This window comes from Folsomia candida, unplaced genomic scaffold, assembly GCF_002217175.1.
Source record: "Folsomia candida strain VU population unplaced genomic scaffold, ASM221717v1 Fcan01_Sc005, whole genome shotgun sequence".
Taxonomy (NCBI): domain Eukaryota; kingdom Metazoa; phylum Arthropoda; class Collembola; order Entomobryomorpha; family Isotomidae; genus Folsomia; species Folsomia candida.
Window position 1 is genome coordinate 2155645 of NW_019091197.1, and position 50516 is coordinate 2206160.

Consider the following 50516-nt stretch of genomic DNA (forward strand, 5'->3'; position numbering starts at 1 on the left):
CTGTCGGAGTAATTTTAGATTCGGGTTTTAATTTAATCAGACCATGTTATCTTATTATTGACAAAAGTTGTTCAGCTGTTATGCATAAGGCCTTTTTTACCCATCCAATTGGTAGTGAAATAACTAATTGTTTTAATAAAAACTTGAATTTATTCCAGTTTACTATTATTATCAGGGTTTATAATATTCAAGTACGAATCAGATTAAATATATATTGAAACGACGTCTTCTTGACAGGCCCCTTTTATTGGGCGTCAAGATAGAAACTAAGGCAGTGCCTGTCTCCTATCATCTTCTTGTCTCTTAAATTTGTACATATATTTTTGCTACATAATCTTAAGTAAATCTAAAATTGTTTTATAAAAGTAGAAAATTTCACTTGTACGCAATTGTAAATTAATAATTAATAATTCTTACATAGGTATATGATTTATGAATTATTAGTTCCACAAATTATTTGTAAATACAGAATATATACACATTCAATGCCGATTAGGTTTTATATCTTTAGGGACACGTAACATATTTCCTACCCAATACTTGTTTATTGTATATCTTTTGTATTCGTAATATTGTTCGCGTGTGTACATACTAATTGTTACAAATTTATGATTCTGTTCATTATATAAATTTAATCAACCTTATGCATAGCTTTTAAATACATACATATGGAATATTCATAAAAATAGTAGCCAAAATAGGTAAGTGAGGTAAGGTTACACAAATTTTGTAAACTAAGTAGTTTTGTTTAGAAATATTTATAACATTTTAAATTTAGGCATTTATAGAATTTTTAAAATGTTGTCAAGGCCTAGGTGAATATATTAACGATATCATTATTTATTTATAATATTGAAAATTAAATTAAGAATCATTATGAATTTTAACAAATATGTAGATATGGTATGATATGTGTTACCACACGTAATTTCTTAGTCATTAGCAAATATCATAATTAGTAAAATCACCAAATAAATAAGTCCTGTTTAAAATGTTTGTAATAAATAAGTAATAAATTACAATTATCATATTATGTATATCTATATCTGTATATACAATTTCGAATATATGTAAAAATTTCCTTCACATTTTAATAAATATATAGTTTGATAGTTGAATCAAATGGATAAAAATAAATACATTGATTTCCTAAAGCTTATGTAAATATGTACATACTTATGCATGTATATATGATTTCATAAAAATTTGATGAAAATGTCGGATAAAATTTGAGAATGTTCAATTAAATATTTTCAAATTCGAGATTTTATCCGACATTTGTATTCATACGTATGTATGTATCTATGTATGTCTCCCAGCGTAAGCTCACCGAGCTTTGACCGAACTAACGTCAATTGGTCATTTAATGTAAATAACCTGAGCATTGGAAGATTGCAGCTTTCCATATTTCATGTTTGTGATCGATTGGAGCTAGTTAGGTCAAAATCGGTGAGAATACGCTGGGAGACCTTCATTGTAAGTTGCTTAGTCAATAGATTTCCTGTAGGTACTGTAAGTCTTGGTAGCACGTAACACGACACGTCGTTTTCCACGTGTAGCTACATTTTCCTTAGTTGGGGGAGGGCAGAAGGTTGACGTGATGAAGTTCTCGGCTACGGAAGGGGGACGAGTGCGTTGTCTATGTGAGAGGGGTGTATAAGGGACATAAGAGTACGCCTGGGGTCCACAATTGTTCTTTGAGTTGTCCACAACGGAGCAACCCGAGAACCCTGTAAAATTAAACATTTTTAATACAATTTTCAAATATTTATCGGACTACCAAATATTTAAATGTGTGCAGGTAAACATTCTAAATATGCATTTTTGCACTATTTTGTATTTATACAGTTACAAATCACTAACCAGCTTTTTTGCATAAATATTTACATACTTAATTGACATTAATCAATAATGCACATGAATACATACCGGTTAGCATCGGGTGAAAGACCATCGCAAGTTGTGGCTTTTTGGGGGCAATGGGGGAAGAACTTTGGAGGTCTTGAATCCTTGGCACCTTGCTATTTTGTCTATTCTTGACAAATGTCGATAATTTCTGTTTTATATGTGTTTGGATAGAGGGAGGGGGGTTGATTGGGGAAGTAATCGGAGCATAGGGCTGACGATTTCCCAAGTAAACGCCAGCAACGTCAGAACCTGAAATTTGTCAAGTTCGTCATCAATTATTATAAATACATACTTTGCAAAACTATGTACATACATATGTAGGTGCATATAAACATTTGAATCATATTTGTTGCAGAAATTTGTTGAAAAAAATTACGGCGAAATTTAAGCTTTAGAAATTTTCGATATTTTTATAATTTGCAAAAAAATCCTCCAAAGAAATAACCTCCCAGTGGGAGGCTCCCACCCAACAAAGCATAAAATGCTTCTTAATGGTCAACTTGTACAAAGTTTAACAGTGAAATCTCGACCCTCGTATATACATGTGTATTAATCGTCGGTTAAGTTTATATACATACATATGTATCTATGAGGGTAATTCTTTAAAATTGAAATTATTTAATACTAAAATCATATTTTATGATAACCTAAATTATATGAAAACGGGATTATAGCATGATTAGCGATACCATAATTATGATGTTTATGAGTCTTATCACGATCAAAAATCAAGTGATATCCATGCACAGAGCTCAGATACTTATTTCATCGTTCTGTTATATAAATACATAAAATCTGTTATTCATGAACTATGAATTTGTATGTGTACCAAGTATTTATATTGTTCGTGGAATGAAACGGTTTGATGAAAATCATGCTAAACTGCATGGTCCTGAGTTAGGTAACAGACAGTTATGCAAAATCGAAATATATAATGATAAGATATGCATAACTTTCCTATTTTGTGCGTATAGAATGCTACCGATCCTTCAATTAAACCTTGGTCACGATCAGGACGAGGACTACGTAGCGGAAGAATCTGTATCGTCGTCCGACTACTTTTCCACAACTGCAGAATCAGGATACGACGACGACGAGAAAAATGTTGCGAGTCAACGAAGAAATTTGCTACGCTTACAGTCACAAATTTAATTAATCTGAAATTTCAAAAGGTACTATCTGCCAATGCTCAGGTTCAACGGAGATACTTAGATCCGAAGAGCACAAAACATGTATCTGAATTTGGAGAGTGCAAAATTTGTCAACTTTAGGCGAGTTTTACCCTATTTGTTTGCAAACATCTTCGCCAAACGTGCTCCTTGCCAGATTGTACCTTTTGCAAATTTCACTCAAACTTGTAATCGATTGACACAAGTCTCGTACAAATGGGGGAGCATAGGAGGAGAGACCTCAATTCTAAGTTCAAGAGTATTTTTGCAACGCAGGGTCACATATGGTAGATATGTATGTATTTATCATGGGAGGCGATTGACCTGTCTAATGCCTTGTGATTGCTCGGAGGCGATTACTGGTGGGAGGACATGACCCGCAAGCTTAGAATTTTCTCAAGGTTGCGCGAAAAGCCTACAACGCTGGATAAATTGTAAGTTAAATGAATAAATTTCATACATTAACTGATTGAATACAATTTACAAGTTAAAATTTTCACGCAACCTTGAGTAAATTGTACATTCATCAGTTATCTGACTCGTTCCATAAAATGTACAAGTTAAAATTTACCAAAGTTGTAGGATTTAGGCGCAACCTTCTTGAGATAAATTTGATATGGACAACCAGTGTGTCAGCACTGTCAGCACAAATTTTACTCAACTTGTTCTGAGTTTAATTCAATAAAATATGCGCTATAATAGCTAATTTGCCTATATGATATTATAATCATATATCATTAAACTAATATATATATATAAGTATGTATGTGCATAATGCATGTGGGTCACACTGGTAGAAATAGAAATATAGTACACATATGCATATACTATAATACAGGGAATAATTTCCGGTATTTCCGGTATTAAAAGTGTTACAGCTTGGCTTTAAAATTATACCCGACCGCAACAATTTGCTACCACCGATATGATTAAAATATAATACCGCGCTATTATTTCACGGTATTACTTGCATAACTTGTAATACCACTTTGATAGAGTCTCATACAAAAAAATACGGTTCGACTTAATTTTAATACTGGATATCTAAAAGTTTATGCATGCATAGATATATAAAATGACGACGTGCTACATACCTAGATCAGGTACGAGGTCGTTCACGTCAATTTCGGACAGACTATCGTCCACTCCGGAGCAGTCGACTTCGGCAAATTCCATCCCCACCGGGACTCCCCAATTTATTCCAACGGTGATGGGGGCGTCTTCCGCGCGATCGAAGGTCATAGTGTTCTCCATTTTTTTAAATGAATATTTATTCCACTTTTAAGAGAGCACTAAAACTTATTAAGTTACTTTTTTTTAATAACTTGTTGTTTTAAAAAACTTTGAGCGTTTTTTAAGACGGTGTGAAGAAGAAGATGGTGTGATGTGGACGCGAGTAAAGTGAAGGGCTCGCTGGAAAAATGGAGGGCTTGAAATAAGCACAAGTCAGCCATTTTCCTTTCCATGCTGCACATGAGTCAGTCATGGTGAGGGAACGATCATAAAATTCGCAACGCAAAAATGACCATTTTTTACCCCTTTGTAACGAGTTACACCCCGTGTTTGACATGTGGTGCAAGCTGACCCGAGACGCAACAGCCCGACCTGTCCACCCTCATTGCGTGTTCTATGAACGTTCCCAAAAGTGAAGGGTGCAAGGAACATGGTTGCAACCAATCCTTTCTGTTTTCCAGCATTTTCCAGCAAACATTATTCACCAACGGACAATAAGAATTTGATACTATTTATAAAAATACCGAAATTCTGGTGAAAATATGGTCGGCAGAAATATAAAAGTCTCAACTATGGATCTAATGAAAGCGTCAATATGTTTGCAAGCTTATGGTCATTTGTTAGTAGTACAGATATTTCGTACATATGTACATAGCTTAATCGCTTTGCAGGGTTATCATGTGATTTGCATCTTAATTAAAACCAACCTTCAAAATAAATGCATACTTAAATACGTGCACTTTCGCACCAATCTATGTAAATATTTATGTATAGATATGCATCCGTCTTTCCAGAGAGTTCGCCATGATGCAAATTAATCGCAAGAAAAACGGAACACATAGCTCATGCGAAGGTACGAAATAAGACAATATTCTTTCGAATTTGTCCCTTCCACGAAGATATTTTTTATGTCGTTCACAAAAAGAAGATTTCCAAGCAAACAAGATTTTGATTGAAAAAGTCGCTCACTATATAGAATAATTACGAAATTTTGCGTTATGTATTCAGCCCGGATGTTACTGCCCGTAATCCGACATTTAGTTAAATAAGCATTTTAAATTACATCCTTCAAAACTATACGAAACGAAAGTAACTCCAAGTTTGCTTAGGCATGTATGCAGTATTAGGCACCTACATAAATACATACATAATTAAATATATTTACACATTGGAAACTTGCTCATTAAAATACTCGATAATTAATAAATATATTTACATGCGTCAATACTCTAATATTACCACTGACTTGGATAGATACATACTATTATATTATATATTACCCAACTTTATACATAAATACTTTCTCCATTTCTATCATCGAATGCTTAATTCCTATTTTCAGTCGATTACAACTCATCGAGTCAAAATGATCCACTCACGACTAGTTGGACGAATTAAGCGTCACTTGAAATATACTGACGTTCACCACTGTATTTTTACAAAGTGGGAAAAAGACGGCATCGTTTTGAAGGAAAGGCGTCACCATTTCCCAGTCTTTTTGTCCATCTGTCTCCACGGCGTTTGGAATATTTGTCAAGGTGTGGCGACAATCACGCGATCAAAGAGCATCGTTCAACGTGCGGAAGGTTTTGGGCTTACGGTCGCATATCTGTCCACGCTCCTTCTTCGGTTCGACTTTGACATCGATTACGTACCGGGGCAGATACTAAATTACATTTTTTCAAAGAATGGCAAGTGGTTGATATTAATATATAAATCGCTCTAATTCTGTGAATAGTAGAAGCTATTGAACTGATATTTTTTACGGAGCTATTTATAATTCATACTTTACATGACAAAATTCAGTACAAAATTTTACAGATTATATTGAAGAAATTCACATAGTCATTGGAAACTTGTAAAATCTGTAAGTTTAGAAAAATTATTTTATCAACTTTTACAAAATAAAAAGATGTCCTGGATCTGAGTAAGTTCACAAAAATTTGGTAGCTGATTTCCCTAAGAAATACTTGTTAGTAGAATTTTGTAAAAGTTTGTAAGTTTACAGAATTTACGATTTCAAAATTTTACAAAGCCCTGCGTGAATTTCTTCATTCGTTCAAATCATAGTAATTCAAACGTTGCACATATTGCCAAAATATTTATTCGCACTTTCCAGCGTCATCCTATGGTCGATCTGAACGCATCTTTCTCAACCTTGTGAGCTACCTGTTCGATCTGTTGGAAATAGGATGCTGGGGCTTGTCCATAATGATGTCGCTGCTAACAACTTTTCTCCCCTGCCATCCACCCTTAATGAGCTCCCTATTCTGTCGCAATGACACCTTTCCACTGGGACCTTTTCCCCACGCAGGTTTTGCATTCATGGAGGGCGTCGTAATGCAACAAGCCGTGATGGGGGGAAGTTACTACCTTCTCACAATTGTCCTCATTTCTGTCTCATTTCTCTTTCTGGAGTGCAAGACCCTCATTAAGGGCGACGTGCAAGTAAGGTCAAGGTCACATTCTGACCGCAGAACCGTTGCCTCAAATTGTGGTATCGACTTGAAATGAAAGTTTCATGGTTTAGCGACCTTGAAAAATTATGTGTACTTTAGTTTTGTCGCCATGACCTGTTTTCGATACGATATGACCTGACTGGATAAAATTGTATCCAATCTTATCGAGGTCATGGCGATAAAAATAAAGTACCAATTATTGTAATAAGGTTGCAAAACCACGAAATTTTGACTTTAAAGTCGATCGGAGAATTTTATTAACGTCTGGAGATGAATTCGTTGAGGGTGGGATTAAGTAGGAATAGGTTCTGTGGTCTGGTCACATTTGTAACATATTCAAATTCAGTGAATCAAATTTCACATTTCAGAAATACAGGAATCTTCAAGTGTATGAAAAAGTGTTAAATTCATGCACAAAAGGACGCATCTTCCCCGTCACGATGTGGATCATCCCGTGCGTGCAGATTGGCCTGGGAATTATCAACATTAAATTGGGACAATCTAATGATGTCGATAAACTTAGAATGCTTGTCTTTAGCGGGGCGTACTTGGTGCTTTTGATTTTTACTATGACCACGTTTTCAGCGGCGGGAGAGGTAAATTCAGTTTCGAAAATGTGGATTCAACAATGTAACCGAACTGTAAGGACGAAAGGGGACAAATTGTTGAAGAAGTCACTACAACCGCTAAAAATTCAGTTTGGTAGCAATTTTGCTGAGGCACTGACTCCGTTAGTGGTGCAAGGATTTTGCATCAGCCAAACGGCAAGTGCACTTATGGTAATGCATTAAGTAAATTTGCCAATAAATTATTAGCTAACTTTGTCATGCTAAATTTAAATTGATAGGACGAATGAATGTGAAATGTATAAATAAGTATTTTGATTGATTTTACCAAATTTATGCAAGTTTGCGTGCTAAATGATTAAAAATTAATTTGATGGCAATTATGCTTATGTATGACAAGTTACTCAGGCATTTTGCATGACAATATGTACACACGTTAAAACCTCCTTTCTCGCTTCTGGTGGCTGTTGTTTATTTACGAAATATTTAGAAAATAAAATCAATCATAATAGATTTCCAACAATTAAGGTAAAAGCCGCCGTTTTGAATTTTTTTCAATCAACAAATTCAAAAATTTATATTTTCGAAGAGGAGTCCTTAAAGTCTAAATGGACCACATACCTACATACTTATGTTGAAGTGATTTCCACAGATATTCATTTTGCTTTCGGTTTTGACTTTTTGAAGATTTACCATTTTTATAACAAATTTCATTCGACCAGTTTTTCTGAAATTGTGCACAATTGAACAATCCTACTTGATGAATACATACTTGGCAAAAAAGCTTTTTGAAATGACGACCCGTTCTTGAGATTTGCAAATACCTTTGCATGATAAATCGGACCAAATATTTTCTCGAGATACCAGTTTGGTATATTTAGGATTAGTGTATGTACATACATATGATACACCTATTTCGCTTAATTAAACAGGGTGAACACTACTTACTAAACCGGTAATTATTTTACTGAACAATTCATACATAGTTTGCGCAATTGAAAGCCTTGGGAATTATTTTACTGTAGAAATGTGCACATTTCTGAATTCTACATGTAGAAATCATTCAAACGCTATTATTTCATTTGATGATCAATAATTATTTTGTATTCATACATACATATGTACCTACATACCCCAAATATCTTCGTTTTTTTAATCATTGTAAGAATTTAGGGAATCTATTTTCATAAAAATCACATAAATAAATCAGGTTAGAATTTAGAAGGAACACATTATTTCATCAATTATTTTAAATTTCCAAATGTGTGTCAGATATTAAATGTCCATGATTTATTAACCGAATTAGTTAATAAATATGTAGGTTACCTACTGGTTACTGTACGATAAATTTGCATATAGGAAAATTTCCTTTCAAATTTATTATCTTCTTGCATATTTGTGCACACATATGTATATAAATATACAACATATTTACATAATAACACAGCATACAACACACTGTCCACATCTGGTACACGCCATTGCTTCCTCTGTATTTCCATCTTTTGTAAAATACCACAAAACTTTGCCCACCGTGCCGGAAATATTTTCAGGTTTGCTTCCCATCGTAGTGACGCTGACTCGCCTCCCTTCCGGTGTGACTTCAAACGCTTCCCCATTCCTATCGCAGTCAAGACGCCGAAGTCCCAACGCGTCCTGGACTCCGTGTTGCTGCATCACTTCAAACAATTCTACCAAAAATGGCTGACTTGGTTCGGGTTGGGGGAAATCGGACGCTAAAAATTCGTACGGAATTAGGCTCCCGTTCTGATCGAACTTCCACGTTTGTGGGATGATGAACTCTTTCCTTGTCAAGTTGTGTTGATCCCACTCCGAATTCGGGGTTGGGTGCGCTTCACCGTCTATTTACAGGTTAAAAAGTGTATTATTTTTAGTATTGGAATTTTATAGTGAAAACGAATCACTATAACCTTTGACCCTCCAAGGAAACGTTACGCTAATGTTTCCATCCTGCTTCAACGTTTCCACGAGGATTTCGTTCTCTTCTAGGAGAAAGTGGCGATGGTTCATGATTAACCCGTACTCGTCTTGCATGTCGTGGTCGAGGAAGATTCGTTTAAACTCATCGATCAGATTTCGCACCCCCCTCTCGTCAAAGGCACGCCTGGCGCAGCAAAAGTCTGGAATTGCGTTGAAGTGGGTGGTACATCCGCCGGGTGAGAGGGGGCAGGAAAGCGCCATTTTTCGGTTTTCTATACAAATACATACAATGTAAATTTAAAATTTAAATTTTCTTCTTAATACTCATGTAAAATGATAATAGTGCATACACTGTTAGTATAATTTATACATACTTTAATGAATAAAGACACTTTACAGTATTACATGCAAGTTTGTGCATGCACGTACTTATGTATTTTCTATGTATGTATGTAAATTTAGCGTACTAAACTTTGTTGAGACAAGCTTGGTAAAAGTGTGGAATGAGTTTTAGCATGTAAAAGTTCCAGAATTTATACTGGGATAAGATGGGAAAGATGGAAAAAAGTTTATATTGATTTAGTGTGGTTAACTACAATTAAGTTCATGGGGTTTCATGAATTAGAATTAAATAGGTTCATGGGCTTTGACAGGATTTCTACTTTTCGTCAAGAAACGAAGACTGGATTTGACGTACAGTAGACTCCATATATCTGCATACCCTATGCATGTGCTATGCTCTGTTGCATATAAAATCTCAACCGATTATCCAAATTTGAAACAACTAGTATCAAATTGCAGGTAATTTAATGGGGACTTGAATTTTTTCTAACTAATGCCCATAACTCGTGTTAGTTGTGGAACACATACTGAAATATAAGATGACAAAATTTCGGCGCGCAAAAGTCTGCGTACCTTTCTGCAATTCGTAAAGTAAACAACGTCCCCTGATTTGTTTGACCAAGGTAAGTTAATAAATACATTTCAGAGATTCATAACAAATATTTTGTCACTCGTTTTACCGTAGGTCATGATGGCGCCACCACGGAGAGAGATTTCCATAGCCATCCGCGATCGGATTATCCAAGATTGGAAAGGTGATGAAAATGGGCGTCTGGGATACAAAAAATTAGGCGAGAAGTACAAATTAGCTAAATCGACGGTCCAGAGGATTGTTACAAATTTCAAACTCACTGGATCAGTGCAAAATAAGAGAAGAAGTGGACGGAAACCAAAGTTGACCCAGAGAGAAGTCCGCCATGTCGTGAAAAAGGTCGTAATATCTCCTTCACTAAGTGCTCCGAAACTTGCAACTGAGGTCGAGGAGATGTTTGGGAAGCAGGTGAGCCACAATACCATCCGGAGAGTACTACACAAGCAAAACCTAAAGTCCCGACCAGCAGTTCGAAAGCCTCTCATCTCAAAGAGAAACGCAACCAAAAGACTTCAATTTGCACGGGACCACATTTCCAAAGGCCAATCATTTTGGGATAGCATTTTATGGAGCGATGAGTCGAAATATAATGTGTTTGGGTCAGATGGACGTCGACGAGTGTGGCGACTACCAAATCAAGCTTTAAATCCCAAGAATCTCAACCCTACCGTAAAGCACGGAGGTGGATCTGTGATGGTATGGGGGTGCATGGCTGCGAATGGGGTTGGAAAAATGGAATTCGTGGACGGAATTATGGACCAGTTCAAATATCAAGGTATACTTGACCGAAATTTGAAGGAATCTGCCAGGCAACTTGGACTTGGGAGAAGATATACATTCCAACAGGACAATGATCCCAAGCATTCTGCGAAGTCCACCATGGAATACTTCAAAAGAAATAAGATTGTCAAATTGGATTGGCCTCCTCAAAGTCCAGATTTGAATCCCATCGAGCATCTTTGGGAACACATCGAAAGAAAAGTCAGAGAAGAGTCATTTTCTGGAATTCCAGGGCTTAAATCGAGGATAGAAAAAGTCTGGAATGAAATTTCTCCCGACGTGACCAGAAATTTAGTGAGCTCCATGACCCGGCGTCTTGAAGCAATTATTAAGGCTAATGGGGGTCCAACTAAATATTAAAATTGTTTAAGCTAAAATGTCTTGCTAAATTTGAATTTTAAATTATTTTTGCTCAAAGGTACGCAGACTTCTGCGCGATTTTTTTTTGCATTGTTTGTCTACAGTAATAATTTAATGAGTAATAAATTTTGATGGCAAACACCGTTTTCACCGTTTGTTGTCCACTAAATTCTGCACAAATTAATATTACTCGTTCCAAATTCGGATAATCGGTTGAGATTTTGCATGTAGTTGAGCATAGCACATGCATAGGGTATGCAGATATATGGAGTCTGCTGTAATTCTCATTTTCAAGCAACACGTAATAAATCGTCCAAATGTCAACCTCATGAGATGACAGGGAAAAAAATCATCCGTTTAACTTAAGTTCGAATGTGGTTAGCGTACACATCTTCATGTGTACATTTAGACAATCTCTGACCAAATGTTTACCTACCTAAGATTATGTATGTAGTGATTAATGGGCTTAATGAACCTACATATATACCCATCTTTAATCCATGGGAATCAATGTGATTCTTACTTTTTAAGTGCAAATAATATACATGAAATCATAGAAGTGATGTATTTCTTACTTGGAGCTTGTTTAAAGAAAATATATAAAATAAAATATGTACATGGGCATGAAAATTAAGCACTGTTCTTAAATTGGTGCATACCCGCATATGTACATGCATATATATCAGGGAATTATGTGTGCATAGTGCATAACTTATTTGCTTCCTATGCCATCCATGCAGAAATAAGTTTACGTATACGTATCTCACCAAGTTCAACAGAAATTTGTGTTGGAGTTAATGAGATCCAGTTTATTATTGTGGATGAGATACAAGTCATATCTGTTCGTACAAAAGTATTACGTTTGTTTGCAGTTTAGTTAGATTCCAGTCCGCCTCCACCCTCCAGTTAGGTAGCTGGCATTAAGGATGTGGGTTACAATTGAAATTAAATTGTGAAACGTGAAATGTGTGTATGCACATTCAAGTGTCAATACGTACGAGAAAATATAAACCAAGTTTTGAACCACACTCACTTACTTGCAATGTTTAGGGGGAGGTATTCTATTTAAATTGCGTAATACATCATTTGACAAAGCGAACTTTTAAGAAAAGCTAATTGCGAGGTATGATTTTTTGCAAACCGCATGTTTCTACTTATCTATGTTAACGAACATAGGTATATACATATATACATATTTAATTAATAAATATGGGTCTTTATTTCCTGCAAAATTTCATAGTGAGATAAATGGGAAATAATATTTATTAGATTACAACATAAATATGTATGAATAAGTAAGCATACCAAATTCGACATCCTTAATGTCCTGCACACAAGCTGGAGGGGGAGTTCAAGGTTATATTAATCTAGATATGTTTCCATGCATCCTGTTGACTACAATGAGCCATGGTTTCATGGAGTTTTTTTTTTACAAAACCTTATATTTTATGTACATCTATTAATTTTTCTATTCTTGTGTTAAACATGTTGTTGTTAAATATGTAACATCAGAATTATTTAAGGTAAAAATACTTGATAAAATATACATACATGTTAACATAGTGCCCGTTCTTGATAAAATCCATGAAACATTTTTCAAGCTAAATTCAAAAGTATTTGTAGAAAATTTTAGTGTTATCAGTTAAAAAATGCATAAAACAAACACCATTCAGTGTTAGTGTTAGAACCCTGAATCCATGAAGCACCACTCACTCTCTAATCCTAATCCTAAGAGACTCTAACACATGAATAACATTGTGTAAGGTAAAACACTGGGCCTCCTCAGACACACGAAAAAATCGTCGCTTCGAATTTCGCTTTGTTTTTCGCTTATCGATAGCATTGCCAAAATTATGAAAATTGCAAAATTTTGTTGAGACTTCAACTAACCGACCTTAACCCCACTTCTGAGTGGAGTTTTTGGTCGCTTATCCGAGAGCTCGCTTATCATGAAGTAAGCGAAAAACGAAGCGAAATTCTAAGCGACGATATTTTCGTGTGTCTGAGGAGGCCCACTGTCATGAGAGTAAGCTCAACGGGTTTGATGAACTTGGTTCATGGGATTTGATGGATACAGAATTGCAATGTAGGAGCAAGTTGGATATAAATTTGCGCAGTAGTTTTCCAGCTCGTTCCGGCTGATGGTACCAATTTCCACCGTAATCAATTGATTTCCTGGAAGTACGTACGTAAAATTTCGCAATAACAAACTTGCGCAACTTAAAACATTAAACAAAATCTCATACTTTGTGTTAAAAAATTGCCCTTAAAATTCTAAATATTTGTAACTTCGCCCCCGTGAAATTTATAATTCTCGGAAGTATGTTGGCTTCCGTCTTAGCTGCTGGGTTGGACACCCTGATTACGGGGAACAATAGCAACTCTAAAATAAGTGGGGACAACAATTCGGGAAATGTCGAGGGGAATTCGAACACGAAATTATTCAGTGAATCGTCTAAACTAAGCATTTTCAATAATTCAAATTCTAACCTAAACTTTGCCAATGTTTCTGCAAAATTGACCAACTCGAGTAACAGTCATGTTACTTGGAAAAATGGAGACCTGAATGTGGACAATTGCTCTAATTCAGAGGTACGTACATACATACATGCATGTATAAATTAGTAAATAAAAGCCTTATGTACATAAATACATACATATATATCGAAACAATGAACCAGTTCACGCAGTCATTTGTAACTTGTAAAATCTGTAAGTTTTGTGAAACAATTTTAACAACTTTTACAAAACACAAAAGTTTACAAAAATTGTAACCTATTTTTCATTCGAAATAAACATTTATAAAATTTCGATAAACTTTACAGAATTTACAGATTTTATAATGTCGGCAAGGATCAACGTCTTTTTAACCTCAGCAAAAAATATGCAGAAATTATTTGGTTATGATATCATCAAATTTTTAATTTTCAGCTTAATGGCGACCTGGTCGACGGGAAATGCAACTTTAGCTCGAATTCAAATTTTAAATTTGTTGGAAAGGGTGCAGTTTCCTGTGAATTTAAGGAAAATTCAAATACGGATGCAACCCTTTCGGAAGGCGGATCTGTCAAGGCGGTGGATAATTCTAACCTGAAAATCAGTGGGGGCAGTCAAAATCTGGTTGTCGAGGGGACATCAAACCTGCATATCCGAAGCACTCCGTTTCGGTATATAAATAATTTTCCATTTGAATAATCGGTAAAAAATGCATAATTAATTTGCACTATTTTTTTACAGTAATCGATTTCAAGTCGTGCAGCGAAACAATTGGTTCAATTGGCTCCCGAGTTTTGGACGATCAGCGTCATCCGAATCTAAGGTTGAACATCTCACGTACGAGTTGGATTATGCAAAGACAGGAAAAATTATTGGATCTAAATATTCGGCGGGGGATTTTTCCTTTGACGTGACCACCTCCAAAGATGAGGTCAAAGTTCAGCTCAGCCCGGATGGAAACCCGAGGGATGTCAGGATTGATAAGGTTAACGGGAAAAGCGTGCTATTTTCGGGAACGGGGGCGGATGGAAATCGCCAAGAGTTGGAGATTCAAGGACCCAAAACCGTTTCCGTGAAGGATGATGAGAAAACCGTGGTGATAAATTTGTGTGATATGGCTGGCCTGTAATTTCAATATTTCAAATATTTAATTCACGGTAACGGGTAGCACTTTGCTACGATTAGAAGTATTTAGCTTTACATGTACCTCATATGCATTGCAAAATAAATAACGGACTACATGATACTAAAACAGATAAATTTATGATTACTAGAGTGCAACCTCTTATTTTACAAATCCACAACACATCATTACAATTTATGCATACATATGCTTAATAAATACATAAATGAGACAACTTTTTTGCTTAAAGATCCTTTCTAGACTTCGGATTGGCAATCCGAACTTTACATCCCTACATATGCATGTACACATTTACTACCGTTTGAGTTACAGAAATATACCTATTACATAAATACTTTCACAAGACGATTTTTGTCTTCATTTATAAATAACTGAATGAATGTTAACTGAATTTAATGCACTTTTTAAAGCTTTGCACAATTGAACACCAATTATGTACTTTATTGATTGATTGATTGATTATGCTTTATTCAAGTGTCTACCAAGTTCACAGTAACAAACCATGCTCTTCCACGAGTGACACATACAATATACAAATATGTTACTAACTAACTATATCTACTAACTAATATATCTTCATTTCGATATTTTTAAACAATTATTTCAGCATATCTTCATATAAAAATTCTTTAAATTTCTTTAAATATAACTTTATTGAACTTTCTCCCTAAAACTTAAACGATTAAACAAATCCAACCGCTATGAACATACATTTTATCCCTACATACATACATATTCCAATTTGTATGAAACTACCATGGTTAAAAATTAGAAGCGTTATAGATATTTATTAGCTTACAACGTTAAATTGGAAGGGTACATGAATACAAATATTTAATAATTACCCAAACCTTTTTGTAGAATGTTTCCATTTACCTTCATAAAAAGATAGTACTTATCACCACAAACATTTATTTGAATTTAAGTCACTTGTTCGTTTGGCATTGCAATAAAATTCCAACAAAATATGCAAGTTCCGCATCTACTACAGCCCATTGCTTCCTCTGTATTGCCATCTTTTGTAAAATACCACAAAACCTTACCCACCGCACCGGTGGACATTTCAGCAGTAATTTCTTCAGGTTTGCGTCCCATCGTGGTGATGCTGACCCGACGTCCTTCCGGAGTGACTTCAAATGCCTCCTCGTTTCTGTCGCCATCGAGACGGCGAAGTCCCAACGCGTCCTGGACCCCGTGCAGCCGCATGACTTCAAACAATTCGGCCACAAATGGTCGACTTAGCTCAGGCTGAGGGGAATCGGACGCCAAAAATTCGTACGGGATTAGACTCCCGTCCTGATAAAATTTCCACGTTTGTGGGACGATGAACTCTTTTCTCGTTAAATTGTGCTGATCCCACTCCGAATTCGGGGTCGGGTGGGCTTCACCGTCTATTTACAGGTTAAAAACCGTAATTTTTAGTATTGCAAATTTTCTAGGCAAAGGAATCACTAACCTTTGACCCTCCACGGAAAAGCGACGCTAATGTTTCCATCTTGCTTCAAAGTTTCCACAAGGATTTCGTTCTCTTCGAGGAGAAAGTGGCGATGGTTCATGATCAGTCCGAACTCGTCCTGCACGTCGTGGTAGAGGAAGATTCGCTTAAATTCGTTAATCAGATTTCGCACCCCCCTCTCGTCAAAGGCTCGCTTGGCGCAGCAAAAGTCGGGAATTGAGTTGAAGTGGGAGGTACATCCGCCGGGTGGGAGGGGACAAGATAACGCCATTTGTAAAATTTTTAATGTACGAATAAATTCTACAATATCTTTCGGGTTTATGGCAAATGTGGAATGAGTTTCAACACGATAAAGCTGTCAAATTTATAGTCGGACAAAATATTCAAGTGGTCAGTCTTAAGACGGACAATGACCGGAGATTATGTATGCTGTGTACATACTGTTAAGTAACCTGAAGTCCAAGTGATTTGATGTGATTCTTACTTCTTCAACAAATTTAAGAATGTCATTAATCTTGGCGAAAGTCAACTTCGTGACATGAAAAAAAAGTTCTTCTTATTTATTTACTTACACTCTTAGGCATCTGGTATTGAATCATTACGAATCATTACCGAACGGATTACATATATGACTCTACCGGCATCAGTAATATCGATTGTTACGGCGTAGTAATGAGGTGGTAATGAAATCTATATCACTCAGAATTAAACTATAACCAATCCGGTATTGAATTATTACCAAATCAATACCAGTACGGAGTACATATATGACTCTACCGGATGCTTTACAGTGTAGAAAAGAATAAATCCTGTATATTTCTCATGTACCTATTTAGAAGGAGATGACCAAATAATGTGTAGTTATCCAAGATAAACGATGTTGTATGCATACATTCGTTAATAGGTTTAATGAACCATGAGAATCAATGTGAGTCTTACTTTTTAACTACTTAGAAATACTTACTGGATTTGGTGTATATTTTACTTTCAATATATGCATGGGACATTTTGTCTCGAATGTCCATGTTTTCCCATGTTTGTTATCAATATAAAATAAAATGAACACGTGAAAAGTCATTGTACTTAGGACTTGCGAGGTTGATAATAACAGATCCTGATGCCCTTTGGATATGTGAGTGTACTAAAACCCTGAAGTGGTTTGACTCCATGGCCACATTTGCGCCCGCCACACCCACTCAAAAATGCCCATAAAACGCTTTCACTCCAGTTTTCACTCATTAAAATCCACGCCAAAAATCCAATTTCACTCGGATTTTGAAATTTCTTTCACCATTACACTCCCAGATAGTTGCTTTCTTCAATCCAATAACAAGCTCAATTTTGCTGATGATTATTTCGCAGGAATAATTTGCATTGTTGATTACTACAACAATGCTCATTCAAAATTTTAAATTTTAAAGATACTAAAAATTTCGAAAAAATTGAGTTTGATATTGGATTGAAGAAAGCAACTATCTGGGAGTATAATGGTGAAAGAAATTTCATAATCCGAGTGAAATTGGATTTTTGGCGTGGATTTTAATGAGTGAAAACTGGAGTGAAAGCGTTTTATGGGCATTTTTGAGTGGGTGTGGCGGGCGCAAATGTGGCCATGGAGTCAAACCACTTCAGGGTTTTAGTACACTCACATATCCAAAGGGCATCAGGATCTGTTATTATCAACCTCACAAGCTCCCCTCCTTAATATACATATGTACATACACACATACCTAAATAAATCCTGTTGACATTAGCAGTCATGATTAAATAAACTTATACATAAAATTAGCATGGAATTTATTATATCTTCTGCAAATACTGAATGATCATACATATATACATACATACCTACATTATGTACAATACATACATATGTATGCAATTTATTACGCCAAGTGAGGACGAGTAATAAAATTTGCCATTGCCATTGAATGATCTCAGAGGTTTTGATGGCTTCGGGCTTGAAATATTGGGATTGATGAAGTTAATGGGAAAAGCCTACTCCGGGTGCAGGGATGGATGGAAATCGTAAAGAAGTTGGAGAGTCAAGAACCCAAAGCCGTTTCCGTGAAGGACGATGAGAAAACCGTGGTGATCAGTTTGCGTTATTTAGCATATGTCTTTAATTTTTGTATCTTTTAGTATCTATACCGGAGTGAATATCGGAGTGAATTCAAGTTGTCTGAATTTGCATAATTATAATAATTTTGTATTTTATGCTAAAGATATTTTGCATGGAGATTATGGAAATCCTGTGATACACAAATTCCAGTCGCTAATAAACACGATATTTAATCTTTACAGCTGTTAAACAGCTTAAAAGCTCTGATAATATGGCTTATTTCATGACGTCCTCGTATTTTGGCAACGTTGGGGTCGGTGTAACGCCATCAGAGTTGAGTCAGGCCATGGGTTTCTTGAACCTTTTAAACTCTGTTTCAGATTTCACTGCCACATGAAGGGAGCATATATACTTATGCGGTGAAATCACCCATTCTGAAACAGAGACATACCTTCGCCCATTTATGTAAGTATATGTCGACTAATGCTTCTTTGGCATTATTTAGAAGAGGCCAGGTCGGAGAGGAGACTAGATTTGCATGAAAAATTGCAACACAAATGTACATACATACATATGTATCTAATATTTAATTAGGTAGCAAAATATAATCACGGTCAAAATTCTTGAAAAAGTATACGATGTCAGTAATTCGTAATGTTTCAAAACAACTTCAGTACGCAGAATTTAGTAACCCTTAATAAATAAATAAAAAAGTTGACACTTCAATCCAAAAACATTTTGCATGACGTGAATAAGTAAAGCCACGCATCAGCGTTACACTTACCCGAGATAAAATATCTGTAATTCCACCTCGTAAATTCATATCAACAATTAGAGAATGCACTATGGGTCCAATCGGTAAAATTATGGTCAATCCTTAGGACACACACACATACTTAAAAAATGAATATTTTGGATTTGTACACCAATTTAAAGTTCTATAAGACAAATTGGTATCTTCTATATTATAAGCTGGAAATGTTTGTCTGCAACGGAAGTCAAAGTATCTAATTTTCCGAAACGGAAGTGAAAGTGGAGAAAGTTAATCTTAATTTAATTACTTCCGGTGCTGACTGGTATTCAAGGTGTGGAACTTATGGCCCGGCGGAAGACGGGCTTATACGCTAGTATTTAATATATTGACACAAACGTCGCATTTGCAGCATAAGTTTTTAAAATCATTTCTAAAACTTGTAGGCTTAATTTCTCACCTGGTTTCAGACTGTTACCAGACATTTTTTTAATCTAAATTTTTTGCTTGATATTTTTAGGCATCACGCTACTCGCAGAGATTCACCGGGAAAATTTGTATAGTTGTACCAAAATTTTCCAAAAAACCTACTTACTCAACTACAGAGATTCGCATTTCTATCTGAAAACGAATTTGTCCTTGAATAACCCCGGAATGGTATATCGCAGCGGGTCAAAATTTTGAACAGACGAGCATGTTATCCTCAGATGGGTGTGTGCAAAAATCCAACTCTCTAATTTCAAAACTGCCTCCCCCACAGCCCCCAGAAGTCGAGACAGTAATAAAAAGTCTTTCCAAACTTAAATGCTCATACACCAAAATAATTAAACATCTTGAAAGTGAAGGGAATACATTTTCGAAATCTAGAATCAATAAAGTATTGAAAAATATAGGTGAAAAGTGAGAAATTTTGAGTAAAGGGCAACCACCACCCCTAGAAGAAAGCAAAGAAAAGTGTTAATTCCGACCGTACTTAGAAAAATTGACCTTGTGACCTCAAAAGACAATCCACCGACCCAAAAGTAAATTTCCCGTAAGGTTGGGTGTCTAAGCCTTGAGTGAAAAGAGAAATTAAGATTTTGAAGAAACGACTTCGTCGGAAAACTCGTGTGCATAAGCTGACCGAAAAACAGGAAAAAAATCGCGTCCGTGTTTGCAAAATAATTTATTCAAATCTTCTGTTAAGGAATAAGAGTGAGTTTTTGGTGACATTTGACGAAGCACTATTTTCTCTATAAGTTACTAATTGGGTTCAAAGAGCCTACTACACGACAAATGCCGAAAACAATTCACGCAAGTTGGTGCTTTCCCGTGAGGAGAACTTTTGTAACAAGTTTATGGTCGTGGGTGCAATGTCGGGTCGTGGTGTCCTCCCACTTATCAAAGTCCCCCAAAAAGTGAAAGAATCTTCGAAGTATTATGTTGACCGTGTATTGAAACCACTTTTAGAATACCATTTTCCCAAACTGTACGGCAAAAAAATAAATTAGATGATTTTTCATCATGACGGAGCGTCTTCCCAGACCGCAAAGTTGATCCAAGATTATGCAAATGACCTTGAAGCTATATTGGAGATAAAAATCACATCTAATAGTGAAATACCTGTACAATCCCCCGATATAAGTCAAATGGGCTTATTTGAGACCGGATACGTGAAAAGAAAAAAATTTCTGCGGAGACCGAATTTTTTAGCCGGAGTTTGAAAAGAGTTGAAATGACTGTCTCGACTTCTGGGGGCTGTGGGGGAGGCAGTTTTGAAATTAGAGAGTTGGATTTTTGCACACACCCATCTGAGGATAACATGCTCCTCTGTTCAAAATTTTGACCCGCTGTGACATACCGTTCCGGGGTTATTCAACGACAAATTCGTTATCAAATAGAAATGCGAATCTCTGTACGATAAACAATGTGCAAAATACTTGCTTATGCACGTACAACGTTACAAATTGTGACTCACAAGTTTTGAGTACACAACAAATAAGTGCTTTATTACTTTAGAACTCGGATAAGATTATCTGTATTCCATAAATAAAGTTGCAACCATTTAATCTGCCCTGAATTAAGTAAAATTTTCAGTCTGATTTTACAATAGCGATAAAACTGCATGCTTGGGATATAATAATTAGCTCGGAAATTAACAAAATATGATGCACCTTAAATTATTCATCCTACTACTTTTGGCATTAGTATCTGCGCATGCTAAGAATTCAAGGCTTGGTAATTTTCAAAATAGGGAACAATTGGACAGTCAAGGAAAAGTTTTTCTGGGATGGGAATTTGATTTGGAAACCAATCTGATAACTTTTGAGATGGAAGTGGAAACGACGGGATGGGTGGGATTGGGAATTTCTCCGTCGGGAAGTATGGTCGGTGCGGACATCTTCATCGCTGGCGTGAACCCAGACCTTTCCACGTATTCAAATGTATGTAAACTTATTTAAAATTTCTGTCACAATTTTACCATGATTTACTTTTAATGTATAAATTAGACTACTAAATATTTTTAATTAATTTAGTTCGTTAGCTCCTATTTTGCAGCCATGTTAAATAAAATTCTTATTGTTCCTTGTACATAAATGGGGGTATTCGTCCATCGCATGTTGGCCTGGAAACAATCTTATGAAAAAAATTCCGAACTAAATAATTTTTACTTAATTTTTTTATTACAAATGTGAATGAATACCCTCAATATTTTCCAGACCATTTTTTATTCTCATTTCACATGCAGCAAAAATGCTCTCATTTTCTAGGATTATTACGCCAAAGAATTTTCCCAACCAAAGATTGATGCCCACCTCGATTGGACCGTGATTCAAGGGGTGGAAGAAGGTGGCAAAACTGTGATTAAATTTTCTAGGCCTATTAATTCCTGTGACGATGAGGATTACCCAATTGGGGTGGGTTACTTACTTAATAAAAATTAGTCATATCACATAGTACATAGTATATTTACATCGTATGTAAATAAATATTAAACACATCCATCCTTCACATTTTCTCAGGATGACACGACCCGACTAATTTGGGCGTATGGGGATACCGACGAGATAAAATATCACACTCCTGATCGGAGGGGGACAAAATCTGTCAAGCTTATCGGTCCTCCAACTCCAGAACTGGAATTAAACGGGTAGGATTATCATGTGCTATCAATTTGATTACTTATAAGCTATAAAGTACTTATCAACTAATATTATCATGAATGCATGGATATATTTATGTGCTTATACTGTTTAACCTTCACCTGTGACGTGGGAATCGTGGAAATGGTCGATTTTCGAGTATTTATGATAAAAATTGCACATACATACATATTTACATACACAAGGAAAAAGTTGACTACACTTCCTTCGTTACTTTAATTAGTAATTTGTTATTTAAGAGAAATTGAAACCATAATTCTATTAATTGCTACACCCACACCCATCCTCACAGATTGGACAAGTTTGAAATGGTTCTCAACATGGAAATGCCACCATTTGAGACAACTTATTGGTGCAGTTACTACAAAGCGCCCACCCTTCTCAGCAAACATCACGTTGTCGCGGTAAAACCAAATTAATTACATACATACTTCGGGTCGAATCTATTAAGATTTTTGCATGGATTTTTCCAGTTTGACGCGTTACTTGACGGTCTCGCTTCCATTAAACACACGCATCACTTTATCGTATCGACGTGCTTCGTTTCCTCCGACTCGACTGAAACGTTGGACGACGTGTTAGGGAATTACACCGTGGAATCTGGATATCTTGGAGGTCATTGCTGGGACCCTGAACCTGCCGTTCCACGACCACGTGTCCGCTGTGACCAGGAACTGTTCGTTTGGGCAAAAGGAGGAAAGGTATGTACGTACTTAAATAAATTAGAGGTTGACGCCGACCAATTTTTTAGCGCCGCTAAAAATACTTCAGGCGCCCGGCAACGATCGGCGGCGTCGATTTCTGCAAAAAATTTGGCAAAGTTTGGTAAATCACGTCGCTCTTGTTTTGTAGATGATGACGTTTCCAAAAAATGTTGGATATCCGATCGGCAATTCTCCAGCAGAGTATTACATGATCCAAATGCACTTCGATAATCCATCGACTCTAACGGGAGTCGCGGTGCGAAGCGGAGTCACCGTTTATTTCACGAACGAAACAAAGTAATTTTTTTGAAATTTGTAATATTTAATTCAAAATTTAGCTTATGACAATTTAATTTTTAAAAAATTGTAGGGAGCAGGACGCCGGTTTACTAGCTGTACTGCATACGACTTCTCCTATAATCTCGGTTCCCCCCAATGCGGAGGATTATGTTGTTGTCGGTCACTGCGGACCTTCATGCACTTCCTGGGGCATTGCTGAGGTGGATGGGGTTACCATTTTTAATATTGGTTTCCACTCGCATATTTCAGGTGAAAACTTATATGCACGTGATTAGGGTTGCCCCGGGTACCGGGTAGTTACCCGTTACCCGGCATACCCGGCCTGTTTTGGGATACCCGGTACCCGGCCGGGTACACTCAAGTACCCGGTCTACCCGGCCGGGTAATTTAAATATTCAATTTTCTTACTTAAAATTCAAAAATCTTGCAAAAAAATATAAACTTACTGAACTTATATAAATATAAGTTCCTTTTTCTACTTGGTATTAAATAATATATTTGGAAACAATGGGCACAACCTTAGCCAACACTTATTGGTAAATTATGATACAAATTTGAAAATTAGTTTGAGCGCACTCACGTGAGCGAATTATCAATCAGTCAATTTGCATATTTCGAACATTAAGCATAACTTGCGAAGTTTTTAGAAATTTGCAAAGCCTTGGCCAAAAAGCCATTGTTTTTTTCGTAAAATTACTTCGCAGACTCATCAGCGAGAGAAATTGCGAAACCCATGACTAAAAACTCAAAATAGATTTGGTTGATTTTAGAGACTTTCGAAGTGTTATCATGCTAATCGATTCGCAAGATATCACCTTGAAAGTCTCGCAAAATTTGTTTTGTGAGGTAATCCCTTGAGAAATAACTTTGTGACGCCTAACAAGTTTGCTAAATTATTGCGATGATAAATATGTAAGACATTGTCGTGAGTACGCTCTTTGTGTGTCCCATATGATTCTTTCATTTATGTAATATCCACTTTCTAGCCCAATTCATTAGTCTGAAGAAGTTGAAATTTTTAGCACATGCATATTGGACAAAGATATGGCAAACAAATTCAAAGATAGGCTACATCGGTCACCATGTTGATCTGCGGGGGTCTTATTGGGGGAGCAGTGTAACCATAGTGAATGTAGCCTTAGAGAATGCGACCCGTACCAATTTTTACAATATATTACTTTTATCTGAAATTTGGTACGAAGGTTAAAAATGAAGTCTGCACTGTAGAAACTTAGCTTGTAATTTTTAAAACTTATAAAATTGTTGCATATTCTAAAAAAGTAGAAAAATCCACTTATTTTTCATATTTAAAAATTACCCGGTACCCGGCCGGGTAGCCGGGTACCCGGCAAAAAGTTTAGGCCGAGTACCGGGTAGCCGGGTACCGGGTAGTACCACTACCCGGGGCAACCCTACACGTGATCATTAATTTAATTAAGGAACCATATTTCCTCAAGCTGTGATGATACTATCGTCAAGATCATATTTCTATTATCGACATATTTAGGCAGGAAATTTAAACTTCGTCATTTCCGAGGAAACCAAGAACTTCCTTGGATCGATTACGACGACCATTATGATTTCGACTTTCAAACCAGCCATCCCATCAAGCCGGTCAAACTCATGCCGGGTGACCAGCTGACCACGGGTAGATAAATTTAGTCCGAATAATCCGAATAATCCGAAATGTGAGAATAATATGATCCCGACTTATTTACAGAATGCACCTACAATACGAAATGGAATGAGGGAAAGGTCGTGGTTGGCGGGCAGTCGACACGTAATGAAATGTGCATCACTTACATTTGGTATTACCCGAAACAAGAGATGGACATGTGCGAATCCATGTACCCAGCATTATTGCACGGTTTTGACTTTGGGATCACTCGTTATCACATGTAAGCAATTAAAATATGCACATTAGGTAAAACAATCGTACGGAACGCTTCCTGAGAAATTGACAGGCCAAGTGTTTTATTTCTTGCGCATTTTCGACATTTCTTGGACTACACTTCAAGAAATTGCAAGAAATGCAAGGTGAAAAACATCCAGGAAATTGATAGAAATTGAAGGTACAAAAGATGCAAGAAATTGCAAAAAATGTAGGAAATAAGCGACACCTATCGGCTCACCCTCTGTATGACACGTAATTATACAGATTGTCGGCTAGGTGACCTTCTTGCACTACTGTAAGACATTTTACATGAAAAAAAACAATTTCTTGTAGTGACTTCTTGCAAGTGTTTTTTATCAATGGCAAACACTGAATACATATACCAGGAGAGTATATAATTTTTGTAATTTGCAAAAATATCGGCTAAATACCATTGTCCAGTTAAATCTCGCCAAACTTATTTACTTTCATTTCCCAAAAGTGAGGAAGATGCTGTGACGGGACCTTTATTTTACATTGATGACCCCGCCTACATGAGGGGACCTTATCACGAAACCATCAACAATTTTAAGAACTGGACAGATAAATTCGTCGTAGATTATCAACGCCAACATCGTTTTGGGCGGCATTCAGGTGGGTGTGAGAAACGGGTCAAGAACGAATATCTCGAGCAGTTTGCCAGTTATCCCGCCCAGTACGAGGTATTTGTTCCGGATGATGCTTGTTCTTCTCGGAGGGCGGAGGGAACCCGAAAATTTGATTTTTCCGGCATTCTTCAAACTCTAATTATTTGCTGGATTACATTAGTGCTTGCTCAATTTTCTTAAATTATACCGAAAATTGCACCAGCTTTTCTTATATATATGGAATAAAATTGAAATGATTTAAAGTTATATACGGACTTATTTCTAAGCAAAATTGTACTTTGTACGGAAAATTGAGCTTTTGAGAAGGTAGGATTTAAACATTTTTGGACCTCGAATTATTACTTAGAAATGTAGGTATTAAAGGAATATTTGTGTGTTCACTCGCAACTTATTAATGCTGGCCTTTATTATTTATTGGTCAAACTTTCACAAAAAATCATCTTAACAGGAGCAGAATTTAACGATGTATGTGTGTACCAGGATTTATTCATTTTTTTACGATAAGGGACATGACAATACAGATGTTATGTAATGTTTCAAAATCGATATTCATTTGATCCCTCTGCATTGAAGGTGTTTGTATTTCCATGATGTATCATACATCATGTATGTATTATTGCCATGCAAGCATGTGTATGTAGCATACCAAGAAAGTCGTGTACATACATATTAAGGAGTATATTACACAAAATAACAACTAATTTCCATATAATTTTATGTATGTATGTACATTCGTTAGAATTTGATTATTTAAGCAAACACGACAGCCTAAAGAGGCGGAAGTAAGCAGCTAAATTTTTTAGACGAATGTGTACCTATTTACGTGTTATGATAAATACTTTAGAAACTATACGCTTCGGAGAATTTCATTAATACGTATATACGACATCGAATACCTATGTATGTGAATATGTATGTACGTATTTTGCTTATCCATTACGTAGCCACTTCTTGGCCTTACAAAGTTGATGACAAAATTCTATAACTATTGACCAACAGACAGCGCAGATCATAAATCACTACGCGGAGAAAGCAGGTACACTTTACAGATTATTAAATGCCCATTGTTACAAAGAATCTGGCATATGCAATCCTATTCAATCCAATAAAATGTATACGTGCGTCTTCAACTAGTGAACTTACATACTGCACTTAAAAGTTTCTAGGTGGATATGTTTCCAATATTTCCTGATATGAGCCTATTACAGATTGTATAATATATTCCTATATACATATGTATGTACATATACCCGTCCTGTTATCCCGTCCTGATGTAACCATGCGCCAATTTTAGAATTACCGATTCGACTTTCGGCTTTGTTGTGATTGGCTAATTGCTAGGTTTGGTTGGTTGCGTAATTTTCCATGTAACATTGTCCGGCCACAATTTGATGCTATGCACTTGGAGGAAAGTTGTGTAAGCACTAAATATCAGATAAAATAAAAAAAACTGAATGGAAATTTACCACCTTGATTAGATACGTAACCAAATGAGGTGAATATATATGTAACAAGAAGCAACATTTAGTTCAAAATATGTCAATTATGTATAACACTGTTCCACCTTCTCTGGTCGGATTTTGTTCCAGAAAAAGTGGTCTTGTCGCAGAGGTATTAAATTTGTAAAGTCCATTGGCAAAAACATGTCTGATAAACATAATCTCTCCTTGGATGACGTAAACTAGATACGACACTCTTAGAAATCCAGTATTAAAATAGTACCAAGTTGTACTCCTACAAGAATGTACCACAGTGGTACTGAAAAGTAGTGAAAAGTAATATTGAGTAGTAATACCTCGGTTCTTAAGATTAGCCATATCGCCAGCAAATTTTAACGGACCCATACAATTTTAATACCATGCGGTAGCACTTTAATACCGAGAAATCAAGATCAACATGACTATACCCGATTTCTAACTGTGTACTCTCCACGTATAAAAGGGAGCGACAGCTTTCCAGCGTCCTTTCTTACTACAAAAATACCTCGAGTATCGATCAAATTCAAGGAGTTCGAAAATTTGCAAATTCTTCTCAAAATTTTTATGTACTTACGAAAAAAATATATTATTTGGAAAATCCTGCAATATTTCCTAGTTATACGCCACAAGCGTAATTATTCCCATAAAACGAAGCCCACCTTGGCCTCGCCAAAGTTTCCGGATATGTCGACCCCTCTGGGTTCCGGATATTTGAAACATCTCCGACGCCACATGCGAATTTTGGACTTTCTGAAATGCTTCCCCTTGGAATTAAGTCCCGGCGAGGATCGAATTGTTGTGAGCAAAAGTCGGTTGAAAAAATATGTCATGTGGTTTTCTCCAATATTTGAGTCGTTTTATCTCATCTGTGCCCTGACCGTGGTGCGGAACGACTGGAAGAACAAATGCCTCGGGAAAGCGGTCGAAGGTGCGATGATTGTCAATGTTATACTGTTACTAAATATTTGGAGCTTTGGGGTACGTCCAAACATGACAGCGATGTCTGTAGTCAATTCTGACTTAAAATTTGCGGAAAAATTCAAAGGTAATGATTTAAAATTTCAGTATTTTTCATATGCACGCATTTGAAATTGCTACGAAGCAATTTACGTAGTCCTTGGTAACTTTGTAAATTCCGTGCGTTTTGCAAAATAATTTTATAAAGTCTTATAAAATATGTAAAAGGGCGCCCTTGATTTGAGTAAGTTTACAAAAATTTGTGAGCTATATAATTTTCCTAAAATTTTTTAAAAATTTGTAAGTTGACGGAATTTGCGAATTTCACAATGTCAATTTCACAGTCTGTGAATTGCCTCTAAATTTTTAAATTTTAGCTGCGAATTTCAAAAAGATACGGACAGACCGCTGGTTGGAAGGATTCATGGTGATCGCATCCATCGTGGGGTTCGCGTCTGGCTTCATAAATTTAGGACGCGTAATTGTGGATCATTGTGCGCCTCCTTTTCTGGGCGCGTACTTTCTTAAGTGTCCCATTTGCTCGGGACCTAATCCTAAGGTCAATTATGCAACTTGGATTCCCATGCTGATGATGGATTTCTACTTCGTGTTCACCATTATGCACAAAGGATTCTTTTATCCAATCCATGTCGTATTTCCTACAACAGGGAGGATGGTGGATTACTTGGAAATCATCATAAGAAAGTAAGTGTATGTACATTGGGCGTCAGTGTTTTAAATTTTACCACCTGGTTTGATTTTTACCATCACAGTGGTAAAAAGTGGTAAAAAGTGGTAAAATGGTAAAAAGTGGTATAAACTGGTAACAAGTGGTAAAAACTCAGGATTGGTCAATTTACAGTGTGGGAAAGTCAAATTAAATATTTTTAATAATATCTTAAATACTTTGTGGTTCGATATTCTCATCTTCATTACATTCCCATCTTATTTAATAAGCATACTATAAATTATAAAACTAAAGTATACTGACCATAAGAAATGTATATTTTTTCAGAGTTTTACACATTTTTAAACTTTCTTGTAAACCGTTTACATTAACAATCTAAATTAAGTGTGTCCTAGTCCTAGCGCATCAATTGCCAGAGAACAAAGTTTATATCATCTTAATACTGTGAGAATAACAATTTATGACTTTTATACTACTCACTATATGTCTATTGTATATGTACATGTATGCATATGTATATACATGTAATAAATAAATACCATGCCTGGTATTTATTTCAACTATTGTGAATACCGACGGCTCCTTAAATATGTACATATATTTATTTTAAGGTTATTTATTGTATCAACCTATAAAATAATTAGTTTTTGTAAATTATAGTGAACTTTATATGGTAAAGTTTGTCTCACAATACTCCAAATAGGTTTATACCACTTCATACCACTTTATACCGCTTTACCCGATTTTTGTTAGGTGGTAAATACCAGTTTTTACCAGTGGTATATACCACTAGGTAAATACCACTAGGTAAATACCACTTTAAACACTGTTGGGCGTACTCATGTCAAAATATTATATTTCAACACTGTGAAAACAACACTGAGGGTATTCAAAATTGCCTTCGTACCATTACGTATTGCTGGTGCCGTAAAATAGTTTACCAAAAAACAAGGGGTCAGGGTCAACGTTCCTAAAAATGGTAATCTTAGTAACGCAATTTTGATGACAAAATCTCCTATCCGTCGTAACTTATTTTACGATATGAAGAATACTATTACGAAATAATGAAATGAATGCCCATTTGCTGGACAAATTTTGGAACAAAAACTAAATAGTTGTGGTCTTGCAGTGAAAAACTTATTCAAAATCTTGCAATTTTCAGGGCTTGATAAATTGTGTCATGTAATATAGCATATGTATGTAAAGGTTAGGGGCCGTCCATAAATTACTAACGCCAAAATCGCGATTTTCCAGACATGGGGCCTCCTTTAGCATATGCAACATCGGCACGATATCATTAGAGCCTTAGACCCCCACCTCTCGCGTTACGTATATGCAAATGCACCCATGTGTTGCAAAAGAAATGCTCATCGTACTAAAATTTCACATGGTTTCTGAGTCGAAAAATTATTCATTGCAGTTCATCCTCCGAAAGTCTTCGGCTGTACAGAGGCGTCCAAATTCTGGAAGCACAACTGAACGACTATGCTCGAATTCGCGTCATGCCCGCGTTCATGTCGGGGGTCCCCTTTGTCGAGGTTTTGAGTCTCTTTGTAATCATCAAGCTGCACGATCAAGTCCCCCTCCCTGGATTTCTCCTCTTCCCCGAAGGATTCATCACGGCGGGATCGGCCCTGATCGTCTACGAAACCGTGGCCGCCATCCTGAACACCAAATCGGTTCAAACTATCGATATTTGGAAGCAACGTTTCAGCCGGGGCAAAGCGAAACGGAGAGAAGTGAAGTCGTTGAGGCCGTTGATGGTTAAATTTGGGTCAAATTACATCGACAAAGGGACGCCGTTAATTACGCAAGACTTTTGCATTAACCAAACCGTGTCCATGTTGTTGATGAAGCGGTAGTAAATAAGTAAATGCGTGGCTAGTTACGTATGTAGGGAATCTAGTAGATGTAGATTATGTACCTGTGTATAAGTATACGTACGTACCTATGTTAAAAGATGCATTAGTTATCCAGTAACTACATAACATACGGGTAAATTTATAATTAGACTTAAAAATTTGAGCCATTCAGCATGTTGTTGGATGCTTTGTCGATTAGAGGTTATCAAAGCTTTTGAAGGTAGACTGACGGAGAGTGGAGAGCGTACTCTGGATATCATCCTATGTATTTCGCACCACAACTCATTCAGTAAACTTGCAAAACTCTAAAAATGTGTGTCGTGGGTCGTGGGGGGATTCGCAAAATATGACTTCACAAATCTATTTACTTCTAAACAAACCATTTTGATGTTGTTTCCATTTCTCTCGCTGGTGATGAGGATGAGTGCGAAATAATTTTGCGAAATAAAAACATGCCCCTTGCTGGATAAACTTGCGAAAAAAATTCCATGGTTTTGCAGCTCAAGTTTTGCGAAATCTTGTAAAATTCGCAACACTTCACAAGTTATGTTGCTATGCACAATTTTCGAGATATGATACGGTTAGTTGTGTGGCCTCTGTATTTATAAGCACATTGATAACAGTTCTGTTAAAATGGAGAATAAGAACATGCGTTTACTGTAGAATAAAATTTATTCGATAAAAGTTACACCGCTTTTGACTGAAATTGTACACTGATTATGAAATATGTTAATAAAGTGTTGCACACCTGAAAGAAAATTCATTATCTTTTATATGGACGAAAAAATGCTCTTCTGAAAATCATAATTTACTAACCGCTGACACGAAGGAGTAGTTAATTAGGAAGAATCCGTTTCCACTCAACCCGTAAGAATGAGTGCTCAATTGAACCCTGATGCTAATCAGGTCCAGGTGTGAACCTGGATTTCTTGCCAGGTTGGAATTGATCAGGATGAATTTTGCTTTGTCCATCTGTCCAGAAAAATGACATTTTTCGGTTGAAAATAAATAAATATGCACAAGCATGTGGTCACTCTGGATTTGTTAGTATTCGCATCACTATAAAACTTGCGAAGATAAAGTTGCGAAGATATGTTGCGATGGCTTTCATGAAGTTGACGTGAATACCACCAGTACATATAGATTTTACGAAATTTTATGAAGTTTTTTCGTATTTGGGGTTAACATTAATCATAAGTCTGTTACGGATTTTTACACATAAGTACATATTCATCTACGATAAGTAAATTTCAAAAACGTCTTTAGTTTTCGAACTTTACCCGAAAAAGTCAGTCAAATTTTGAACCTAAAATACTCACCATTCCCACAATTTCTGCACAAAAGTAGAAAACTGAACAGATCAGGAGGAAGGACAGGGTCATCTTGACCTTCATGTAGGCGCACTGCCCATCAAAGACGGCGATCTCCTTGAGGTACACGGCATAGAAGGAGAACGCTTCCAACACATAGGTCAACATGACTCGGGCAAACGTCTCGTTCATCAGCTCGATCAGTTTGCACGCCTCGAAATATTTCGTCAACGCGGAGGCGAACGAGGTCTCGTTGGTGATCCGAGTTTCCAGCAGAATTTCGTAATACGACCGAATTGCGAGGTAGAGGAGAAGAACGAGGCAGAAAATTACCGTGTCGGTCGAATAGCTCAGCATAATTCGGGCGTAGAGCAGAATCATGTAGACGGCGTAGTTCAGGTAGAATTGGAATTCGGTATCTGGGGGGAAAGTGGAATTATAAAAATTTTACAAGTTTAAGCAAATTTGTGCAAGTATTTAAAATTTCTGTGTAAACTTTGCAAGTAAACATTGACAAGACTTCTTAATCGTAAATTGATATGCAAATTTACTAGATTTTTTCCGTGTGAATACCAATATTATAAATTAGCTACATAGCCGACGAAACTACTCGGAAAAAAGTTTCCAGTTTTAAAATGTTTCAACTTAATTGTACAAAATTTAAACGTTACAAGCATCATGCAAAACCCACCGCCAAGCATCAAAAATTTACATACCATTAGCATAACCTGTATCCAAGTTACGACTTAATTCGCACGCTTTCGGATTAAAGAACGGACTGCTCAATTCTATCACGACGTTTTGCAGGGTATCGTTTCCCGCCGGTTTTTCATGCACGACGACCACGTCGAGGAGTCCCATTCCGAGGAAGATGCACGGAATTAGGGTAGCCAGCCAGACGGGGGCTGCCCTCTTACCATGACCTGGGCAGGATTTAGACCCGTATTGTTTAATCAGGCGGACAAACTCGGATTTTCTGGTCCAAATGAGATGAACAAAGTTGAAATGATGGACGCAAGTACAGCTTTGCATCAAGAGACGGAGATAGTCAAGTGGATTGTTGGACGTTCGAGACACGTGGGATTGTACAGCTTCGCTGCAGTAGACGAACAGTGCGAGGATGTGTGTACCCGCACAGATCGGCTGGATTAAATTAGGATACAATTAGTTATGAAACAGTAAAGATATTTAAGTCGTGCGAAGTTTTCACTTTTACACCGTTATGTAAAAATCTAGCATATTTAGTAACACAGGCATTGATTTCTCAGTACTAAAGTTGCTACCGCATGTTATTATGATTATACCAGACCTTAAAAATTTCCTACCGATATTGTATAACTTTAATACCGAGCTATTGCAACTTAAACTTATCAATACCACTTTAGCATAGTCATAAATATATGAATACCGCTTGGTATTATTTTAAAACCATGGTTTTAAAATAATACCAAATAAATTTCTTATAGGATAGAAATTTTGGTGACAAAATTTAAATTGCAAACAGAAATGGGAGCAAGCCTGTAACGTGACAAAAAAGGGGCAAATACAAATTTTGGAAGAATCTATCTATTGAATTTCTGTATTTAAAATGGGAAAAGTTTTGAATCGGTAGTAAAGTAAATTTCATACCGTATGGAATATCTTTTCTACAAGGTGATGAAAGTTGCATGGTGCAATTTCCGAGATTTGAATGGATTCGTGGTCAAGATGTTTAGAGATCTTGTACGGGTAGAGGACCATGTAATACAAAATATTTAGCGGAATGAGGACAAGATTTTCAAACCGCTTTTTAAAAAACAGAGACATCATCTTAAGGCCTTTAAGGAAAGTACTGAAGCGGAGATAAAGAGTGGATGTGTGAAATTGGCGAGAAACTGAGGAAAAGTGGAAGGATGACGTATAATTTAGGTGCTCTAATGATGTTTGCTTAGCACAATGTATTGGATTCATTAGTTTTATTAAGGTTTCTTACTGCTGTTTTTTTTACTACGCATTTTAATATCGAGGAATTTAGGAAACATCCAAGATAACGGAAGGCTTGAGGTCGTTGGAATTTTTTTTGTTTTGTGACTTCTTAAGCATTTTTCGTAAGTATATATTTAGCAAGTTTTGTGTAAAATCGCCCAAAATCCGAATTTTTAATTTGATCGTGCCATACGTCCAAAAGCGTGTACATGAGTTTATCGTAATTACGACAGAGGGACAGACAGACCTGATGGTTTCATCAGCCCTGGTTAATACTATAATTATGCACTTGCATATGAATGATTAAAAGTTTGGAACCCTGTTTTTACCACAACATACTTACATATTCTCCTATTGAGGTAAAGGAAAAATTTGGCAAACTAAATAAATAAATAGACTTGTTAATGAAGAAAAACAGTCTAGCAAAATAGTACGTAATGAAATTAATTAGCGCATGATGAGGTATAATGTGTATGTAGGTTCGATAAACAATAACATGCACTAAAGAGTCTTCTCTCTCCATCCCAGTAATAAAGTGCATACTACTCAAGATTCGCTTCAAATGTGTATTTACAAATGTCTTTGTCCATCACAAACGGTAGCAAGTTGATCGACGTTAAGCTCATTATTAACAACTCGGCTCTCCAGACAATTATGCATGCACTTAAGTAAACATTCGCTCATAGAATAGTACACTCTAAATAAAGTTGTGTAAAATTTACTCAAGATCGAGTAAAATAGAGGATGATACCACAATTCGGTAAAACTTACCGCTGTGCAAAATTTTGCATGAGGCCCGACAAATTTTACATAACGTTGCATAATTTTTGTACAATTAGCTTGTCATTTTCTTTCTTATGTTCTCAACCTTGAGTAAATTTTCCACAACTTTATTTAGAGTTTTTCACAATTATTACGAGACACCAGGCTAAAGCATGTGAATTATTTTCGAGGAATTTCGACCCCCTTTTGACCCCATGGTCCAGTTCAAATTTTGATGAGAGGGGCAAGATGTCTTGACCCATACATCCACTTAAGCAAATTGATCACACTTTAGACAGACGATCCCGCATGCATGCGTCACATGTTTATAAATATAAAACTCCTAAATTAAATTTTGGGTATGCACAGTTTATTTATTCACAAATCTAATAGTAAGTAATGATTAGTTATCTTTTATAAAATACGTAGTCCGTTCCGCTATCGTGCAGCAAAATATATCCGTTTTCTTCAAGTAATGACTTTATTGCTTTGCTCCCTTCCGGGGCGAGGAAATGTTCAACCAGGATAATCTTAAATGAGGAAGGAAATTTTTTATCAAAAATTGTGTTAAGAAAATTTTATCCGATAAATGGTTTTGTCGCACCTTAATATCAAACTTGTTGAAGGGGAATGCCTTCAAAATTTTGTATTCGTGACCCTCGACATCCAAACTGAAAAAGTCGACGCGTTCTACATTCACGGCACGGAGAAGAGATTCCAACGGGAAACAGTTCACAATTCCGTCAGAATTGTAATAGTCTCGTTTAAATCCCTGCGAAATAATAATTAATTGCTCAATATTTCGGTAATTGTCTAATTGTTGCTTTAAGTTAAGTTAGTTATTCGGGCTATCTCATCACCCCCGCATCCAATGGGCTGTCGTATTTCCCACTTGGGTTAATTTTCCCATTCCCAATCCTCCAGTTTGGAAATTTATCTTTGTGCATGAGGAATTCAATCTGTAATTAAAAGTAGGAATTTTTCAAGAAATTTTAAGGAAATTAATGAGGTGATATCATTCGAGTTGTCAATTTTTATGTAAGAGTTTTTGTAAAATTTGTTGGTAAAAGTTTGATAGTTTACAGAATTTAGGGATTTTACAAAGTTACCAGTAAATTGCATATACCTGTTCTGGTTGTTTCCCTCCCAAGCAAATATCCGCCACCCAAGCATTCCTTCCCTTATTTTTTAACTTCTTCACCAAACTGGGCGACCCCTCGACCAACACGCCTGTCCAATTATGCTTCACCTCCAACTTGATCGTATTACTAATAAATTGCCCATCGTTTGCGCCACACTCCAAGAAGAACTTCCCCTTTGGAAGAACCTTTCCCCCGAATAAAATTTGCATCGCGCGTAGCACGTGGTAATTTAGGGGATGTAGCGTTTTAGGGTCAAAGTAGGTGCGGTTATGCGGGGGCGCGGTGAGGTGATGGTCTCGCAAATATTGCAAAATTAAGGGGTCACTAGGGCTTAATTCGTGTCCTGGGATTGGGTGGAATATTAAATTTGTGATGTCATTCTCCTCGTTGGAAAATACTTTAATAGAAATGAGAACAATTATAGTGATAATTAACACGAGGGTAAGTCTGAGGAGAGTTATTGATTTTACGAGCTGGTGGAATATTTGGGTTACGAAGAGTGACATGATTATTATCGGGAATTTTTGGATGGGATAGGATTTCGACGACATGCTAGGATGAAGTGATTTTGATCATTGGTTTCACCGTATTTCGTGTAATAAATATTTCACGGTCTTGATTTTATGGTAGTGTCTAGTGTGCAGAAATGCCACATTTCTTTGCTTTACATGATCTGTCAGAATGAGGGACCATGCTTGAAGGATTTTCGTGTTTTTAATTTTGACCCCCCACAAACGGACTATGTCCCATAAAATAGGTGGCGTGTGAACGATATGTCAAAATCCTGAAAAAGGAACCCCACAAATTGATTACATTCTTCATGTTGGGTCCCTGAGCAATTGAGGGAAAAACTTATGAAATGAGATCTGTAACAATTATGGGAAGGAAATTCATCCGTGCAGAACGGGATAGATTTTATTGATCGGATTTTCTTGCTGAGGAGTGCATTATTTTTGCATATAGATTTATGTATAGTTAGACTTACATATTTATGTATGTAAACTTTATCACAGAAATTTGGGCTATATGAATAGCTCACATATTGGACAAAAATTTGGATTAATACTTATTGTTGTTTAATAAATTAAATTTGTACCTCCTACATAGGTACGTAACCCTGGCAGCTACCTTATCCACCTTATCTTGCAATAACCTTATCCTAATATACTTACAGATATATTATGTACAATGTACATACATATTGTACCTAGTGCATTTATGCAGATGTTGCATAAGACCAAGAAAGCTAAAAGTGAAGTAATGCAGCTTAAGTTTGTTGAATGAATTTAAGTTTCATGATAAGGTGATGTAAGAAATTTGATTATGTACATACATTCATGTATGTATACATCTATATGTATATATGTACAAAATCTGTTGAAGGTCTTACATTTAATTTTAAATTGCATTTTTCGTTTTTAATCATAATTATGCAATACATATTATGCATATACATACAAATTCATGTATCTTAAAATGCACGTAAATATTTAGCAACACGTTTTTGCACTCCTTTTGTGCTTTTAATGATCAATTATTTCTTACATAGAAGATTCCAATCGGTTAGTTCTGCAGTTGGGAAGTTTTTCCTGAAAATCTCTCCAAGATTTTCAGCCCACTTTTGACCCTGTCTCTTTATCCAGATGTTGCATTGCTTGTCTCTGATGTTTAAATCCACGCATTTCAATTGTGTGGCATCCCATTCCTCGCATGGTGTGAGAAATCTGCTAAGTGCATCACCCCAAAGGTATGGCAGGTTCAATTTCAAAAGTTTTGGGAAAACAGCACCAGGTTGTGGTTTGATGTCGATTGCTGCAATTAATTATAAAACACAATTTACATCTGTTATCATTAGTTATCAAACTAAAGCTAAGAATAACAAATCAGGTATTCATTATTCCTTCGTATCCTTAATATCGCAAAATAATTTACGAAAAAAACAAGGGGTCCAGCTTCGTAAAATTCGTAACCTCAGTAACGCGATTTCTGCTGACAAAATCTCACCACGCTTACAAAATCTCGTAACCTTCGTAACTTATTTTGCGATACGAAGAATACTAAGGATACGAAGGAATAATGAATACCCTCAATAGTTTTAACTTACAAATATCTCCCAAAAAATCTGACGTGACTGTTAAGTACTTTAGACTTTTAATCCCTGGAATAGGAACTAGAATGACGTCCGGCTTTGGCTTCCATAAATTAACGAAGTTTAAGACAACTTTTTCCAACGTGGCTGAATGTTTTTGCAGCATGCTAGTCAAGATTGCGGCATCCTCGTCTTGGAACACTTGAACGCTTCCCGTCTCCCGTTTACCGTCGATGGACAGATTTAATACTTTTAGTTTTAGCCCGTCTGGGATATTTTGTAGTGGAGCCAGCCTCTCCTCATCGGTTATCATGAGGTGAATGGTAAGCTCTGTCAGGAGGGGGAAGGCGGATCGACCGTCGCCCCAGACTCCGAGGAGATGCCGCATCACTCCCTCGCGGTGGTGGGGTAGGCAGGAGAATGTGGAAACGTTCGGAAAAATTGAGGTGACCCAAAGGACAGCTCTAAAAATTTACAAAAACTCAATAACTCAATTCTATTTTTCGAGATTTTGTTTATAATTTCTCTAAATAATTTGGAAACAAATCGTCACCAGTGGAAAATAAGTAAAAAAAACTCGTGCATCTTGCACCATGCAGACGTGACGTCGTTATTTATAAAATGTATACTTTGATTTAAAACAAATCTTATATTCAGACAAGGGATGTGCATAAATATGCCACGGCTGAGTGAGGTGGGAGAATAAAAATTTTGCATGACAGGCCGATTTACGCCACACGTTAAAATGGAGTCCGAAAAATCAGGACTTTCGCGTGACATACTTTATGGACCTTCCTTAATAAAATATTCATTTTTAAAATAACGACAGTGAATCTGTTCGATACATGAGTTTCTGACTTATATTTCCTCCGCAGGTAACAAAACTTCTTCTTAATCAATACCCCAAAAATAGCACTATACCTCCGCAGGTGACAATTTGTCTCAAATTATTTAGAGTGTACTATACTTACGCCTTCCCCATATTTAGCATCTCTCCCCGATAAAATCCTAAGCTCAATTTCTCCACTGAGGGAAATACCTTGGTATAATTGTGACAATGGTTCTCATCAATTGCACCCCACCAAATTAACTCTTTAAGATTTGGCGAGCTGGTCAACAGGGTGAAAAAGTCGGCGAAATCAGGACCCTTTTCCAGGTTAATTTTCACCGTTAGCTTTGTAAGACAGGAGCCAATTTCCTCAAAAGCTTGGACGATGGTGGGATGCAAATTGTCGTCGATTCCTATCTGCAACTCGGTTATCTTCAGATACTCGATGGAGTCGAGCTTCTCCTCAATTTCGGTCTTCTTCTTGTCATCAGCTTTCTTAACGATGGAGCAGAGACTGAGGTCAATCCTGGCACGGGAGGCGATTGTTCGGCGGACGGCGTCATCCCAAACAGTGGAGACAAGACGAGTCGCCAAATACTGGCGGAAGGGGAGGTGTGTCAAAATTTTTGGGAGGATCTGTGAATAAATAGGGGTACATTTTATTAATTATCTTTAGGGAATAATTATTTTTGAGGAGTTTACATACCAATCCATTGCAGAGGACTAATTGCTCTAGGGAAACTATTTCTGCGTTCTGTTCCATGATTTTAATAGGTGTGAATTTATCTTGTTATAAATAATTATTATAGTATTTAACTTTTAAATAATTAATACTAATTTAAATACTGCTAAAGAAAGAGCAGCGATCCACTCCAGCTGATAAAAAAATGAGGAATGCAGACCAAGTGCAATGCCGGAGGATGAGTCATTGTACATATGTACATACATATATGTATATGGTATGTATATATGTACATATGCCCATAAAAAATCAGGAGATTTTGATCTACCTATGTATGTACATACGTAGATTTAGTAGCTGCGGATGCATGGGGACCATGTCCCCAAGGTTATCCCCATCATTTGGTATATGCCCCACCCTCTCTCTTATCCTAAAATGTTAATGTCCTCAGATTGTCCCACAGCTTCCGCGGTCAGGTAGATTACTCTGCATGGCAGATTGCATGCAACAGATGCGATAAAGACCTGTTGCAGTTGCATGAAACGGAGTAGAGGGTGCTTTAGAATTAACGCAACTTTTTTCATGTACGTTTATCTAATGATATCAGTTTACCCCAAATTCGAAATGACCGTAGTCATGTAACACATACATCTATGGTCTAAAATCCGAAAACCGGAAGTCGATATCTTTTACCGTTCCAAAATGAGGTCATAAACCACTGAGCAACTAGAAAAAGGTGTATGCCACTGCTACGAAAAATTGGTTAATCCAAGTTCCTTGGTTAACTCCAAGAAATTGAGCTGTAATTAACTTAAAAATTTACTAATTCCAAAATCGAAAATTTGTCATATACTACTGAGGTATTAGCTACAAAAAACTGCTAATCGCATAAAAATATCTGGTCGACCCATTAGTGTGGCAGCACCCAAAGTGACAAGATTCGTAAAAATAGAAATCTGCACGGTCGGAGCATAATTCGATTCCGTACCTGAAGTTATCAACTAACATAATACATTATTTTAAAGCTTAGAAGTTGTCCATTAAATCCTATAAGTTTTTATACGCTTACAAATACAGTGAAGAGTGAAATAAAAGCAACAAACCAGTTGACGGAAAAACGACTCGACCTGAAGTCATCAAAATTGGTCGTCCCGTACAACACGATTTACAGCCAAGATCATCAAAATAATTTTATTTCCACATGGCACAACTCTCCCAGCTTCAAGAAAACTACATAAGCAAAACTTGAAAATAAATCTAGGCAAAATTATCCCGCTCCGCCTGAAAATGAATCAAATGCAATTAACATGGGAGAGGTGAACAACGTTCCCAAATTTGCTCCAAACAAGACCTATCGAAGAATTTTTGTCTTTATCCAGCAAAGTATATCATAGTCGAAAACCTTTGGCCAAAAATTTGAACTTATTTCATAAAGTGTGGTCAATAAAAGCAAAAAAGGTAGCTCAAAACAGTGGCGAAGCACTTTTTGGGGCGTCTGACAAAGGCTTCTACAGATTGGACGGAAGTAGGTACATCAACCATTTGAAGCAAAAAATAATTAGTTTCAACCCTTGTCTTTCTTCGACCCTTCTTTCAACCCTTGTCTTTCTACAGAATATCGTTTACATAAATACTGTACTTTATTTTTTTATATGCAAATGAAGAAAGTTGCGTTAATTCTAAAGCACCCTCTATGATTCATTTCTATATGTATGTACTTACATATTGAGTGGATCGCACATTGTACATATGTATTTATCTTGCTCAAACATTATGCAGATTTTGTTTAAATACGCTACATAAATATTCCTGTAGATATGAATTTTACTATAAATAGAGAATTTGTGTACATAAAAAATATAACTTTATTAGCAAAAGTAAAATTTAATTGCTAACCATTAGTTAAAATTGGATTAGTTAAAATCCCCACTATCCACTAACACTTCTTTAATCATCTTGAAATTCCAGCGTAGCTCGGCCTCCCACAGCCAGCAATTTTCCATTATATTTTTAACGTAGGATTTTGCTTTAACGTCAAAGTGATCGGCAGGAGTATCTCTGCTCAATAAGGCTTGGATAACCTATTGGACAACAATTACATAAATTGTAAATTTTTGAAAATTAAAAAAAAATCTAATTTTAATCACCTCATCATCATCCAGACCGTCAAAGGGGGTTGAGCCCCTCGTCCAAATTTCAAAGAGCAGGACACCATAAGCCCAAATATCTCCTTTTCTCGAACAAGTCGGGACGCCGTCATTGCTTTCTGGCAGATTTTCCGGCGGCATCCACCTTATCGGACAGGGGAGACACTCACACTGCTAAACAATGAATTGTTAATTTACTAAATAAATATGGTAGTTAGTTAATAGGCATTTACATTATCGTCTTGGTCATGTTGACAGTAGTTGTTGGCACTATAATAATCGCTTTCATAGTCTTGGTAGAGTTTCCCGAAATCGCTGATTTTCACTCGGCCATTAGCTCCAACAAGACAATTCCTAAAGATTTCTTTTTGAAAAAATGAAAATTTTTTTTATTTTTTTAAAGTTGTACCTCGCAGCCAAATCTCCATGAATGGCGAAAGGACTGGCTATGTGATGCATGTATTCCATGCCACACACCACGTCGTAGGCCCAGCCCACCATGACTCGCTAAAATAAAGAATTGTACACTTTTAATTTAAATAGTTAATGAGTAAAAATAATTTAAAATAATTTACCACAGTTAAGGCGTGTCCAGGATAATTGTGAATGTGCTGTAAGAGATCGGTTTCCAGTAATTCGGTTATAATCCAAGGGTTGCCGTATTTAACTAAGAATGAATAAATTTGATTATTGTTAGAGAGCTAATGCGTACATAGGTCAGGGTAAAAAATTAAAGTTGTTTCATTGAATTATGGGAAAATTGGCAATACAAATTTTCATAATTTTTCGATACTTGCAAAAATCAATACAGCAGGTAGTTTCGAAAAATTCTTGTTATTTTATCTATTTCTCTGGTTAATTTCTGAAAATTGTTTTGAAATAATAAATTTTGTCATTTTTGAAACTCTTTTGTACGTTACAAGTTTAAATTTTGCTGAGATTCAAATGAAACGAAAATACTCGAATTTTTTGGAAATTTTGCAGATTTTCGCAAAAAACTGAATTTCTCCATGTTTTGCATATTCATCATTTTACATATTGCATATCTACTTCATGATTCGTTAAACCAATTAAATCGCAATTTAATTAACGTCACAATCAGTAAGTTAAATAAATTGAAATTTAATTAACTCCATACCTGGCGGTACAATTCCAACAAGTTTCAAAATGTTTGGGTGGTCAAGTCGCTGCATTTTATTTACTTCCGCCCAAACTTTGTCGCCCATTGGGTTGTCGTCGTCGTTCAAAATTTTTACGGCGACACCGCTACCATTCCAAATTGCTACACAAGCATAATCAAAATAATATTTAACATTGATACTTTAATACTGATTTTATTATTTACATACCTTTGTAAACATTCCCAAAAGCACCACCCCCGAGAAAATCGTGATTTTTATTAAAGGATAATTGATTCCTAGGAATTAGATAGTGTGCCATTTTAATATGATGATGTTATCCCTCGTCGAATTTTGTGTCAACTGACTTTCGTCGACGACTTAGGATTAATTCAACAATTTAAGTGAGAAACGTTTTGTACAAAATATTTAAACTAAAGAAAGACACATCTGGTTTTGTTTTATGATATGAGGTTTATTCAACTTGAGTTGGCCAAGGTCAACCTCATCGATTTATCCATCTCTCTTATAAAATCCACAGTATTTCATCTATGTACGTAAATATATTGCATGCATACATAGATCTGCATATTACGCACAATATGCAATTGTGCATTGCATCCATAGATCTCCCTCCATATATGCAAGGAAAATGTTCGTTCAAATTTCTGAAAGTCTTTGGATTTGGATAAGGTTTCACTGTTATCCAGATTAATTTTTAATATAATGTTTTATTTTATTTTGTCCGCATTTCGGATTTGATCACAAATCAGATAATTACATAATATGTCACGGAGACCGTCTCAGCGTCATATGGACTTCGATAACTCGAGATTACCATATACCGTCGTCGTGAATGTGATGTTCCTAATTTGTTCCAATGCGTGAAATTTGCTCCTTGCATCTTCTTGGCAATTGCCTTTAGTCACATCAAAAATTCCCTACCTTAAAATGTAGCATGAATTCCGCCCACGATCCTTTTAAAAGTTTCCAAACCCACGTCAAAAAAACAATTTGGGGCTTTTTGTCTTTCAAAGGCAGGAATTAAAAAAATACCCACGGACCACATATATTTAGTTAAATATTATTTAAGAAATTAGATTATGTACAAAATCTGTTAACTTACAAAGTTAAAAATTTATACATATCTGTTAACAAAGTTAAGAGAGTACAAATCAACTTACAAAGTTTTATTTTCTAAACGGTGGTAAAATGGCTGTTAAAATGTTTGCATAAATAGAGTAAGTTTTTTAATTGGAGATGCAAGAAGTAAAATTGCACATGGTCATAATTACATACAAATCTCAAACACCGAACAAATCTTGAATAATAAGCGTCGCACTTGGGGCTGCAAGCATCCATCGAGTCCACTTTTGGGGTCGTGACGCCTTCAGATGCACCAACTCATCGCGAGCTTGAACAAGCTGTAAATAAATTTGAGTTTGCAAATTTTGTTTCAAAATGAAAAATATAATCGCGCATAGTTTTGAAACGAACCTGCGAGTTGGTAAATTTTGTTTGTGCAGATTTTACAAAAGTGGTGCGTAGCTCGTCAACTTTATGCAAATGCGAGAAATCCGTTAAATTTGGCATTGAAAATTCTGTTGAGTTTTCGCCCTGAAATTAAATTAAATTAAATACTTATTAAATTAATTCCAATATAACGTATGTATGATATGCTCAAAATTTTCGTAATAAAGTAATTTTTTGTCGCGTTATTGTCCACAGTTTACAAAATTACGAGGCTGGATTGATTTATGTACATACATAAATATGCAGGTGAATTTTGCCTCAAAAGATTTGTTTAATCAACAAAATTTGTAAAGTTTACAAGGTTTAAACACCTTCACGTTAAGCCTTTTCTGTAATAATTTCTTACCCCTTTGGCTTTAATTTCGGCCAGAAATCTTTCAGAAAAAATACTCCTTGTAGAATTAGAACCTAACCCTGATTCCACTTTTTCAGAAGTTTCACATGGGGCAGAAGATATCCATTTCTGACATTTTAGGTCTGACCCTGACCGATCTGGTTGACCCTTTGTGACACGTATTTTATTAGGCGGACCTTCATTTGAGACAAGCTTGCACTTCCTCCCCAGTGCTGGACGGGTTCGCACTTTATCAATTATATTGATAGTAGTGGCAGGACTGGCCTTAATTAAGTTCAAAAAATAAAACAAAACAAAATACACACTTTTTCAAATTTCAAATAAGTAAATGTAATATAAACTGTAAAATAGTGTAAAAACTTATGACCAAATTACCATGGCAACGAGTAGGAAAACGTGCAAATTATGAAGGATGCGTACACTATACTTCACATACAACCGAGCTACATACAACTGAATCAAACCTGAGGAAGTATTTAGATGTTAAATACAAAACGATGGAATGTTTTACCAGGTTTTTTCTTGGAATATTGGTCTACCGACGAAATAAAACTGCATGGACATGAATCTTCGAGTGTCCCGTCATTAAGAGACCATTCAGTAAGGATGTTATCCATTTGCACATAGTTTTAATCCTCACGCCCTTGTGGTAATGTAATCTACATCCACATGCTGTATACAATCCGCACGGGAGTCTTGACCCTTCAGATTCATCACATCTTTATGCACAGTCCCCTAGACGACGAAGAAGATATGCGAAATGCATGTTCATAAACGATATGTCGTTGCTCAATCTCTGCGTGTATATGAAATAAGTAATTTGCACTGTTATGTGATGGTGATGGGTTTTCATGGTGACACATATGCACTGAACTAGACAACTATGTACATACATTAGCATATGTACATGCATACATACTTACGGTGAATGATGATGTCATAGGTATTCCCCTTTGTCTGAAAAGGATGCAACACGAATAAAGCATGTATGTATGTATGGTGTTCAAGAACCCAGGTTTCATTTTCAAGGAAATCTGATAGCTCGTAAATTTGATTGCGTTAATATTTATATAGAACGTTTCACTGGATTCATGAGATCGTTGTGTGATTCGTGAAATGGTCTCATCTTCATGAGATTTAAAAACATTACTGCAAACTTATGGACTCGACATATCTCATAATTATGAACGGATGAACGGTGTCGGTGTTAGAGAGAGTGGTAGAGCAACAAATAATTATATTACATTTGTTAATTTATATTGTAAATATAACATAATATGTAAATAGGCATAATATTAGTATTCATATATGTACATATACATATGTTTGTTTATATATTTGTGCAAAAAAGCTGCCTTTTTGCCATTTCTAATGCTCTGACTTTAATGTGAAATCTTGACACAAAATATCAATTTTTTTTAAATTTAATATTTCATTTTTAGTTTTTACATATTTAATCGAACATATGTAGATGGTATGTATACATATAGCAATTTACAATCACACACTTCTGTAAGCACATGCAATTGTTCCAGCCTAAACAAACAAGTATGTAAATATTTAACATCTTTCAGAACGTGATTAACAAGTTGCACGTGTTCTCGGTCAAAACACTTATCACAATCGTCATCAAATTATGTCTAAAAGAGGTCCACTAACGTCGCGGACTGCCCCGTCAAAGGCGCGCTGGGCGGGAACACAGCGAAATTAAATTTCGAAAAAATTATTTTTGAATAGACCAAGTTATAAGCTTTCCGTTGATATATGTCACCAATTATTGAGTCATGGCTAAAACTAGAAAAACTTGGGTTGAAAGGTAAGAGTTGAAAAAAAGAGTGATTGAGTTTCACAAAAATCGAACAAATAATGATTCTAAAATCACTTGGCAATTTTTCTAGCAAGAAGGTATACCTCATTCAAATGTCAACTTTTACATAAAAAAGTACGAGGAATCCAATGAACTCAAATTCAAAGTCCCCACTGGTCGACCTGCAAAGCTAGCGACGACAAAAGTCAAAAATCGCATAAATAAAATCTTCAAAAATTATCCATTAACGACTGTCGAGAAATGAATTATAATTATTATATGTGTGTTATAAATTGATAAATGAAACGATTGTATGTATGTATGTATTTGGTAATTGTATGAAAATGTAAAATATGTATCACTTTTCCCCGTTATTTTAAGTGATCCGCTGCTGGAAATTGCATCAGCTTTTTTGCCAGAATATTCCAGAAGCAAGCAAGTGTGTAAGAGAGACTCGAGAAGAGAAGTAGTGTGAAAGGCAGTAAAAAAGTAGTTTTTAATTTGTCATTTTAATTTCTGAAAATTGCTAAAAATAAATAGATTTTTCCTGTGTGAAATTGATGACTAGTTTCTACATTTTCCTTTCCACGTTTTTAAACTCACTCGGAAGTCATAAAAATGGTAAAATACGGTACGCGACGTGACCGCGACATAATTGAGGAAACTTGATTAGGTCCGCGACCGTAATAACGACAATGGCTGCAGCGAAAAGTAAGGTCAAGATTTCAAAAAGCTATCTGAGCAAAATCGAAGTCCATAAACTAGGGATTACACCAAGGGCAAAAAAATCAGCACCGAATTACAAACCAACGAAACAGGAAAGGATTCATGCGTGCTGGAAGAAATTGTTGAAGAAGATTCGGGGAAACGTGGTCATCATGGACAATGAGCCCCACGTCACAGCCGACCCTTCAAATCTTCCAGGAACGCATTTTTTCCATAGTTCCAACCCCTGTGAAGTGAAATATGGAGACAAAGTCCAAAAGAAATACCAATTCCCAAAAAAATGAAGAATTTGGCAACGCATGTCTAGCATTGGTCATGTTTCCGATCCCGTCATTTTGGAGGGTACTGTAAACCAGGAGGTTTATTTTAAATCCTGCATTAAAGGGGGATTGAAATCGTTTATTAGTAAGGATCATAAAAAAATAAAGTTTTGCTTTGGCCTGACCTCTCAACTTCCCATGACGCCAAAAAGGTCACCGAGTACCGACATCTGAAAAAAATTGAATTTGTGCCAAAAAATGGAAACCCACCAAATTTTCCTCAACTGCGACCAATTGAGAAATTCTGGGCGCTGACTAAATCCAAATATTCTAAGCTTTCAGAAACGCCAGATACCTTACGAAAATTTAAGAATAGATGGAAGAAAAAGAGCTCGAAAGTAGGTGCAGTCTCTGCGCAGAATTTGATGCGAAATCTGAAGAAGAAAATACAATCTGTAGCAGATAGCGGAATTGAATCATTAAAATTTTAACTGTGTGGCAATCCAAACACTTTGGCAGTAAACATATGCAATTTTTTTGAAATTACATTAACTGTGTATAAAGTTCTGAGCTCTTGATTACATCAGTCCGCGACGTTAGTGGACATCTTTTAACTTGTCCAAACGGTCCAATCTGAATACCAACTGGCCTCAAGGACTTGACGACCTTCTTTTCCCACGATCCCCTCCTCAAGTCCTTTCCCGCCTTATATAAATACAAGTATGACCTTTGATACACCTTGGCTGCCTCAGGGATCAAAAATACAACAAACAAGAGAGCAATTAAACTCGAAGGGGGCACGAACAAATAAATCAGAAAGTTCATATGATCTCGCATCCGTATTGTCCCGTAAATTCCTAATATTAGAAAAGAAACTCCAAAGAATATTAACGGTGGGACGGCAAAATAACAAAAATTCTATTCGTGAATCCTATCCAGATCAATAATTGTCGATACAGTTTAATTTCACGAGCTTGAAAATTTCTCTCGCTGAAAACTACTCTCTTAGGGTTTAAATCGTTCAGAACTTGGAGCACTTCGCTGGCCGAGCATACCACCATCAGACCAATGATAAAAAAAGCATTGACTGCTTTGAACAAGACAATTAAACAAATTGTTAGCAAACTCGCTCGAATGAGAAATGCAGCCAACTTGAACACGATAGATGATAAAGATAAGATGCAAATTATGCTCCTTATTGGCGGGTAAAGGGGGTCGGCGCTGATCACTACGCCTGCTATAAGTATCATGTGCAAGGGATAATTTGTCAGCCAAATAACCACTTTCATAGCTCGTATCAAAATTCTGTAGTCCGGAGGAACCGCAATGGAGGAACTTGCGCGGATATCTGGAAAGAAATGAAGAACATATATTTGCAACACTTTTCGCGAAAAATTACCTACAAGAAATTGTTTTTTTTTTGCAAGTATAATTTCTTGCACGAGCGAAACAAATTCACGCAATAATCGCCCTACAAGTCGCTAGTCCATACAAGTAAAATATAATAGAGGCGTGACCCTCTGGCTTACGCCTATTCCAAGTGCAAAAAATTAAGAACCGCTTGCTAACAAGTTCGTGAAACATTTTACTATTGTTCGTCAATAAAAAATCTATAAACCTGAAAACTAAAAGTATCTTCGGAATTTAATTGTTAGAAATTATTATTTATAATTCTTCTAGCTAAAAAACAGCTTGTTAATACAGAACTAAAAAAATATATTTTTTTAAAATATTACCATATGCAAATTTCTTCAGGTCTTTAATCGGATTCATGATATTTATAAAAACAACACATCTATAGTCAATAACGAACGCCATATTTAGATGCGAAAGTAAGAGAGAGAAATGTTAAGACTAGAAGGGCATAAATTCTAATAATTTCTGAATCTTGTTCCTCATTTTCAAACGGAAATCCATTTTTCCACAACCACAACAAGCGCAGAAAGCAGTAAATTATGTGAAGAACAAATACTGCGAATGAAAAATGGACGAAGGTGGTTTCCTTCTTGGACAATGGGACATGAAACACTTCTTGTCGCCGAACCAACACCCGGAATGGGATTGGATTTCGATTTCGATACTGGTCTACGAAGGTTTTAAAAACTTGCCACATTTTAAAAATTACTGGAAACGTAGTGGTGGTTAAATAATAAGTATATATGTAATCATGCAGGTTCACTCAAGCTGTCTTCGTGACGTGAATGAATACAGTTTCAGAGAAAGTTTCTAGAAAAGTATAAAATGAAATAAATGGTAGAATAGGATATGAACATGGCGGGGTCTTGACAAAATTAAATTATTTAGATAAGCTACATTTACGAGAAGAATGCATAAACTTAGCTTGAGACGATGGCCGAAATCTTTATGATAAAATATTCATGACGGCGATAAGATTAATGATATGGCCCGAACTAGATGGAATACCTATCCTAATTTATTTTTATGGTATTCAAGCTCAAATTTTACTGGGGTTATTGTTGCAGAGGCTATGCAAATTCAAATACATAACACACAGGTTACGCCATTTTCGAAGAGTACAGATACATATTTACCTTTAAATAAATTTAAGCTAGCATGATCGACTAAATTATAATTTGGGTTATACAACCTTTGCAATTTTCTAAATAAGATTAACTCGAATAAATGCATATATTTCATATATATCTTTCTGGATCATAAATTTAAATAATAGATACACGGGGCAGCCATGGACGTATAACTTATAACTTATTACGTATAACTTATTTTATAAGTTTTAAGTCATAGAAACGCCAGAAGGCGACGTATATTTATAATTATAAGTTAAGTTATACGTCATAATTTTAAGTTATAAGTTTTGCGTCCATGGCTGCCCCATGT

At 36.1% G+C, this 50516-nt stretch overlaps 10 protein-coding genes across 13 annotated transcripts; 3 read left to right on the top strand and 7 right to left on the bottom strand.

Annotated features, from left to right (window-relative positions):
• Nucleotides 1-8487: 8487 nt before the first annotated feature.
• LOC110850261 lies at nt 8488-12711 on the bottom strand. 2 transcript variants are annotated; one of them, XM_035851959.1, is made up of 3 exons: nt 12656-12711; nt 9267-9548; nt 8488-9197 (listed from the first exon to the last, which is right to left on the bottom strand). In XM_035851959.1, exons 2-3 carry the CDS (start codon nt 9535-9537, stop codon nt 8767-8769), a joined length of 702 nt encoding a protein of 233 aa, XP_035707852.1. In that variant the 5' UTR covers nt 9538-9548; nt 12656-12711; the 3' UTR covers nt 8488-8766. The 2 variants fall into 2 exon arrangements, with proteins under 2 accessions (XP_035707852.1, XP_021953408.1); XM_022097716.2 differs by lacking the exon at nt 12656-12711 and adding an exon at nt 9651-9852.
• On the top strand, nt 12640-15106 carry LOC110849727 (GATA zinc finger domain-containing protein 4). 2 transcript variants are annotated; one of them, XM_035851958.1, is made up of 4 exons: nt 12640-13114; nt 13358-13942; nt 14282-14517; nt 14588-15106. In XM_035851958.1, the coding sequence occupies exons 2-4, from the start codon at nt 13673-13675 to the stop codon at nt 14973-14975; spliced, it is 894 nt and encodes a 297-aa protein (XP_035707851.1). In that variant the 5' UTR covers nt 12640-13114; nt 13358-13672; the 3' UTR covers nt 14976-15106. The 2 variants fall into 2 exon arrangements, with proteins under 2 accessions (XP_035707851.1, XP_021952857.1); XM_022097165.2 differs by having other exon boundaries at nt 12640-13942.
• Nucleotides 15107-15432: 326 nt separating this feature from the next.
• Nucleotides 15433-16811, bottom strand: LOC110849987. The gene is made up of 2 exons (XM_022097474.2): nt 16447-16811; nt 15433-16381 (listed from the first exon to the last, which is right to left on the bottom strand). The coding sequence occupies exons 1-2, from the start codon at nt 16715-16717 to the stop codon at nt 15912-15914; spliced, it is 741 nt and encodes a 246-aa protein (XP_021953166.1). The 5' UTR covers nt 16718-16811; the 3' UTR covers nt 15433-15911.
• A 4532-nt stretch (nt 16812-21343) lies between these two features.
• Nucleotides 21344-26201, top strand: LOC110849988 (DBH-like monooxygenase protein 1). Its single transcript, XM_022097476.2, has 10 exons — nt 21344-21682; nt 22010-22156; nt 22262-22389; nt 22695-22806; nt 22876-23103; nt 23255-23403; nt 23477-23655; nt 24914-25054; nt 25127-25304; nt 25782-26201. Exons 1-10 carry the CDS (start codon nt 21404-21406, stop codon nt 26125-26127), a joined length of 1887 nt encoding a protein of 628 aa, XP_021953168.2. The 5' UTR covers nt 21344-21403; the 3' UTR covers nt 26128-26201.
• A 2549-nt stretch (nt 26202-28750) lies between these two features.
• Nucleotides 28751-31686, top strand: LOC118435654. Its single transcript, XM_035852017.1, has 2 exons — nt 28751-29087; nt 30491-31686. Exons 1-2 carry the CDS (start codon nt 28807-28809, stop codon nt 30930-30932), a joined length of 723 nt encoding a protein of 240 aa, XP_035707910.1. The 5' UTR covers nt 28751-28806; the 3' UTR covers nt 30933-31686.
• On the bottom strand, nt 31586-33389 carry LOC118435653. The gene is made up of 4 exons (XM_035852016.1): nt 32959-33389; nt 32252-32661; nt 31749-31904; nt 31586-31680 (listed from the first exon to the last, which is right to left on the bottom strand). Exons 1-4 carry the CDS (start codon nt 33272-33274, stop codon nt 31618-31620), a joined length of 945 nt encoding a protein of 314 aa, XP_035707909.1. The 5' UTR covers nt 33275-33389; the 3' UTR covers nt 31586-31617.
• Nucleotides 33390-35322: 1933 nt separating this feature from the next.
• LOC118435706 lies at nt 35323-36654 on the bottom strand. Its single transcript, XM_035852100.1, has 4 exons — nt 36096-36654; nt 35830-35928; nt 35574-35741; nt 35323-35499 (listed from the first exon to the last, which is right to left on the bottom strand). The coding sequence occupies exons 1-4, from the start codon at nt 36615-36617 to the stop codon at nt 35377-35379; spliced, it is 912 nt and encodes a 303-aa protein (XP_035707993.1). The 5' UTR covers nt 36618-36654; the 3' UTR covers nt 35323-35376.
• A 332-nt stretch (nt 36655-36986) lies between these two features.
• Nucleotides 36987-39932, bottom strand: LOC110849836. Its single transcript, XM_022097295.2, has 4 exons — nt 39736-39932; nt 39172-39665; nt 38216-38664; nt 36987-37923 (listed from the first exon to the last, which is right to left on the bottom strand). Exons 1-4 carry the CDS (start codon nt 39790-39792, stop codon nt 37646-37648), a joined length of 1278 nt encoding a protein of 425 aa, XP_021952987.1. The 5' UTR covers nt 39793-39932; the 3' UTR covers nt 36987-37645.
• Nucleotides 39933-41550: 1618 nt separating this feature from the next.
• LOC110849900 (tyrosine-protein kinase SRK3) lies at nt 41551-43472 on the bottom strand. Of its 2 annotated transcripts, none has more exons than XM_022097372.2 (7): nt 43208-43472; nt 42997-43140; nt 42434-42525; nt 42268-42365; nt 42092-42212; nt 41859-42032; nt 41551-41792 (listed from the first exon to the last, which is right to left on the bottom strand). In XM_022097372.2, exons 1-7 carry the CDS (start codon nt 43296-43298, stop codon nt 41625-41627), a joined length of 888 nt encoding a protein of 295 aa, XP_021953064.1. In that variant the 5' UTR covers nt 43299-43472; the 3' UTR covers nt 41551-41624. The 2 variants fall into 2 exon arrangements, with proteins under 2 accessions (XP_021953064.1, XP_021953065.1); XM_022097373.2 differs by having other exon boundaries at nt 41859-42029; nt 43208-43471.
• A 225-nt stretch (nt 43473-43697) lies between these two features.
• LOC118435714 lies at nt 43698-45497 on the bottom strand. The gene is made up of 4 exons (XM_035852110.1): nt 45240-45497; nt 44856-45128; nt 44474-44593; nt 43698-44400 (listed from the first exon to the last, which is right to left on the bottom strand). The coding sequence occupies exons 1-4, from the start codon at nt 45240-45242 to the stop codon at nt 44281-44283; spliced, it is 516 nt and encodes a 171-aa protein (XP_035708003.1). The 5' UTR covers nt 45243-45497; the 3' UTR covers nt 43698-44280.
• Nucleotides 45498-50516: the final 5019 nt, after the last annotated feature.

What these genes read in the sequence shown, in the direction of transcription:
- LOC118435654 (XM_035852017.1), top strand. Translation starts at nt 28,807, where the DNA reads ATGGTGATCGCATCCATCGTGGGGTTCGCGTCTGGCTTCATAAATTTA. An exon ending in TTGGAAATCATCATAAGAAA is followed by an intron (nt 29,088 to 30,490) that starts GTAAGTGTATGT and finishes TATTCATTGCAG; the next exon opens with TTCATCCTCCGAAAGTCTTC.
- LOC110849727 (XM_022097165.2), top strand. Translation starts at nt 13,673, where the DNA reads ATGTTGGCTTCCGTCTTAGCTGCTGGGTTGGACACCCTGATTACGGGG. An exon ending in ACAATTGCTCTAATTCAGAG is followed by an intron (nt 13,943 to 14,281) that starts GTACGTACATAC and finishes TTTAATTTTCAG; the next exon opens with CTTAATGGCGACCTGGTCGA. An exon ending in ATCCGAAGCACTCCGTTTCG is followed by an intron (nt 14,518 to 14,587) that starts GTATATAAATAA and finishes ATTTTTTTACAG; the next exon opens with TAATCGATTTCAAGTCGTGC.
- LOC118435653 (XM_035852016.1), bottom strand. Translation starts at nt 33,274, where the DNA reads ATGCAAAGCTGTACTTGCGTCCATCATTTCAACTTTGTTCATCTCATT. An exon ending in GGATACAGGTTATGCTAATG is followed by an intron (nt 32,662 to 32,958) that starts GTATGTAAATTT and finishes CTTTCCCCCCAG; the next exon opens with ATACCGAATTCCAATTCTAC. An exon ending in GTGCAGAAATTGTGGGAATG is followed by an intron (nt 31,905 to 32,251) that starts GTGAGTATTTTA and finishes TTTTCTGGACAG; the next exon opens with ATGGACAAAGCAAAATTCAT.
- LOC118435706 (XM_035852100.1), bottom strand. Translation starts at nt 36,617, where the DNA reads ATGTCACTCTTCGTAACCCAAATATTCCACCAGCTCGTAAAATCAATA. An exon ending in GAGGGAAACAACCAGAACAG is followed by an intron (nt 35,929 to 36,095) that starts GTATATGCAATT and finishes TTTTAATTACAG; the next exon opens with ATTGAATTCCTCATGCACAA. An exon ending in TCAACAAGTTTGATATTAAG is followed by an intron (nt 35,500 to 35,573) that starts GTGCGACAAAAC and finishes TCCTCATTTAAG; the next exon opens with ATTATCCTGGTTGAACATTT.
- LOC110849988 (XM_022097476.2), top strand. Translation starts at nt 21,404, where the DNA reads ATGATGCACCTTAAATTATTCATCCTACTACTTTTGGCATTAGTATCT. An exon ending in CCAGAACTGGAATTAAACGG is followed by an intron (nt 22,390 to 22,694) that starts GTAGGATTATCA and finishes CCATCCTCACAG; the next exon opens with ATTGGACAAGTTTGAAATGG. An exon ending in TTTCCACTCGCATATTTCAG is followed by an intron (nt 23,656 to 24,913) that starts GTGAAAACTTAT and finishes CGACATATTTAG; the next exon opens with GCAGGAAATTTAAACTTCGT.
- LOC118435714 (XM_035852110.1), bottom strand. An exon ending in CCGAAATTAAAGCCAAAGGG is followed by an intron (nt 44,594 to 44,855) that starts GTAAGAAATTAT and finishes ATTTAATTTCAG; the next exon opens with GGCGAAAACTCAACAGAATT. An exon ending in CAAAATTTACCAACTCGCAG is followed by an intron (nt 44,401 to 44,473) that starts GTTCGTTTCAAA and finishes ATTTATTTACAG; the next exon opens with CTTGTTCAAGCTCGCGATGA.
- LOC110849987 (XM_022097474.2), bottom strand. Translation starts at nt 16,717, where the DNA reads ATGGCGTTATCTTGTCCCCTCCCACCCGGCGGATGTACCTCCCACTTC. An exon ending in TTTTCCGTGGAGGGTCAAAG is followed by an intron (nt 16,382 to 16,446) that starts GTTAGTGATTCC and finishes ACCTGTAAATAG; the next exon opens with ACGGTGAAGCCCACCCGACC.
- LOC110850261 (XM_035851959.1), bottom strand. Translation starts at nt 9,537, where the DNA reads ATGGCGCTTTCCTGCCCCCTCTCACCCGGCGGATGTACCACCCACTTC. An exon ending in GTTTCCTTGGAGGGTCAAAG is followed by an intron (nt 9,198 to 9,266) that starts GTTATAGTGATT and finishes ACCTGTAAATAG; the next exon opens with ACGGTGAAGCGCACCCAACC.
- LOC110849836 (XM_022097295.2), bottom strand. Translation starts at nt 39,792, where the DNA reads ATGGAACAGAACGCAGAAATAGTTTCCCTAGAGCAATTAGTCCTCTGC. An exon ending in ATGCTAAATATGGGGAAGGC is followed by an intron (nt 38,665 to 39,171) that starts GTAAGTATAGTA and finishes GTAAATTTTTAG; the next exon opens with AGCTGTCCTTTGGGTCACCT. An exon ending in AGATTTTTTGGGAGATATTT is followed by an intron (nt 37,924 to 38,215) that starts GTAAGTTAAAAC and finishes AATTAATTGCAG; the next exon opens with CAATCGACATCAAACCACAA.
- LOC110849900 (XM_022097372.2), bottom strand. Translation starts at nt 43,298, where the DNA reads ATGGCACACTATCTAATTCCTAGGAATCAATTATCCTTTAATAAAAAT. An exon ending in TTTTGGGAATGTTTACAAAG is followed by an intron (nt 43,141 to 43,207) that starts GTATGTAAATAA and finishes ATGCTTGTGTAG; the next exon opens with CAATTTGGAATGGTAGCGGT. An exon ending in TGTTGGAATTGTACCGCCAG is followed by an intron (nt 42,526 to 42,996) that starts GTATGGAGTTAA and finishes ATTCATTCTTAG; the next exon opens with TTAAATACGGCAACCCTTGG.